The sequence below is a fragment of the Quercus suber genome, unplaced genomic scaffold (assembly GCF_002906115.3).
Source record: "Quercus suber isolate HL8 unplaced genomic scaffold, Cork oak 2.0 scaffold_3B, whole genome shotgun sequence".
Taxonomy (NCBI): Eukaryota; Viridiplantae; Streptophyta; class Magnoliopsida; order Fagales; family Fagaceae; genus Quercus; species Quercus suber.
In genome coordinates, this window is record NW_027071805.1 from 1,675,834 (window position 1) to 1,747,922 (window position 72,089).

At 33.1% G+C, this 72,089-nt stretch overlaps 5 protein-coding genes across 6 annotated transcripts; 2 read left to right on the forward strand and 3 right to left on the reverse strand.

Moving 5' to 3' along the window:
* Positions 1 to 233: 233 nt before the first annotated feature.
* On the reverse strand, positions 234 to 4,474 carry LOC112009262 (GATA transcription factor 8). 2 transcript variants are annotated; one of them, XM_065770078.1, is made up of 4 exons: positions 4,332 to 4,474; positions 3,559 to 3,655; positions 2,615 to 2,879; positions 234 to 1,440 (listed from the first exon to the last, which is right to left on the reverse strand). In XM_065770078.1, exons 3-4 carry the CDS (start codon positions 2,843 to 2,845, stop codon positions 646 to 648), a joined length of 1,026 nt encoding a protein of 341 aa, XP_065626150.1. In that variant the 5' UTR covers positions 2,846 to 2,879; positions 3,559 to 3,655; positions 4,332 to 4,474; the 3' UTR covers positions 234 to 645. The 2 variants fall into 2 exon arrangements, with proteins under 2 accessions (XP_065626150.1, XP_065626151.1); XM_065770079.1 differs by lacking the exon at positions 4,332 to 4,474 and adding an exon at positions 4,040 to 4,295.
* Positions 4,475 to 30,293: 25,819 nt separating this feature from the next.
* On the reverse strand, positions 30,294 to 39,232 carry LOC112009260 (protein ENHANCED DISEASE RESISTANCE 2). Its single transcript, XM_024041595.2, has 21 exons — positions 38,765 to 39,232; positions 37,833 to 37,907; positions 37,666 to 37,719; positions 37,519 to 37,584; positions 37,377 to 37,438; positions 36,973 to 37,100; positions 36,853 to 36,899; positions 36,677 to 36,777; positions 35,940 to 36,035; positions 35,804 to 35,868; positions 35,635 to 35,706; positions 34,934 to 35,086; positions 34,566 to 34,828; positions 33,432 to 33,495; positions 33,139 to 33,314; positions 32,049 to 32,150; positions 31,795 to 31,845; positions 31,577 to 31,720; positions 31,384 to 31,479; positions 31,081 to 31,182; positions 30,294 to 30,695 (listed from the first exon to the last, which is right to left on the reverse strand). The coding sequence occupies exons 1-21, from the start codon at positions 38,915 to 38,917 to the stop codon at positions 30,603 to 30,605; spliced, it is 2,163 nt and encodes a 720-aa protein (XP_023897363.2). The 5' UTR covers positions 38,918 to 39,232; the 3' UTR covers positions 30,294 to 30,602.
* A 5,764-nt stretch (positions 39,233 to 44,996) lies between these two features.
* LOC112009266 (dolichyl-diphosphooligosaccharide--protein glycosyltransferase subunit 1B) lies at positions 44,997 to 51,459 on the reverse strand. The gene is made up of 9 exons (XM_024041601.2): positions 51,267 to 51,459; positions 50,340 to 50,384; positions 48,873 to 49,504; positions 48,248 to 48,395; positions 47,359 to 47,538; positions 47,189 to 47,257; positions 46,710 to 46,799; positions 45,353 to 45,493; positions 44,997 to 45,277 (listed from the first exon to the last, which is right to left on the reverse strand). Exons 1-8 carry the CDS (start codon positions 51,384 to 51,386, stop codon positions 45,371 to 45,373), a joined length of 1,407 nt encoding a protein of 468 aa, XP_023897369.2. The 5' UTR covers positions 51,387 to 51,459; the 3' UTR covers positions 44,997 to 45,277; positions 45,353 to 45,370.
* Positions 51,460 to 53,741: 2,282 nt separating this feature from the next.
* On the forward strand, positions 53,742 to 59,288 carry LOC112009263 (BTB/POZ domain-containing protein At5g03250). The gene is made up of 4 exons (XM_024041597.2): positions 53,742 to 54,052; positions 55,886 to 55,955; positions 56,726 to 57,943; positions 58,589 to 59,288. Exons 1-4 carry the CDS (start codon positions 53,994 to 53,996, stop codon positions 59,117 to 59,119), a joined length of 1,878 nt encoding a protein of 625 aa, XP_023897365.1. The 5' UTR covers positions 53,742 to 53,993; the 3' UTR covers positions 59,120 to 59,288.
* A 3,738-nt stretch (positions 59,289 to 63,026) lies between these two features.
* LOC112009264 (dehydration-responsive element-binding protein 1A) lies at positions 63,027 to 63,939 on the forward strand. The gene has a single exon (XM_024041598.2). The coding sequence runs from the start codon at positions 63,110 to 63,112 to the stop codon at positions 63,806 to 63,808; it is 699 nt and encodes a 232-aa protein (XP_023897366.2). The 5' UTR covers positions 63,027 to 63,109; the 3' UTR covers positions 63,809 to 63,939.
* The last annotated feature ends 8,150 nt before the right edge of the window (positions 63,940 to 72,089 follow it).

Sequence of the window (72,089 nt, forward strand, 5' to 3'; positions counted from 1 at the left end):
TTCCTACCAATATTGAAGACTTGTCTTGCTTTAGTTTTAAACGTAACAAAAAGATCTAGAGTGCTCACTAAATACTATCAAGTGTGCTGATAACCAGTATCGAATTATATAAAAGATTGAGTTCAGAAAATGATACAAGCAAAAATAAAATACCAAAAAATGAGGGAGTATCTAAGAGAAGCTAGCGAGGAAGAAAAGGGGAGAAAATACAGTACTTTGTAAAGGCACTTGGGTCAAGCATAACAAATCTCAAATTCCATTAATCATCTCAGAATTTTCTACTACAAATGAACTGCAAAAAGAATTCCCTTAGAAAGGAACAAAAAGAAAAGAATGCAAAAAGAAAAGAGACAACACAGACTCAGACACCTACTTACCTTAGGGACCTACTAACCATTACTGAACCTAAACTCTATTCTTAAACTTGCATTTTTGTCTACCCATTTTTAGTTCTCTCATTACAATCCCTCGTCTACTAAGCTAAAATAAGGTCATCTATTGCTCCTATTCCTCCCCATTCCACCCCTGTACAAAAAAACAATGAACCAAAGTAATGAATAACAGTAAGAGAAACAACATGACAGGACAGAGGGACGCGGTGAAGAGAAGAGATTCCAGCTAGGAATGCAGTTCCCTCATCCTCCCTTACATGTATTCCAGTGCAAGGTTGCTATTTGCATTTGGAATGAGTTCTGGTGAGGCAGCCATTGTTGGCATTTTCCCAGCTATGACAACCTTCTCGCCAGTCTTGTTTCTCATTTCAATCACCTTCTTATGAGAATTGGAGTGCAATGATGGAATAAATGTTGGGCTTGCTGCAGGCCGGTATTCAGGGAAGAGCCGGCCAGACTTGTAACGAACGCCACAAGCATTGCAAAGCGTTTTGGGCCCCATTGGGCCTGCCCTCCACTGGGGAGTCTTGGTTATCTCACAATGCATGCATTTCCTCACTGATTGTGATGGCGGATTTTGATTTGCCTCCACGGGACCTAGAGGAACTGACAATTTGATTTTCTTTTTCTTCTTGTGTTCTGCATTGGCTTGTTTTGGTATTTTGATCAAAAGACGAGACTCTGCAAAATTCTCAGAATCTGAAGTGACTTTTGGTGCAAGGAATGGCTGAGGGGTCTCGGTAATAGAGGAGGTCGGTGAGATGAGTTGCATTGCCAGGCGAGGATTGAAGGTGGCAGGGCGTGGACGCTTGCTGCGAGCACGTCCACGTCTGCCAGGAGTGATGGTCTCTGGGCTGCGGGGCACATTCTTCTCCCCTGAGCAGGAGCTGCTGCTTTCAAGGACAGAAACTGGGCTGGATGTCTGGAATTGTTGATGGGATGAATCCTTGTTGATGAATGACTCTTCTTTCTTCATGGTAAGGCTTCCACCAGAGAAGGAATCCTCAACAAAGTTTGAAAGCCATTCAAGCTGAATAATATCTTCATACTACAGTCACAAAATAAGAAACAAAGCTGAATCAGATGAAAGTTGGACAGTCTGAGATTGCTTCACATTTATCCAACAAAATCTCTACTCTCTAGTCTAGCTAGACCATTAAGCATCCAAAATAATATGTTGTTAATCTTTGACATTACACCAAGAACCCATCTTGCCACAAACTAATTCAAATTCGCTCATTCCAAATTACACCAACTTTAAGTAAATTTCCAATTTCATACCTAAAGTTTTTTTTTTTTTTTTTTTTGATGTGGTCATTTTAATATTTAAACTTTAACATTCATGTCATGTTAATCCTTCCGTCTATTGACGTTAATAAATTAACACTATTCAGACTTAAAATTTAGGAGCGAACATGACAATTTACCAAACTTAAAAGAGTGCAATTTAAATTTCGGCCTATGCATAGCTTCTAGAAGGGGCCATTGTATAATTCACTAACCACCTATCAGTTTTTGACAATTGCTTGTGAGTACATTTGAACCATGCGACCAAGGATAAGAAAAAAGACAGGAAGTTGTCACACATCAGATTTTTAAATTTTACACCTATGATTATTGTTGACAAATCAAAGAGGAAAATTAAATTTAAAAAAAAAAAAAACAAAAAACAAAAAAAGCCACACAACTTTGCACATGATTATAATTGACTTTTGTCTTTATCTTTTTTTTTTTTTTTTTTTTTGAAGGCGACTTTTGTCTTTATTATAACTAAAAAATCACAAGACAAATCACGTGATTTCCATTAATTACGCCACCACAAGTATTAAAAGTGTGGAGACGACTATACGACCATACACTTTTGTCGTCGATTGGTTTTCCAAATAGGATTTTACAATTTAGACCCCCCCGCCAATAACGCTACTGAAAGTCTGAAACGACAAAAAAATCCCTTAATTTTGATTTTTGAATTTTGAATTTTAAAATTTTTGAAAAAGATAAGAATTCAAAATTTTTCTGTCACATACCATGTATATGCACTATACAACCAAAGTCTATCTACCTAGTTTGTCCATTTAAGGTACACAACAACTAAAATAGGTCCCAGTCACATGAAAAAACACTGACACCCATAAATTACCTCACAAGCAATTAAAAAATTACGTAGCGCCTGCGATGAGACTAATTATTATTAATTAATTATTATAATAATTATAACTCACCGGAACGGAGAGCTCGGCCGAGAGGTCCGAGGCGCTGTTGTTGGTCGAGAAAACTGAGTCGGAACCGGGGAGTGACTCGGGCTGAGTTTGCCAAAGGGTAGGGATCAACGAGTTGCAATCCTCGTTGGCTTGACCAGCCTCAACGTCGTCAGCTGGGAAATCAAGCAAGTCATCGATTTGGTCGAAGAAACTGCCACAGTCTATTTCGTCAATGAAGTTTGGTCCGATCATTGTCCCTTGAAAAAAATGAACTTTTTTTTTGTTCCTGAGCAAGAAAATTTGTCAATTTGAGAATGTTAAAAACAGTACAAGGAGTAATAAATAGTGAAAACAAAATGATGTGTTTTTTTTTTTTTTTTGGGGGGGGGGGGGGGGGAGGGGGAGGGGGTGTTAGTGACAATGCAGTAATTATGAGGCCAACGCATGAAACAGTGTGGCGCATTTTAGCAACCATACGTTAAAAAAGAAAAAATATTAATGACTCGTTTGGTATATTTTGATTAAAAATTGAAAATTATTATTTAAAAATATTTATAAAAATACATATTTGATAAAAAAATATGTTGAAATATGTAAAATATTGTTTAAAAACTAAAAATAGTAATTTGAAAACACTAGCCAATCACCCCCTAAAAGTGTTACTCATTTTGTACCCTTCTTATTTTTTATGTTAAAAAAAAAATTCTGTTATTAAATTTTTTTTCTTTTTTTTAAAAAGCACGACATTCAAGATGAGATGGTATTTCAAAAGTGGGCAACAAACACATGGGCGCAAAGTAGCGCCAGCTGGTCCCAGAATACGTCACATTCACTCACTCATTGCGATTTTGCAAAGTTGGGGGTGTGGTTTTTCAAATTGAGGGGTTTTTATTTTTTATTTTTTTGGGTTTGAGAAATAATGAGAAGGAATTTTAGTTTATGAAAACTTTTTTAAGAGTACCAACCTGGGAGTTTTGTGAAGGAAGCCGAGGAGTTTGAAACTTGAACTCTTAATTTGTTGAGTGTAACTGAAGAGGGATTTAAGGAACTTTACTTTAAAACCTGCACAAACCAAAAACAAAATGGGTTATTTGTGTGTACAGATAGAACTCAAAATCTCTACAGTATTGTGTTTTAATTTGTACAAAGAATGTAGCAGTGTTTGGTTGCTGAGAAAACAAGTAAAGAAAGTGGGAATTGAATTGTGGGGGGTTTCTTAAAATTTCATTTCGCCAAGTTCCTGAATTTTGAAAATTACATTCCTTTTCTTTCCTTTCCTCAGCAACGAAACAGTGAAATTAATCAGTAATGCTTAAAATCCCCAAAACTCAAACCCAACCGACACTCAAATTCCGAAACTTAAACATAGCCGACACTCGAAAATTTTGAAACTTTGGCTCAAAACATGAAAATGAGAATCCACAAAATGCATAGCCAGAGCCAAACCTGAGGTCAAGAACAAATAACACTCCCGCCCAAAACTAAAAAAACTAAAACTTGGAATGACTTTAGAAGAGAGCACAAGAAGAAACCCAATATTTCCTTCAATATAAGAACACCCAAAAAATTTTCAACGCCAAACCCAAAGGACACAAAACCATATTATTATCACTAGTTTAACTAGGCAGTCCTAAAACAACCCCTATTCTTCCATTATAAACCTATAGAAGAGGACTACTAGTACTAGCAATAGTAGAAGTTGTTGTAGTAGTAGTAGTAGTAGTTTGTAGCTCATTACCTCCAAAATTGCAAAGAGAGAGAGAGAGAGAGAGAGAGTTAGAAAGAAGAGGGAGGGAGGGGTTTGAAAGGAGAGAGAGGAGAAGGAGAAAGGCTAAAAAGGGTTTGAGAGATTGTGATGGAAAATGTTAGGTGAGCCTCCTCCTTCATTGCTAGCTGGCTTTTACTATCCCCCTCACTGTCTTGATGTTGAAGTCTTCTCTCTCTCTCTCTCTCTCTTTCTCTCTCTCCAAACACCCAAAAAAAAAAAAAAACTCTCTTTCTCTCTCTTCTGATTACACACGGGTCCCACACGTCCACCGCTCTCTCCTCGTCCCACCACACCCAACTCTCCCTTTTTAATTTCTTTCACGGATTTTCACCGCTCTTGCTTTCTTTATTTAATTAACCAAAAACAAAAAAAGTTGGGTGGGTTTTCCTTTTTTTTTTTTTTTTTCAAAGACACAAAGAGGGGAAAAAAAACACACACACACACAAACAGTGTTGGGAATTTTGCTTACTTTTTTTTTTTTTTTCTTCTTCTAACAACTGCTGACGCTGGTACAACTTTTCTTTCAGTTTCTCGGGTTTTGGGTCTATGAGGACTGAAGACTGTGCACACACAGATATAATGTGAGAGAGAGTAAAAAGAGAGAGTGGATATTATTTGTACCGTAGTAAGTACTACTAAATATAGACAGAGAAATTGGGTCTGAGGATTTGTCAGGCTTTGAACCGCCGTTTGTTTCCGACAGACATTGTTTTTTACTTTCTTTTTCTCTTTGATGACACCCTTTTCTTTTCTTTGTTTTGTTTTTTTTTTTTTTTTACAGCCATAATCCCAATGTCAGAAACTCATTTTGAATTACTGAGTTGGCATTTTCCAATTTGTCAGAAAAAAAAATACTGTAATAAATTTTCACTTCTATTTGAGAGCGCGTGAGATACAGTACTAGGAGACAAAAATGGTGGTTAAAACTTAAAAATCAGAGTGGATACGATAATTTTAAATATAAATAAAAATTAAAAATAAGCTAAAAAACACCGTTATTTGTTTAACTTGGCGTTTGGTTTAACTTTTTATATGTAAAAGTTAGTAAAAAAAAAAAGTATTGCCAAATAAGTAAATAAACTAATGGCTTACCAAAACTACTGTGTTTATCTTTTTCTTTTCTTTTTTTGAGAAGTAACTACTGTGTTTATCTGAAAGCATATCCTAGGTATAAAGGAATCACACAATATTGTATTGAATTTTGTGATATACATAACAAATAGAGCAAATTACCTACTATGCCTTTTAAGTTACCTAATTTAAGTATAACTAATGGGAAAATTTTAAAACTTCATACATAAGTTAAAGAATAAATTAGAAATATGATCACTTAATCAATGACAGGTTAGTTTACAAATTATACAAAACAAACTTTGATGGAGCTATTTTTGAAAATAAACATTCGACAAGGCAAAGAGTGGTTGTAAGCAACTCGGGGAGGTCAAGTTATGGCATCTTTGTTGAAAAGAGTTGCCCTTGCACATTGAGTCGAAATGTTTAAAGCAGCTGTTTTTAGGAGAATAATCTTAATTGCTATCAAGATCGGAAGAAAATGTGCATGAGGGTGATTTGGAGTTGATAATCACCGCATTATGCTATAATGAGGACCAACTTTGTTGCTTCAGCCATATCATCAAGAATGCCAAATTCACTGCTAGAAAGATTGCTATAACGTAGTTACTCCCAAGTACACATATTTGGAAATGAAGTCGCCCATGCATTAGCAAAGAGAGCAAAACGATTTTTATTTTTTATTTTTTTGGCCTGGATGGAATTTGTACCACCCAATATTGAATCCGTTCTTTGTAATGATACATTCATCATTATTAAAACCTTACATTCTTGATTCTTAAAAAAAAATGTTATTCTACAAACTATAGTAACAGATATTATGTCATAAAAAAAATTAATGTTCAAATCTCTCAATTACAATTATAGAATTACCAAAAAAAAAAAATACCATCATTTTTACAAAACTTTGGAAATCAATATCCTTGTCTAAATGCCAAGTAAGGTTAGGGAATTTTCTTTTTCCTCTTTGGTCCCTAATGATCAAAGTGTGATAATGCATATCATAGATGTAGGTTGGCCTCCACTTTACTTTACTATTCTTTTATTTCTCTCTTTTTTGTTTTATTTTATTTTAATTTAATTTTATCATGCCTCCACTTTACTTGAAACTACGACTTTGTCTACTTTTTGTTAAACCTAAGTTACCAAACGCACTAGCCGTTATATCAATTTGGAAATTTAAAACGTAATTTGGCAACGTTTTAAGCATATGGGGTACTATTTACCCAAAAATATATGTATATCGCTACTATTGTCCTTTTCTTTTTTGGTAAAAATAAGATATGGCAGTTTTTTTTTTTTTTAAGAATTATTTTACCAAACGCACTAGCCGTTATATCAATTTGGAAATTTAAAACGTAATTTGGCAACGTTTTAAGCATATGGGGTACTATTTACCCAAAAATATATGTATATCGCTACTATTGTCCTTTTCTTTTTTGGTAAAAATAAGATATGGCAGTTTTTTTTTTTTTTTTTTAAGAATTATATATGGCAGTATTTCATTGTGCTCATCACATGGTTTTGGTAATTTTCAGGCTTTATCTCTACCGAAACTAAAGGCAAACCATCTGAGCTTTCTTTTTTTCTTTTTGAGAAAATTTTAGTAGCACCTTAAGTTATAGGGTAGGATAATAATTCACGTATGCATAAGATACAGGTCTCGCAAACTTTACCCGAAGCTGCAATCATAGTTTACTCTATCAAAATTGAAAAAAACTGTGATTTTTCGGTTTTAAAAATTACAAGGCTGCTTGCTATAATTCTTTCTAAAAAAAATGTAAAACGGAGGCTTACTAATTACTCCATTGGCGCATATATATATATATATATAAAAGATTTCAAGACATATTCCGGAATTACACGTTATTGTTCTTTGGAAAGTGGTCAAAACCTTTAAAAACAAAAATAAAAAGCCGGATATGATGAAGCCATTAAGGTTGGCTCCTTGGTATTTACTGTGTTCAAAGCAAAATGAGGATGTACTTTTTAATGTGAAATATTGTTTGTAAATGGTAATAAATTTAAGAAAATAAAATATTGATTGATATATGACTAGTATATAGGTTAACAAGAGTAAGTAAGAGCCTTGTAACTCAGGCTGTGATTGTTTTGACTTCAAACTACTTCCGGAAAACCATTTCCGTAAAATTTGGGTGTTTGGCTGGTTAGGAAAATTTGGTCAACTGAAAATAATTTCAACTTTGACCGAAACAAACCCCTCCCTAGGCGGAAATCAATTTCACCTTTTATTTTCCCTTAAACCAATTTCCGGAAAACACAACTCTCTCACACAGCAACTCTCCAAGCTCTCTCAACTCTCCAAGCTCTCTCACACAGCAACTCTCTCTCACACAGCAGCACAACAACACTCTAAGCTCTCTCACACAGCAGCACAGCAACTCTCCAAGCTCTCTCACCGCGTCGCCTTCGCTCGAGCTCGTCGCCTTCGCTCGATCTCGCCTTCAATCGCCGGCGATCGCCTTCGATCCGAGCGCCGATCCACACCAAGCACTGCGTAGCCTTCGCTCGAGCTCGTCGCCTTCGCTCGATCTCGCCTTCTATCGCCGGCGATCACCTTCGATCCGAGCTCCGAGACCCACCAAGCACCGCGTCGCCTTCGCTCGATCTCGCCTTCGATCGCCTTTGATCCGAGCTCCCAGACCCAGACCCAGACCCATCTTAGTTTTGTTTGTTAAAGTTTGATTGTTGTTGTTGTCGCCGAAATCAATTTGTTGTTGTTGTTGTCGCCGGAATCAATTTGTTGTTGTTGTTGTTGTTGTTGTTGCGTTGTTGTCGCCGGAATCAATTTGTTGTTGTTGTTGTTGTTGTTGTTGCTAGAATCAATGTGAAAAAATGGTAGGAAAATAGCATTTTCCTAATAGAACCAAACACATGAACTCAATTTTCCACAACAATTTTCATAATTCAACCAAACACTTAAAAATATTTTCCTTTTCCGGAAAATAGCATTTCCGGAAAATATGTATTTTCTGGAAAAACATTTTACACGAAACAAACACAGCCTGAATTTAGATTAACTCATGTTTTTAACGATGACACCTGGACTTTAAATTTATGTTAGTTCAACTATCAAATTTTAAAAAATAGTGCAAATTAACATACGGGTTCTAATATATATATATATATATATATATATATATATATTAAAAGCCAAAATTTAGAAAAAAAAATCAATTATATTTTCAATTTTGTGTCATATGTCTTGTTTGTTAAAGTTTGATTGTTGTTGTTGTCGTCGGAATCAATTTGTTGTTGTTGTTGTTGCGTTGTTGTCGCCGGAATCAATTTGTTGTTGTTGTTGTTGGAATCAATGTGAAAAAATGGTAGGAAAATAGCATTTTCCTAATAGAACCAAACACATGAACTCAATTTTCCACAACAATTTTCATAATTCAACCAAACACTTAAAAATATTTTCCTTTTTCGGAAAATAGCATTTCCGGAAAATATGTATTTTCCGGAAAACATTTTACACGAAACAAACACAGCCTGAATTTAGATTAACTCATGTTTTTAACGATGACACCTGGACTTTAAATTTATGTTAGTTCAACTATCAAATTTTAAAAAATAGTGCAAATTAACATACGGGTTCTAATATATATATATATATATATTAAAAGCCAAAATTTAGAAAAAAAAATCAATTATATTTTCAATTTTGTGTCATATGTCCCATCTAATTTTTAGTTTTTGTGCCAAATGAATTATTAGGTGTAAAAATCAAATAATCCAAATCTAATTAGATTTTAAATTGGATCTCAATTGAAATCCAACTTTGAGCCATGTATCCACCTAATTTTTTAATTTTTGTGGTAAGAAAATTATTAAGTGCAAAAACCGAAAATTTTAAATCATATATTTTGAATCTCTGCTTAAAAAAAAATTGTATAATTTAAACTATAAAATTGTGATTATTTTTAATTATACCCATATATATACATGAGTTTACACACTAAAAATAACTTAACAGTAATGACATGTTGTAATAAATAATCAATTTAGCACAAGGTTTTTTAGTTGTTGTATTTAATCGCTGGATTTGGAGTAATAAATTGTGTACTGGGGATTCCGAGTTAATGTGGGTATAAATGCAATAACAAATCTTTTAGAAGTCCAAGAGAATTCTCGCATATATTTTTGTATTGTGCTCAAAATCTAGTATGCTCTAATTCTGAAGTCAAACTCAAATGCATGATTTTTTGTGCAAATCGTCTGTATTTGACTAAAAATGGCTACACCGCGTATCAAAAAAAAAATGGCGACACCGAGTTGCCTTGCCAGCCATTTTGAATTTTTAACCCCACCTATTGTTAAAGAAACAAAAACAAAGACAAAAACGATGGGAATTATTATTATTATTATTAATGAGAAACTATGTTCTCATTTTAACACCGCTAGATCGATCTTAATTAAAACACTCACAACCGTAGAGAAGAGAAGTGGCTTAGGTTAATTTACAAATGAGGATTTATGATAAATTAGGCACACCAACCTATGTCAGTGCCGTTGATGGCACATGAAGTTCATGCAAGTTTGACGTAAATGCATAAAAAAAAAAAAAAGGCGACACCGAGTTGCCTTGCCAGCCATTTTGAATTTTTAACACCACCTATTGTTAAAGAAACAAAAACAAAGGCAAAAACGATGGGAATTATTATTATTATTATTAATGAGAAACTATGTTCTCATTTTAACACCGCTAGATCGATCTTAATTAAAACACTCACAACCGTAGAGAAGAGAAGTGGCTTAGGTCAATTTACAAATGAGGATTTATGATAAATTAGGCACACCAACCTATGTCAGTGCCGTTGATGGCACATGAAGTTCATGCAAGTTTGACGTAAATGCAGGAAATTTAAGTCTAAGCGCAATAAGTGTCGTTAATTTAGGCAATACGAAAGCAACCCTCAATACCAAATTCTCGAAATTTGTCTATCACATACCAACGGAAAATGTATATAATTGCGAGTAATTAACAATATTATTTAGTATCTTGGGAGCAAGGTACCCTCAAATCATATTGTTGTGGTTTTAATAAATTAAATTTATGATGAGAACTACTATCTATTTGAGATGAAGAACTATTAGTATCGGGATATTGAATAAATCTCAATATATTGCACGATGAAGAAGTCCAACAGTGTAAAAAGCGCTCTCTCTCTCCCACCCTTTTTTTTCGAACCACTATCACATGAGCAGATGAGCTCTTTAAGGTCAATGTAATATGTATAGGCTTGAGTTCAAATTATACTTAACGTAACTTTTTACAATAATTCATGATCCGTTAGTTTCTTTGAAAAATATTTTTGGATTTTATAGTGTTTGGTCGCATTAATAAAAAAAGTTTCAAAAACATTTTAAGGTGTTTGCTGCAACATAAAATTGAAAAGAAAAAAATCTCATCTCTCAATCTGATGCACCACTACGTACAACCCACCAGCTTAAAGGTCCTCTAACCCACCAATTCTCTCTTCTTCTTTTTATAATTGCTTTTAAATTTGAAATTGAGAATTTTTGGAAGGAGAGAGTGTAGCATGATGCGATTTGGAGGAAGAGATATCTAGTGATGAAAAACTAAAGAGTAAAATGCAATGAAGATTTTGTACGAATCAGAGAGGAAAGGCATCAACTCGTGCCATAGCTTGCCTTTGTGGCCCATCAAATGGATGACTTAGAGCATCTCCAATGGTATTGCTAAAGGCAAAATATTCTTTATAACAGAGAATGAGACCAAAAAAATGGTCTACAATAGATTCTCTAAACTCTAAATTTTTTTTTTGGCTCATGAACAGTAGCTCATCAAATCTAATGGGCTACTGTTCACTCTTCAAATGTTTTTTTTTTTCCTATTATAATAATCAGGTGTTGAATAAAAAAATATTGGAAGATGTGTAGTTGTTAAAAAAAGAATAAATAATGAATGAAGAAATAATATTTAAATGAAATAGAGAATGGGATAGAGAATCTGTTGGAAAATGTATTTAAAAAAGTTAATAGATAAAAGGTAAAAGTCACTATTCATTCTCCAAACTATACAAAAATTTGATGAATTTGCTTGAGATGCTCTTATGTCGCTTGCCTCGTTATGCCATAGCATTGACAATCCCGTGCAGCACAACCGGCAAGTTCTATGTGAGAGAGAGGAGGGAGATCTAAGTGAAAGAGAAAATACAGGGGAGGGGTGAGGAGACAGGCTGTGATAAAAAAAATGTTTTATGGGTTTTTTTTTAATTATTTTTTATTGTAATTTATTTCGTAACTTTTTGTGTATATTTTTCACTTTAAAAAAATGTTAGAACCACAAAAAAATTACACAACTTTTGCCACAATATAAAATTACAAATGAACCATAAAATATTAGGAAGTAAAAAGGGGGAAAAGACAAATACATGTTCAATTGATCGCCATTTTACAAGATGTCAAAATATAAATAATGAATTTTTTGGGTGTAAATATTCAATGAACCTTATACCACTCATGACGCATGTGTCACATGAAATACAAAACCAACAATATTCCTCATACGACCAAATAATCATGTAATATTCCATGATGCAGAGCTGTTTTAGTCCAGTCTGTTGTGTTATTCCACTCAAATTAAAGTAAATATCCATAAAAATAAGAATTTTAATTAATCCTAATTTTATGTTTACTTATTTAATTTTTTGTGTCCAATTATTCCATGAACGAGACTTTTAAAACCCCCACGTTACCATTTGCCTTGTTCCTTTAACTTTCCCTGCAGCAAATAGGTTCTTGCGAAGGAAAAGAATACCAATTAACGTACTGATTCAAATTATTCGGAGGTGACATTTTAAGCCATTAACAGAAAATAAAAACAAGAAAAAAAAAACCATAACAATGCAACAAACAAATCTTTATTATTGTAGACTGAAAGCAACGATGCATTCTGTCAATGCAGTCAACATAGTTTATGCGAGAGGAAGTACTTCGAGCTGTACGAAAGTCTCTGTGCACCTCCAATCATTTACCATCATTTTAACTTAAAATGAGCCATGCTACATAATAATAATAATAATAATAATTTTCAAATTTGATCATTTTTTAAATTGTTTTCTTGGGCTTATTACTTATATAACTTTTTTACTTATTACTAAAAAATTTTCACATTAACCGCTGATAAATTTTTTGTATCTATAGACTTTCTCATTCAAAATTCATAATTTTGATGAACTTCATGTCAGGACAAAATTTTTTCACATACTTTTTAAAACAATATATATATATATATATATATTAAACTCTATATTTAAGGGTGTGACAAATTAAGTAATAATAATTTAAAAGTAAATAATTTTAAATCTTATTGTAGAGACTCAGTTTAGAAAGGTTCCCCAACAATACATTTTTAGAGAGTTGAATGAAAGGTTAGGCCCTAACAGACTAGCAACGGAACACAAACCACCTTTTCCCATTGAAGGGGAGTAAGCCCAATTTACGACTAAGGATAGCTCCTCGGCCCTTGTCCGAGGAGGTTCCCCCCTAGAACCGACATCACCTAGGAGTCATTCTATCTCCCTCTCTTCAATAATCGAAAAATCCCCCCCTTAAACTGCTTTGCTCGCCTTTCTTATATAGTTCTCCTCCTCCTACCCCCTCCTTCCTTCTCTTGATCATCCATTGGCCTCCCCTCTGACCGTCCGTCCAATCAGAGGCCTTATCCGTACTCGAGTGGCTCACAATGATCAATATTACCCTGTCAAGGGGTTACATCCCCATTAATGCGGCCAGGGGGGTTAGATGAGCGCATTCAATGCAGAGGTGACAGCTCGCCTAAGGCTTGCTCCTTCGCCGCGCTCCCGTCGCTGATGCGTGGCACTGGACCCCCTCCTCCTCGGATATTCAAGGAGTCCCCTTTGGTGGGGTGTTGCTCGTGTTCTTCCGAGGTCTCGAACGCCCGAGGACGGGGTCATCCTCGGATATGTTCCTCGGGGGTCGGTCCTCGCGCTTTCATCCTCGGACCCATCATGCATCCTCGGCGTGAGCCCTTGGGCCCAGCTTGGAGTTGGCCAAGGCTACCTGATTTTCTGGCCCCACACTTATTATTTAAAAATAACAAATTGAATTATGAAATTTTAAAAATAATAAATTAAACTCTCTACAAGAAAAATAAGTCATCCAAACACACCGTAAGCCCTAATACAATGTCGATTTGCTCAAATGAATGTAGTTAATTTATTACCTTGTGCAATTATAAAATTTAGTTTGTTAATTTTTAATTATGGAGTTTAATTTCTTAGTTTAGATATAAAGTTTAATTTATTGGATTCTTAAAAGAATGTAATTTTTTTTATAGATATAAATAGGATTTTAATTTATGGCGTCAATTGCATGATGGTTTTTTTTTTTTTTTAATCATCATACCAAAACACTAATCGGTTTTTGTTATAAATAGGATCCAAACTCTATCTATGTTGTGAGTTTCATAATGATTGTTTTTTTTTTTTTACCTGTTAATCTAATTGAAACCTACATAAATTTGTATTTTTTTTTTATTTGAATAACATAGCATATATAAATATAGGCCCTCTCTTTTGGCTGGTCCACGCAACGTTGTGACTTGTGAAGTATCAGACAAACTTGCTTCTTTTTTTTTTTTTTTTTTTAACTGAACCATGTGTTTGGTTTATTGGGCCTCATAGAAATGATGATGGGCTTTACTCACAGTCACAGACCCTTATCTTCTAGCTCCTCTCATTCTCTTTTCAGTAACTTCATGTGTACTCTTTGAATCAATTCCTTGCAAAATACTCACTCTCTCTCACTCACTCTCACTCTAAAAAGTTCAATATTGAAACTTGAAAGGGGATGTGGCTCATGCAACCCATTCTTTCTTTTTTAACTAACTTGGATTGCACTCTTTGAATCACTTCCTTGCAATAGACTTCTCTTGCTTTCAAAAAAGTAGATTTAGGTAAACCCAATTATATTTTATGGTAGTCCAGGATTGGGCTTCATGGACTATTATTATATTTTTATGTTAGAGTAGTTGCCACCACTTGCCACAACCAGAGAAAGAGAGCAGGTTCTTCTATAAACAATAGGGTTTCTTTGGCCACCAAGCTTCTACTTTTTTTTTTAAATGTACTTAAGAGTTTAGATAGTAATAATATATTAACCTGAAACAGTGCTATGAAACTTGATATTTCTATGACATGAACATATATGTTTTTTATGATTAAGCAAAGGGTCTTGTAGTTGAATTGACACTTTCTCATGCAAAAAGCGCTTTGGAGCTTAGGGAGAGAAAGGGTTTGAGCTGCAGGGTTAATAACATATCATAACTATCTTCAAAAAAAAAATGATTAAAATGTGGTTTTTTATTTTATTTATCAAAATGATTTCATTCAAAGTATTTCAATTTTGGGTACTTTTCTCGTTTGTATATATGACGTGCAAGTAAGCATTAATATTATAACTATAATAATTAACGGGAGGGTTTTTTCATGCAGTAATTAAGATTCTTGAAATTAAATTCATAGACAAAAAGTTTGAATATATCAATCCCTATTTTTCCTTTAAAGGAGAAAATAAAACCCATTCTAATCTAAATTAATTATCAAGGAAGTAGACAATTAGAGAAGTAATTGGCTGATGTTGAGGTAAGCACGTAGAAGAAAACAAAAGGAAAAGCTAAGCACCGACGAAAATGTATGTAGCAAACAACAAGCCCTACATAAATAGTACATGATAGTGATGACTTTGAATCTAGAAAGTCAGAACCCATCAAATAACTATCATATAGTCATTGTCTAAAACCCACGCACACAAAAAAAAAAAAAAAAAATAAAAAAATTAAAATTAAAAAAAAAAAAATTGTATTTTGTATAAACAAGTGATGCTGATTGTGCCTTATAACCTTCCTTGTGTCGGTCGATCATTAAGTTGTGTCCATACTCCATGTACATCTAGGAACAAAAAATATTTAAAAAAATTAAAAATCACATGCTTTGAGTGCCCTAAATAATGGGGTGTACATGCATTTTTATCAGAGAATGAATATAGCAGTATATAGATCAAATCACATTTCTATCACTCGTATTCTCTAAATAATAGAGACAATTTTGAAGTCATTGTAGCTTTGATTAACAGCAAATCCCATTAGACAAGGACTTGTAATTCATTGTCTTAGCTTCATAAGCTCGTTTTGGTCGATTAATATTTCTGAACTATTCAAAATTAATTATCTTATAAACTTACTTAATGAACATACACTAAAATTCAATAATAGGAAGTTTATTGTTGGTCATTCACTGTCCTCTAACAAGGGAGCTTTGTGCCTCATTGCCTCTCAAGTGATTCACACGCTCCAATTGTGCTTCTCCTGAAAGTGTTATTGTATATACCACGCGCCTATAATACATAGTTGGTACATTTTTATATTTGTATACCGTGTCGGTTGTCACGTACACATGGGTTTGATGTGTGACTCCGTAACCTTCCTAATACATCGTGACAACAAGATCAACGTCAAACATTTATTATAGTAAAAATTATTTTGGCATGAATAATGATAGAGTTCACAAATTTTTTTTTTTTGGGTTAATAGCATGTTAATACGGTAAGTTATGATTGAAACAATATTACTTCTTTTATATGTATCTATTAGTTTCAGGTTCATTCTTATTATAAGATTTTTGTTAATGGATATCCTCATACACTCATTAAAGAAATTACCAAGAATCTTCTCTACATTGAGAAATGAAAAATGTTGTTAAAATTATAGATTTTTTTTTTTGCTAAATGAAAATAAGGTCTACATATAGGTTCATCGACCCCACGGCACTTGACAATAAAGGTAATATCACATATATTATTAAGGTCTTGATGTGACTATAGTTGTAAGCACTATACATGTATATTCGTTGAAGCACCACAAGTTGAACCACTCAACTCTTATCAAATTACGTGAATCAATAAATTTCAACTGCACTCATAGTAAATATTGGCTATAATCATCTTGGCGACAAATATAAAAATGTACCAACTATAAATTCTATCCTGTTAGCTAGCTCCCTTGATTGTTACGCAATTCAATTTTGTACTATGTAGTTCTCACCAAATTTACAGTAGGTTTCAGTTTCATAAATAACGTTGTAAGTTAGGGCTGATGTGGTAGTATCCTGCGGACCTGCGCGAAAAGCGGGGGGAGAGGGGCGGGCATCATGTGCATCGTGCGTGCTAGGATGTGAGTTAGGACCATGTTAATTAGTGGGACCCAATTCGCACGTTCAAAGCTATAGCGTACACGTTAGGCAACGTGGCAGGCATAGATTCACCGTGTAAAACAGTGGAGCCCACACAGCGAATCACCCCCACAATTCCAGCTGTGTATGTACGTATGCACTTTCTCAGAACGAAGTAGAAGAAGAAGAAGATGAAGATGAAGCACGCGACGTGGGGGCACCGGTCACGTGACATTGCCTTGGAATTCGAATCTGTTCTTACACAATGTATTTGGTATTTTTTACTTTTGTCAACTTGGACTTATGATTCTTTGCCACGTTAGGTTCTGCTGACTTTTGTTGGACGAAACTGTCCCATCCCAATTAAAAAAAAAAAAAAAAACTAATATACTTGCCTTTTGTTCCAGCTGTGTATGTACGTATGCACTTTCTCAGAACGAAGTAGAAGAAGAAGAAGATGAAGATGAAGCACGCGACGTGGGGGCACCGGTCACGTGACATTGCCTTGGAATTCGAATCTGTTCTTACACAATGTATTTGGTATTTTTTACTTTTGTCAACTTGGACTTATGATTCTTTGCCACGTTAGGTTCTGCTGACTTTTGTTGGACGAAACTGTCCCATCCCAATTAAAAAAAAAAAAAAAAACTAATATACTTGCCTTTTGGTCGTGATTGAGATATTTGGAGACGCATCATGTGGTTGTGGGACCAAGAGGACCAAGCTTTTGTGGGACCCTTTATTGCACAGCCGTACAAACTACAAAATAAAAGGTTGGTTCGGGACAAATTGTAATCTGAGGGACTTTTGTGGGCCATTCCGAGTATGGACTGTAGACCAAAAATCAGTCCCCCAATCTAGCTAGGAAAATTATGGTCCAAAAACAGCAGTTGTCAGCTGTTCATATATTAGTCCAAAGTATAGTAGTTAGAAGCTTAGAACTTGGAAAGTGTAAGGCTTTCTTCGGTAGCAAAAAATTTCTTAGGCCCACCGTCAATTTCACATTCATTTGTGGTGATTGATCTTGAATGGTTAAAAAAAAAAAAAGGGTAATAGGTTATTGTAAAAGTGACACAACAATTAAAATTGATTGTGATCTTAAAATAACTCATTTGATAGACTCAGAAAGTAAGTGTAAAGAAGCTTAAGAGATCGAAAAACAATAAGTAAATGTGTCTATAATGACTGTCGAAGTGCATTGGTTAATGTTGAATTTTTATTTTATTATAATTGATCAATATTTTTGAGAAAGTTGACAGCAATTAATTAAAGAAGTATTTGTTTATTAGTTTATGCTAATCTCCAATGTAGTAGAACCTGTTCAATTATTCCTTAACAAGTTCAATCAAGCATTGGTTAACATATTTCGAATAAATCTATGATAAAAAAAAAATGGATCGAATTATTTATAAATGCTTTGGGTTGACTTAAGGTCCGTTTAGATACCGCTTATTTTACTGAAAACTGAAAATAAAAAAAAAATAGTAAAAAAGTTACTGTTCATGCGCGGGTTACTGTTCATTTGCCTAAATACACTATTCATGTCGCATGAACAGTGTATGAACAGTGCAAGAGATGCTGGATTTTAAAAAAGAAAAGAAAAAATAAAATGCAAACTTGGATACCACGTGAAACATGGTATCCAAACGGTCACTTAGAGTTCGTTTGGAAACAGCTTATTTAGCTGAAATTAAAAACTTTTTATTGAAAGTACTATAAATAAAATTAAAAAGTAGCTGAAATAGTACAGTGACGTTCATGAATAATAACAAAAATGTATAATGAGACCTATAAATAGTAGCAAAAATAAGTTAAATAGTAATAAAATTAAGCTAAATAGTTTAAAAAAAAAAAACTGGTTTTTCAAGCCAATACAAAACATAACTTTATAAAAAACATATTTATGACTTTTATTTAATAAATAAATCAATTATAAACCCAATTTTGATTCAAAATATTTAATATGAAATACTCAAAGATTGTGTTATCAATATGTTTTTGAACTCGTGAGAATGAGACATGATTTATATATATATATATATATGAAAATATACTAATATAATTTTTTAAAACTAATAGTCATAGTTTTTGAGAAAATTTTGAAGCCAAGTTCTAATCTCAAACTCAACTAGCCAGAAATTTCCGTTTGGGGCCAAATCATTATCTTTCAAAATTTCAATTATTATATACAAAAGTTCTTTAGATCAATGAGTATACAAAAGAATTTATCATCTTTCTAGAGGGTCATTAGACAAGTTCAAATATTTTAGGAGGAACCAATAGTCTAAATTTTGAATGACCAAATTCTATAAAAAAAAAAACAGCTTCAAAAAATTACACCAAGGTCCGTACTGTCACCATGTGTAAACACTCAACACAATGCCGCACCACATCAGCGCTAAAGGCCAAGTTAGCACAGCTCACGTCCTCCAGAGCTTGAGGTTAATATGGATGGGGCCTTCTTCATGCAACATGTAAATGCGGGTCTCAGGGATGGTGATTATTAGTGACACTGATGGCTAGGTTATTGCTGTACTTTGTGAGAAAGTACGTCCTATTTATACTGCTGATCAACAGGTAAAAGCGACGGCTGTTTGACATGCTGTGCTTTTTGCAGTACTGAAACTGTGAAATAGGCATCACGAATGCTGTTTATGAAGACGACCCATTGACTATATAATGAGAGTATTAAAGGACGCAACAAGTATGCGTGGTGTGAGTTTCAGCAAGTACTGAGAAGACAGTGTAATACTGTAATGTAGCAGCTCACTAACTAGTTCGTTATGCTCAAGTTTTAGACGAGGCCCGAGTGTGAGTTGAAGAGATAAATCTCAACGTGTATTGTGTGGCAAGTGCAAAATGATATTATTAAGCTATTGGAATGAAATTTTGCTTCTTTTTCTTTCTTTTTTTTTTTAATATTTTTTTTATTCTCGTCTGATCTGAACAGTCATTCTCTCTCTCTTCAAATAATGTCGGAATGAACTAGATGGTGGCAACCTATGCGCTTCAAGTGAAATGACAAACGTTGTGTTGTAGGTTTGTTTTGTTTTTTTCCCAAGAGAATTTAATTTTAGTGCGTAGAGAAAATTTTATGAGTTGTTAAAGACACGACAATTGGCACACTAGAGATATATACTACACTTGTAAAGAGACCAGAACGTGATAAACTAACATTTCCGATGGTAGTAATTGGTAAGTGAAGTAAAGATCATGTGACATTAATTGAAGAAGTTTATAATCACTATTTAACACTATAACAAACTGTTCGTTCAAGCCCAACAAAAGAGGGAAATATGGAAGGAATGATTGTCAGTAATTGTCGAACACTAAAATATAAATAAATGACTCATTCTCAAAAAAATGATACCACTTTCCATTAACTTGTTCTTATAGAGATCATTATATTGTAATAGTGATTCCTTGGAGATTTTCTCGTAGTTCATAGGGTTTTAGAATCATGCTTGTAAGTGCTTCCTTGTAATCTTATTACTCAGTTTAATCTTGTTTATTCAGTTTTATTTGATTTTGATTCAAGTTCTTATATGTTAATCCCATTTGATGTATAATGTATTGACTTCAATCTGATTTGATCTTTAAAATGTTTACTTAGGTTATGATCTATTTTTTGTCTTGCTTGCAAACAAAGTTTTTGTGGTCATGGATAAATTAGTTTTTGGAACTCCATGACTTTTGATCTTACTTAAAAATTAGTCCGAGTACTTGTTAACTTGTAATTTAGTTTACTTGTATGCTTTTCCATATTTTTTTTGTTATTTGCATTTTCTCCTTGAAGCATTAAAACTCCTATTAATTAAGGCAATACTGGACCATATTCCCTTAAACATGAAGTCAAATGATCCATTTAAGTTTGTGGTAGGCGCTATAACTTCAGTTTTTTCATCAATTGATTCTCAAATCTACTTTGATATGGTGAAATTAAGAGAATCTTGATTACACAACTATTGCTGCACAAAGGTAGTGTTCTCGTCTCTTAAAACCCTCTCTTAGGTCAACTTATAAAATCCATTTTATATCCCAACGAGTAGAACTTGAATTGGGGTTTAAACAAACAAGTTATTGGGTCTTTTACATTATTGATTGACATAGTCTCAATAAGTCGGGTTGCTATCAATGCTCGACTGATTACTTGAGATCACAAAAACTATGCTTTCTTGATATTACCTAATTTTGGGACTTTGTTTTAATCTTAAATTACAACTCTAAGACACAATATATAATTCTCACCAATTTTGCTCCCAAAAAAAAAAAAATCTCACCAATTTGAGATAGTTTACCGACACTAAAGCATATGACCTAACAATATCTATAAATATAACATGATATACTTTTTTTCACTAGCACTTTATTCATAAAAAAAGTGGTTGCTCAAGGCACATCGAATAATGGAAAAATCCGGGGGTTTTCCCTTTTCCCATTTCAAGCCAAATTGGTGAACAAAACAAAATGGATAATGAGCATTTTTAAACTCTCTCGAATATTTATTGCTGTAAACGGTTCACTGCACAACACTTGTTACTGTTAGAAACCCCTCACTTGTCCTCTTCTCCTTCTCTTCGTTCATGCATGTAATTCCTTTATTATATTGAAGTCAATCATCTTAGCTCATCGATCAGTCCCATCAGCCCAAACACCTCATTAACAACACGGCTTTCGCTGTCTTCACGCAATTCAATAGGCCTATAAAATCCCACCACCTCCTCTAGTCTTAGCTCTTATGTATTTAGTATTCACAAGGGTTTGAAAAACGTTATATATATTTTTTTGTATAGTACTATAGTCATGGCAGCAAGTTTGAGCTTTCAGTGACCAGTGAGCATGTTTAGTCAAAGTAAGAAAAAAAAGTGCAGCATTTTAAGCTTAAAGTAACAGTACTGGCATCTAGCAACTGAATTCGTGTTAAGCTTAAAGAAATTTATAATAAAAAAAGATCTAAAGACAACATGCACTTTTTTTAAAGAAAACTTATTCACAAACGATCTCCAAACTCAAATCTAAATACTTTACTGTACTTTCCCATTCGTATATATATGTGGGTTGTGATTCATTTATATAAGTATATGTAACATGGATTTTCTTTTTCTTTTTCTTTTTTTTGGCTAAAGATTATAAAGAAGAATCTAGCTAGTAAAGTCACGGAGAGTGGGAGTGACCAAGAAAGAGCAAGTACCTCTCACTTACGAAACTGAAAACAAAACATGGTCTCCCACCAATGAATGCATTTATATTTTTGATACCCCACTATAGTTTTCCCATTCCGCTACGCACCCAATTGTAATACCAGTTGCCACTCATCTCATACAAACAAAAAAAGAAAAAGAAAGCACGTAGAAGCTAGAAAAGTACACACACATACACTTGGGATTTTTTTGTTTTTCGTGGCTTGTAGTTGTAAAGGAAAAATGAAAAATATGGAAAATAAATGAAAATAAGAACTACCGGGAATAAATCTTGCGTGTCGGTGCCGACACTCGTGGGCACCGACAGGGTTAACGGTTGTATCAGGTGGCACGGTGGATTCTTACCGGCTAAGGAAAAGCCTTACCGGACTGGACCCATAGTCCCATGCATGACGAGGGCTAACGTGTCGGTGCGTTTATTTTTGACTCGTGACTCCGTAACCCTAACGGCTTTGCTTTGTTCTGATCCGGATTATTGTTTTTAATGGGATATTAACTTATTTATTTGTTTATTTATAAATACAATAAGATTTAAACTTATAGCATTATCAAGGCTAAAATGTAAACTACAACTTTACAATTTGACACTTTAGGAATTCAGAATTTAGATTTTATTCTTCTATCTATATTTTTCATTAAGTGTTTAGTTTGTCTAACAAAATGATCCCACATCATTTTTATAGCTTAAAAAATTTTAAATAATTAAAAATGACATGACATAATAAAAATGATATTTAGCCCACTATCAATGGCACTTGATCAAAAAATATTTTTAAAAAAAGTCTACTTTTGCAAGCTTAAATTTCCTTCAACCCATTAGATAGCAGTTGATAAAACGTCACATAGTAGGTTAGAGAGGATTCCCTCAAATTGATTTGGAGGAAAACATTATCCAAATGATTTGAATTGAATAAATGTGTAATAATATGTGAGAGAAAAAAAGAAATTTTAAAAGTTAATTTTTTTTTTTTTAAAATTTTAAAGTGATAATTTTTTTTTTTTTTTTTGGTGTTACTGAGACAAAACCAAAAAGAAAAATATTCATAAAACATGCTTTTGAAAATTATATTTTTTGATTTTCCCAATCCAATACAAGTATGCAACACACCCATTATTGTGTATACTGGACTCCAAGATTTATAACTTACTATTATTCATAAAAAAAAAAAAAAAATTAAACCATTGGGCCAGTTATTATCTAAACTTTTATCCCCCCAAAAAAAAAGTTATTACCCAAACTTTTTAGAATTTTTTCTTTCGAAAACATATTTTAAGAGTTTTGAACAGGTTGACACTTACTCATAATTTTGACTAATGAATGAAACCTTACAAACAGAATGAATGTGACATTTTCATTTATTCGATTCTTCTTAAACCAATTTTGTCATTATATATACAAAAATATAATACAATATTACAATCATCTCATTTTGTCATTATTCAGTTTAATTAATACTTGATAATAAGAATATTACGTACCCCCTCCCCCCCCCCCAAAAAAAGAAGAGGGACTATTTGAATAAAATAATATATTTTTCTGATCTTTTTTTTTTTTTTGACCGAATATTTTTTTTTTGATGGAGACCGAATATTTTTCTGATCTTTGAACATGCTCTCCTGTAAATGTAAGAAGTGTGTTGGATCCCAAAAAGGAATTAATAAATTTAGAAGCATGTGAGAGAACAACGCAATCATATATACAATTTTCACAAAACAATATCATGATTGATTGTGATCTGGAAAATAATGTGCGCATTATATACACCATTATATGCGCCGGTAACAGGATTAGATAGCGATGCTAACATGTGAGATTATATTTGGAAAACAACATGATATTTATTAAAATATTTTAAAAAAATCTATTAAAGCCAAATAAGAGAAAGGAAAAATAATGAAGCATTGAAATGTAGCCATGTGCCACGTGGGTGCCTCAAATAGTGTACACCAACACAACGTGGNAATGACATGACATAATAAAAATGATACAGTAAGATAAAACTTCAATGGGTAAAATTAAAATTCTAAAATTTTACGGTGTAAAATGCAAACACTCACAAAACTTTAAGGTGCAATTTGTAATTTAACTCATTATCAATGACACTTGATCAAAAATATATATATAAAAAAAAATTTACTTTCGCATGCTTATATTTCCTTCAACCCACTAGATAGTAGTTAATAAATGTCACGTAGTAGGTCAGAGAAGATTCATTCGAATTGATTTAGAGGAAAACATTATCCAATTTATATAAATTGAATAAACGTGTAATAATATGTGAAGGAAAAAAAAAAGGAGAAATTTTAAAAGTTATTTATTATTATTTTTTTATAAATTTTAAAAGTGATCATTTCTTTTTTATTTATTTTGGTTATTGAGACAAAACCAAAAAGAAAAATATTCATAAAACATGCTTTTGAATATATATATATATATATATATATTTTTTTCCCAATCCCATGCAAGTATGCAACCCAACCCATTATTGTGTATACTGGATTCCAAGATTTATAACTTACTATTATAGTATTATTGTAAAAAATTAAACCATTAGGCCAGTTATTACCTAAACTTTTATACCCCAAAATAAGTTATTACCCAAACTCTCTTGTAAAATTTAAACACTCACAAAACTTTAAGGGTTTGTAATTTAGCCCACTATCAATGGCACTTGATCAAAAAAATTTTTTTAAAAAAGTCTACTTTTGCAAGCTTAAAATTTCCTTCAACCCATTAGATAGCAGTTGATAAAACGTCACATAGTAGGTTAGAGAGGATTCCCTCAAATTGATTTGGAGGAAAACATTATCCAAATGATTTGAATTGAATAAATGTGTAATAATATGTGAGAGAAAAAAGAAATTTTAAAAGTGATAATTTTTTTTTTTTTTTTTGGTGTTACTAAGACAAAACCAAAAAGAAAAATATTCATAAAACATGCTTTTGAAAATTATATTTTTTGATTTTCCCAATCCAATACAAGTATGCAACACAACCCATTATTGTGTTACTGGACTCCAAGATTTATAACTTACTATTATTCATAAAAAAAAAAAAAAAATTAAACCATTGGGCCAGTTATTATCTAAACTTTTATCCCCCCAAAAAAAAGTTATTACCCAAACTTTTTGAGAAAGGAGACAACAATCGTAATTTAAATTTTTTTGGGATGTGGGTGTGTGACACATTAATGCAAATGCATGGGTGTGTTTTGTGAGGGTATTTTGGGTATTAAGTATATAGGAATTATTGGATTTCCTATTCAAATGTACACATCAAGCCAATATTGAAATTATCTAACGAAGTGTGGCATCCCACACCTCTTAAAATCAAATTTTGGGAAACAATTCCAAGAACAGTGAGTGTTGTTTTTAGCTAGTGAAGATTGAACCATGAGTTCCCCACAAATTTGTGGCCATACTTCTTAAAATCAAAATTTGGGAGACAATTCCAAGAACAGTGAGTGTTGTTTTTAGCTAGTGAAGATTGAACCATGAGTTCCCCACAAATTTGTGGCCATACTTCTTAAAATCAAAATTTGGGAGACAATTCCAAGAACAGTGAGTGTTGTTTTTAGCTAGTGAAGATTGAACCATGAGTTCCCCACAAATTTGTGGCCATACTTTTTTATTTTGGAAAATGTTAACAGAAACATGCCCGTTAAGGATGATTTATCGTGACGTCTACTTAATACAAAAAATTTGTATAAATTAATAAGGTGGCTGAAAATATTTTTAAAGTGATAAGTGAAACCTAAAAAGATAGTTTTATTGACTCTACACATTATAAAGTTGGTCAAAAATCTGACATAAAGCCAAATGATTTAATATAAAACTATTTCTTAACAGGGGCATCTTTTGACAGTTAACGCTACCTTTTACTTTTTGGGGCCATTTCTAAAGCAATATCAATTTTTCTGTAGAGCCAAATTTGGCAGGCTGCAAGTCTTCAAACATTTGTCGGTAGTATTGCTACTATTGCACAATCTCTATAAACTTCTAATCAGAATTTTAAAATTAGAATGTTGCTATCCGAACATGTCGGTATGCATTATTGAATGTGAATATATATAACTTTTACTGAAACGAATGTAGAATGAAGAATGTAAATAAAGTTATTTGTATGGACTAGGCATAAGAAATCACTTATCATTTGTATGGACTAGGCATAAGAAATCACTTATCGTGTTAAAGTATTTCCTCATTCCATTTGTTTCAATGTTAATGTTTTTGGAAAAATTATTCATTCTTTAAAACGCATATTTTGAAAAACTATCTTTTTTTAATACACTTGGTAACAACCTTAAAAATGAGCTGAAAAATGTTTTTTTTTTCCTTTCTAGATAGAGTTATTTTTCAAAAATTTTAGCATAAAATCACCACTTAAAAGTAAGTTATGTTTTTATATAAAGTTTTTTATTAACTAAAGATAGTTTTTCCTTTGATCTATTTTTTATGATACTATCAAATACTAAAAAACGTAAAAAATTATTTTTCGCATGTGATTTTCAAATGAAAATTGAGCGTAGTGAAAGAGGACTTGATCACAAATGTTGAATTCAGAGTATGTCTAAGTTAAAATGGGATCAAGTACATTCATATTGGCTATTACTCACTTTCTATTTTCGAAATACATTTGCTACATGCACATCTACTACAAGCACTACAGTCCACACACCTTGGAGTAGGCTTGCAACATTGGCTTTGGGGCCCTGTTGTTCTGCTTATGTTTTGGTGATCCAGTACCCAAAGGGCCCATACTCTGGTGTTTGAACTTGGGCCTTCTTCTCAAGCCTAACTAATAAGTTCATTTTAACTTTTAAGTGCTCAAAATACAAAACTTTACCAACGCAAACCAGCCCAGAGTGGACCACTTTATTGACCCTTTTCTTTTTCTTACGCATGGAAAAATTGAACAATAGTGAAAAAAATGTTAATATTTTTATATTAAATGTGACTACATTGTTTGTGAAGAATGACATGTACAACCAATAGTGTGACCCAATCTCACATTTGTTGTATTAGATTCTATGAAGTGATCTTTGGATATTTTAAAAACGTAAATCAAAACATTTATTTTTTTTAATCATTTGTATTAGAGAGTTAACGATTTCGGGATCATTGCCATTGTTTTCTTAATCACATGAAACATAATTTATCATGTTCTTGACCTTATTTTCCGAATCAAATATATGACGTGGAGCGAATCTTGTTTGTGGCAAATTTTTTCCCTTTAAAAAAATTCGGTCCATTTCAGCCTATGTTGGTCGGTTTTGGTCCACATTAGTCCATTCAGTCAAATTTGGTCCGTTCAGTCCAGTTTGGTAATAATAAAAAAAGTGATTTGCCAGTGAATAGATAAAGACATGATCTAAGCCAAAAAGACCAAGATAGTAAGAAATAGATAAAGACAAACATGCATAAAAATGAAAATTGTAAAATTAAGTAAAAAATATATTGATAAGAAATGATTAAAAATAATAAAAAGATGGAACATTGAAGTTATTGTGTTGCGAAGTAATTAAAACTCACAAAGAAATTAATGCCAGTGCTAGCATCCCATGTTGGGTTAATTTTTTTGGGCTTGTTAATTTTGTTCTTGATTTTAGATCTATAAATTTTATAGTAGACTTTAAAAAGATTAATGATATTATTAAGGTCCTTAAGGAGAGTCAAGTGTAGATTTATTGAGCCAAATTGCTAGAATTAGTGTACACACACACACTAGTATTTTAAAAAAATGGGGGCCATTGCCCCCTCAAGCCCAGGAATAGCTCCATCCTTGGGATTGGTCATGTATATTATTCTTCATCATTCCATTATATATATATAAAAAAAAAGTAATAATTTTTGTTATTTCTTAATTAACATGCCATTTTCTTACAACTTCTAATGGTTTTATTTTAGGTCTTTATTTAACTTTATTCCTTCAACTAGAATCACGTTTTTTTTTTTCCTATAATCATTCCGTACACATGAAAAAATAATACATAAGTATCACTTCATAATATATTAGGGACACCATTTAATTTAGCATTCATTTTTTTTTCTAATTCTTTCACATTATCATGTGAGTGATGTTGAGACCTATGGTGAATTCATTCGTATGGGATATACATAACATCAGTATATAAATATTATTTCCCAAAGTCTAAGAAATTGATTTTCTCTGAAGAAAAATGGGTATTAAATACTGAAAAAAGGGGACAATTAGTACTTCTTAAACAATGACCTGAGAGCTTTTGTTAACAAAAGCCATTAAGCTCATTTCAATTGCATCTGAAACATAATTGATGTATGTGGACCTAAATTCCAAACAACTACTGCTAGTGATATGAAAAATGATAAGGTCCATGAAGCTTCGAAATGGACCTAAACTTTGCAATCATAAAATTATTATAGCCTTATCTGATCACATCAGTTTTGTATGCATAAACGCAGGCATGTTTGATGCGTGTTTGAGGAAGAGAGAGAGAGATCGATGTTGGTGTGACAGAGATAACGATTTTGGCAAGTTGTGTTGTGCATGGTGATTTGCAATAGGTAATGGGTAAATGTGATATGTGATGGTGGTGGCAGTGGCATTTTAGAAGAGAATGGCAGTAGGGTCAGTAAGGATGGTGATTGAATTGCCAGATTCGAAACAGAGTCCAAAATATATTTTTTAAAATGTTATTACTTAAAAAAAAATTTACATTTTGAAATAGTGGTTTTTTAATTTGAAAGCAATACAAAGATTCAAATTAAATCCTATGTTCTTAAAGATGTTTCAATTCATATTATGAATCTATTACTATTAATAGGAAATTCTTAAACAAAACAACCATATTTGACTTGGAGGTGAAGTAGTGTCTATATATAATTGTAGTAGATAAGTGTTGAAATAATCATATGAGGTCATTGTAAATAAGTTTATGGTTTCAATTGAAATGTTTATTAAAGTATAATGTAAAGTTACTAAAATCTTATCCATTAATTTTAAAATGAGTGAATTGGATTTTATCATATCATTTTTTTAGTATCTATTCAAATTATTAATGATGTTGCAAATCTAATCCACTAATACTTGTAGGGTGTAGGGGGATAGGGGTGAGATTCAAGTTTCTAGAAGAGAGCTTCACACACATGTATACTTAAATATCTCAATTTCAAGTAAATTGGAGATAGTTCATTTCACGATTAATATTTTATTTTTATATTTAAAAATAAACATAGTTTCATTTATTTAAATTTTCTATAACTTGACACTAAATTTATCTTTAGATTTGTAATAATTAATTAAAGCAATGAAATTGATCTATTTGAAATGAGGGGGAATCCTTTCCCGAAAATTAGAGCAATGAATATATCTGGAATTTAGACCTATGCCATTGCCTCCTATATATTGTTTCTCAACATGCAAAGTCATGATTATGTCTCTTTCCTTTGTTTGAAATTTGAGTGATATGATCATTAGAACTCATATTTTTCTATGGGGCTTGTTTATGAGATTGATAATGTGATGGAAGAAACAAATAAGGGGGAAAAAAAGGAAAGGAAAAATAAAAACAAAGAAAGAAAGAAAAAGAAGAATGATACAAATGCTTGCAGTTGATACATAGGCTTCAATTAGTAACAACAATAGAGACAATAGTGCTCCCCATGCCATGATACTGAACCCATATGCTAAAAGATACTTCCAATTGATTCATCAGGATAAATAGATAATATTTTTACACAAACATAGTTTGGGAAAGTTATGCCACCACATTTTGTTCATGTAATTTAAAGAAAGAATTTGATGAGGTCTAATAAGTATAATAATAAAAAAAAAAGATTGGTATTTATATATATTATCCCAATGATCAATTGCATGTTCTACCATCTAATACTAAAAAGAGGTGGCTGCTTGATTTTTCCCTTTTTGATAGAACGAAGTGCGTTTGGATATACTTTGCTGATTTTATTTGATGAAAATTCTGCAGAAAATGAGAGAGATTTTATTTTTATTTTTTTGGTGTAAGGCCCACCAACTTAAGCTCAAAAAGCCCCAAAATTGTCTTTTGTGGGCTTTCCAAACGCATTGGGCCTGGTTTAGATTGGACTGCCTGAAGGAAAATATTTAATCCAAGACTTGGTGTTTGTTTGGATTGGTGTCTGCGGGCTGCCGCATTTGCGTTTTTGGTTTCTTTTTCTTTTTTTTTTTTCTTTTTTTTTTTTTTCAGCTCAGCACTTCTTGCACTGTTCATGGAACATGAACAGTATAAATAGGAAAATGAACAGTGCTAAACAGTAGTAAACAGTAACCGGAAATTTTTTTTTAAAATTGTTTTCAGTTTTTAATTTATAGCAAAATAAACGATATCCAGACGCACACTTAATGTTAGCTTAACTTTCAGATTGGATTCACATATCCAAGTGCAAGTTCTTATGCCCATAACCAGTTAATATAATGTTTGCACACTGTTTATTATTAGTATGAAGAACCTTTTACATTATTTAAAATTAATGTTATACAAATATACCAATCACATAGGAATGCTATTGTATTTTACTATTAAAAGTTGAATTGTTCCACCTTATAATCATAGTTGCACATTATATTGCACCCAGAGTATTGGATGGAAAAAAGGGCAGTGCACAAGTTGATTTCAAGAACATTGCAAGTCTCTCTTGACTTCATCTTTGTTCTGTGCTTGAGTCAAACTACATAACCTGTGCTGCAAGGATGTGTGAGATTTTCTAGGTCAGGATCACGATTTTAGCCGGACTGATTTGGATGCATCAAGATGATTAAGTCGACATGTTCCAAGTAGTTCTTCTGGAAGCTCCTCATCTGAGTTGCCCTGCAAATTTTGGTTTTTGGGTCATACATGTGAATACTTTGTTCCATCAAGTGTTTTCAGCTCATATAGATATAGTAAACGAAAAGCTACTTAATGCTGTCCCTATGTTGCTTTTCAATTGCTCATAATCCATTAATCCAAACTCAATGTAAAATTTCTAAGCTTTTAGCTTATTTTGATTTCTTTATTCAAATTTTGTGTCATTGATATAGTTTGTTCCATTGCATATTTAGTTTGAAAGTTGCTTGCTAGTCAGGTAAAATCATTTGTTTGTAGATTTATCTGGATCCAAAATGGTTATCTATCTATCTCTACATATATCTAATAAATAACTATGGATGTGTGTGTATACATATATATTATTGTGAAAGCTTGGTCGTTTTACCTGTATTAAGAATGCCATTTCTATGACCAAATTGTTCAGGTATCCAAGAACAAGACTGACCACCCCCCTTGCCACTGTTGAAGACCCAACATCAATTTCAAGCTGGTTTTAAACACAATGTAAGGTTAGCATTTCATCACATAACAACCAACCAAAGAACATCATTACAAAAGGATTCTAGTACGTTGCGTACCATACTAGTTAGCACATTTATTAGAGAGAGAGAGAGAGAGAGAGAGAGAGAGAGAGAGAGAGAGAGAGAGAGGAATTGGAGGAAAAAACATGATTATTGGTACAACTTACCTCCAAATAGTTTTCCCCACGAAAATAATTTATATTGAGCGCTTGACCCACCAAGCACGCTTTCTTCCCAACACTCTGCTTGACTATCCATGATCCCTGAGAAAAAAAACAAAATTGCATGCAATGCAAAATGTGAAAAATATGGCCATGTGATTCTACAGTATATGCTTCTGCAAACTGAGTTCTTACTAACCTTAGAAATATATGGTATGAGTTTAAATCTTGAGTTCCTAAAGGCATCATCTCCATTGACGAAAGCATGTAGCAACAGATTGTCTTCCAAAGGAGTTTTCATCATGTAATATAGTGCCAAGGTATACATGGTCTTACCAGGGACCTGATGTGTGGAAGTTTATAGTAAAATTCTTAATCTTGACGATGATGATGATGAATAATTTGAATAAAACTCACCTGTATGTTAACGATGAAGAAGAATTCTGGTTCACCGCGTTCTAAAGATTTCTGGATGAATCAGTAACTTGTATGAGAAGAACTAATTTCCAATTATATGACATGCTTTTGTTTTTGTTCACGCAGTTTGTAGAAATGCTTATTATCCTTAACTCTCAATCATTGGAAAAGTATATGGAATGCCCATAAAAATAATAAAATAGAAAAAGAAAGAAAGAAAGAGAGAGAAAAATATATAGAATGAGAGGTCAAACCTGAACAATACTACCACAGCGGCTAGCAAGATCATCTTCTCGCCGGTCAGATTTTATCCAATCTGCACCAACCATTTGCATCAGCGTGTCTTTTGCTTTAATCTGGAGAAGAAAATCTTATTTAGTCCAGACTGCAGAGTAGGAAATAACAAAAACTGAAGCTTTGTTTCAAAACAGAACATTGATAACTATGATATAATGAGGCCTTTGAATGTTTGACTCTGAGTATTAAACCAATATTGTAACAAACAGTTTAATCTAGGTTCAGATTAAGAAAATGAATCTGTAGTGTTGGTCTGGATCATCTCTTTATTTACATTTTTTATGTTCAAAAGGTAAGTAAGAAGGATCCTTAATCAATAGTCACAACCCTTGTTCCACTTGTTAGACTTGTAATCATCTTTTTCATTCCTTAGTGTTAGAGATATATTAGCTTATTAGCATAGGTCCAAACCTAATTCTACTTTGTGTGCAAGCCAAGCCCCTTACTTGTACTACAAGTTTATTAGTCTAGGGTTTAGTCCACTATATATATACATGTTATAATTCATTGTAACAAAGGATTTGTACTACACTCTAATATATTATTAATGTACCCTTTTAGGGTTTCCTTCATAAATATAGACCGTTCGGCTGAATCACGTAACCCTCGTGTTATTGTGTTCTATACTTTATGCTTCCGCTTCCATACTAGCATCTTCAACATGATGTATCAATACTAATATTTAAACACTTAGCAAGATGATGACGATCATGAAATATACAATAACATAATTACATGCATGATGTAATGTAACAGATTCAATTTGAACTGACCGAATGTCTAAAGTCTTTGGAAGCCTTGTATAATGGCACCATTCAACTCAAAGTCAGAGAGTAAAACAGGTGTGCAGCTACAATATATCTTTTATTATTATTATTATTATTATTATTATTTTATAACAGCTACAATATATCTATTTCTTCATGTATTGAGTAACGACGACTTCAGTGCAGGTCAATATTAATTTATGTTATAAGCTTTCAAATAATCTAATGTGTGTCACATTCTCAGTTTCTTCTCAAACAATAGCTAGAACTGAAAGACTACCTTTTGATGGTCATGAAAATAATTTTCTCCGCGTATTAAAAATGAAGAAGGATCAGCTGCTGCCCAACTGCAAGGAGTACTACAACTTGGGTCTCTGTGAAGAGTGGTTCCATAGGAGCATGTTATACTGTCTTTCCTGCCCAAGTCAGGTAACCCCACATAACCCTTCTTCTGAACTGCACCAAATTTCGATCCCATTCACAGTCAGAAAATAATCTAAAGTCTAAACGTACAATTTACACGTGCTATCCCTTTATCATGTTAGGAGCTCTGGCTACCATAACAAGACTTACCTGCAATTTCATGCAATCTTTTCACAAAACTAGCAGCTGATGATAGTCTAGGCTGGTATCTATTCTGCACATATTTTCAAGAACATTGTCATTAAACAATAATTTACACTAATAGACAGAATGATATATAATTGATCATTAAGGGAAAGGTTAGAAAGTCCCAGGGAAATTAAGTAATTCCATCTTGCTGTAACTCTTGCATAGCATTTGATTGCACAAGTTGGTCCCAAATGCTCTAGGGTAATGAATTGGACTGCCTGAAATTCATGAAAATCGATATACTTCCTAACCGCATATAGAAACTTGGAAGTAACTCATGTCCAGTAGCGAAAATTTATAAGGCAAGCAGATCTTAACAGGAAAGCTTATCCCAAGACCAATTGATAACATAAAGTGAACCAAAAGTCTCACTGGAAGTGAACATAAAGATGACCACAAAGATAAATACAGCTTTCTAAAATCTCTTCTTTAGAATATTCACCATACTTTAAATCTAAAGGGAAATGACAACCAGATATTTAATAATCATCCATCTATGTTAGTCATAACAATTGTGAATAAAAAAGGGAGAACATCTTCCCATCCTTGCATTTTGAAGTACTCCTAAGTTTATTGAGGAATAATACCACCATTTAAATGTATCATACTAATTTTCCCCTTCATAATACATAGTGACAAACATATATTATTCTAAAACACTATGGGCATTACTACCCAAAAAAAAAAAAAAAAATCCTTGTAGCTCAATGACATTGCTTGGCCTTTTTTATGAGGAGAACTAAGGTTCAAATCCCCTTTCCTCCACTTGTTGTACCAACTGAATTAAAAATAAAAAAAAACACTATATGCATTCATGTCAGAGGCCCAACCCAGAGACCTAAATTAATGTTCTCAAAACAAAAGTCCATATTATGAAGGACATGTTACAATAATTCAAGCATTACATAACAAAAGACATATATTCACCTCAATTATGCACATGAACAGAAGACATATATTATTCCTCTGTTAGCAGCAAATAATGCACATGAACAGAAGACAAAACTTGGGCCAATAAAAGCAAAGCCCAAGTTTGTGAAGCTTATTTAAACTAGTATAGGAAAGTAAAATCTAGTTATAGTGACAGTTAAGTACCGGAGAGTGCACTTCTCCGCTCAGGCCAGAAGGCCACTCAGTTTCAATATGGGCAGAGTCTGGTTCAGGAACATCAAAGAACTCATCAGAAGCATCATTCCGTCCCATTAAACTTGCATGGATAGAAGGTGGTTTTCCGAACTCATCCCCTATTGTGCGTTTGTCCTCCTCACTTTGGGGCAACCCAATATCTCTTGTCGAATCTCCAGATGCGAATTCAAAGGAATGATTTCCTGCTTGGGCTTTAAACATCTCCCCTAATGCTGTAAAATGCACAAACAGAAATGGTCAGACCTATTTACAAGTTAAATATGGAAAAGTTACAAGGAAGAAAAAGGGAAACTCTTATCAAGTACTAAAAAGAGTACCAGCAACTCTCTCAAGCATTCTGATTGTTATAGATCTTGAAATTGCAGATGATGGACGCAGATACATTTTCCAGAGCTTCCAATCAATAGCAAGCATGTGTTTTAATAGTGAATGTTTCCCCTGGTTGACAGGAGTTATTACAAATCCTCCACCTGAAAATAGTCTCATTCTTTAGTAATATTATATATATGTTTGACACAAAATAAAATTTGATTAAAACACAGAAAAGAAGTATGGGAAGCTTTGCAAAATTAACTCTTTAGTTTATCCACCAGTTTAGTGTTAAACTAAAAATGTTCTTGGACATATGTCGAATCCTAGAGCCATGCACGTAAAATATATGTTTTACAGAGAAAAAAAAAGGGATTATTCCTCCAATTTCCTCTCATGCGTTCTAAATTAAGCATTGCTAATGTGACACAGACAAGGAAATAGCCTATCATAATGGTTAGCATCATTTAATAAACATTAATAAAAGGTAAAAGGACATGCTTTGGTTTCATATTCAATTTACAAGAGATGTCCAGGAGGGAAGATGTAGAGAGGACAACTAAAGATCTCCATTTGGGAGCATATTAGGTGCATTTGCAATCTTATTGAAAGAAGTTAAAAGAGATAACTTTTATGCATCTGGCACATAAACGGGCAGTGTCACCAGGTATAAGAACAATTTAAATTTGAAATTCAAAGCATACATTACTTTTAACACAAGCACGAACATAGCCTTTCTTTGGACGACACTTCTTGTGAGACACAGAATGATAAAGGATTACTGTGACAGAATTGGATAAACAAGGTTAGTGCGTTGGAAAATTTAGTAACGGCTCCAAAACTCTCTGATATATTCAAATCATTCAGAAAGTTATTACCATATGTGCCATCATCCTCCCTTCTCCAATAGCGCCGCAACAGTAAATCTCTTCTCCTCATCCCCCTGCAAACAATGATATGTTAACAACATCTTATATTAAAGTGAATACTCTTTAAAGAGGTTCCGAATCTGACCGAGGTAGCCAATTGCTGTATAGCAATTTGTGAACAATATCTGTGTGTCCATCAATGTGCTCAATCACGCTGCCCCGATAAAAACTAAAGTCCCATCTGCAAGACACTCGGTAATTCAACCTCTGGAATGAAAACAGTCCATTATCAGGAGGAAAAAAAGTCTCTACTAAACAAATGGCAGTAGGGGATTAGTGTCTGCAAGTCACAACTGCCATGGTGATCAAGCTGGAAAGGAATAGAAATGAAAATGAGAAGCGAATGGGAGTTTTGTTAGAATTGTGTTTAAGTAATTAAATTCACAATTTCCTAAAGTTTAAGTTTTGGGAGAATTGGTAATTTAACATGATATTAAAGCAGGAAATCTTGAGTTCAATCTTTGTCTTTACTCTATCTCTCATTTAAAATATTAAAAATCCCACATATTGGGCTCCCACTTATTAAGAGGAAGTTTAGGCTCACACATGAGGGGGAGTATTAGAATTATGTTTATGTGATTCAATTCACCATTTCTTAAAGCTTAAACTTTTAGGAGAATCGGTAATTTAACGAGTCTATCTAATTGGGTTACAAATTTTGTGAGCATTGGCAACATGTATATGATTTAAAAAGAAGGAATATTCTTATTACATAATTATTTTCAGTATTAGCATCAAATAATGAGAATTGACTATTGCAAAGCTTTTCATGACACTAGAACTTAAATGTAGGAAGTGATGATAACATTTCAGCAGTCGTACTCTGATCTTGAGTGACCAAGAGACATAAGTGTTCGAAAAATAGCCTCTGAAGCTCCATCAATCACACTAACTGCCATTATTGCCGGATGATCATCCCAATGCTGAGAAGAGCAACATTTTCAGCCAAATAATCAATTAAAATAATCATGAACTAGTGAATCAAAAGAGCAACTCACCCTCCCATAGGAATCCCAATCTTTTGCTTCTTTGAAAAGCCGTAATCCTGCAATAAGTAATGAAAATTCAGAACATACACATGTAAGCTTTGAAAGAGCAGATATGAAAAGAAGTCTTACCATTCTGAAAACCAAAAATTTTCCATGGTGAGGATGCAATAACATCAGATGTCATTGCCTCCAACAGCATGGATGACCAAATAGTCCAATCTATTGGCCTTTCATGTTCTCTCTTTGAACCATCCAATCTGTTGAAAGAAGAAATTAACTGATAGAAGGGGCACAAATAATATAACTTTAGAGAATATGTGTGTGTGTGTGTGTTTATTTGTGCCAATAGACAGGGATGTCCATTCCAAATCATTATGACATGATGATATCAACATACTTTTACCCAAACAATATCACAAACCTGAAATTCCTGAAAGGGTTCTTATTTATGATATATTTTCTTCTTCTGATTTAAATGATTTATTAAATAAGCAGTTCATATCCGTTAAGTTATATGCTGAAGATCAATATACCTTAAAGATGAGCCCTTCCTCTTGGAACAATCCACACAATTCTTTGTTTGATTTGGCCACTCCTGAAAAATGCAGTAAAACATAAGGCTTTCATCACAGAAAAACCAGTAGACTCATAGGTTACAACTTAAAAGATTGTAACCTTTAAAGCAGAATCTTGCAACGAACGTATCCATCTTGCTGCTTCTTCTGGACTACTTGCTCCCAACTATAGTGTTGAAATTGTAAAGATTATGCACCATATATTGTAAAATAAAGATAAATATATTTGCATTGGGATTTACCACACCTTTAACCGATCACTTTGATTGGAAGTATTATAAAGTGTGAAAATGAAGATTACCTGCAGTTGCAAATAAATTTTAAAACAAATATGATAGGAAAAAATATATCTTTTGAGGGGTCATAAATACAATCCATATTTTCTGGAAAAGATAGAGAAGCTAAAGTTCATACTTTTGAATGAATGCTCTCTCTTCCATTGTCTGTAACCCGAATGCAGGAGTCAATTATTGCACTTCTAACTGGCTCCTGAAAAAATGAAAAAGAACAGCTATAGTTAGAAGCTGTAAATTAACAAATGGCACCCTTCAATATGCTGTTCATGAAAGTAAAATAATTGGATAATTAGTCAATTTTTATTGCATTTCATTTACATAGCTATAGTTATTCGATAAAGTATTAGAGAATATCAGCTTCAACATTTGATTGCTGTTTGATCATAGCTTTCTGAACGTGTGAACACCTTTTAAAGAGAGATTAGTACCAATCGGGCAGAATGGAACAAGACCAAGGGGAATCCCCATAGGAACTTCATTTGTTTCAAATTCAATTACTTCCAACTCTTACAGTTTTATAGGAGGTAAAAATTTCATCTTGAAATAAAACAGAAGAAGGCTAGGGAAAATAAAAACATTAAATAATGTAAAACATCCAGTAGTCAATATAATTCACCTACATGGAAAATTAAACAAAGGCAACACCTTGTAAATGCAATACAAGTTATTAATATTATGAATTAACCAATCATGCAAAAGAACCACAAAACAATTTCAACAAAGAGAAGAAGCTGAAGCACCAACAATTAAGGATTAACCAAAACTCAAACAAAACCACCTACTTGTCTTTGCTTAACAATGCTCATACATGAATAATATGATGAGTTGATAACCCAATTCATATATTCTGGAAAGACAAAAAAAGAAAAAGAGAAAAAGACATAAACCAAAACAACAACAACAAAATCACAATGTATATCTAATTCTAAAACATGGGTTCAAAGTTCAAACTCTCTGAGAAAACAGGGTTGGAATTCCATTAACATCATTAAAAAAAAAAAAAAATGCAAAAGGAAACACACAAATAGCAAAAAGAAAAAGAAGGAATACCTGTCTCTCAGAAATGGGTATCCCTTTGTAGCACCTAAGGCAATTGTCTTTGAAAACAAAGTACCTTCTGCGTGCGTATTTTATCCCAATCCGGTTGGACCGAATGAGATACAGCCAACCTTCCGTTATACCATTATTTTGCAACATACCCATTTGAGAGATCACACAAAAGTCAAGTTTTTTATGTTCAAAACCGTGAACCCATTACAGAGTTTTTAGTTTTTTTTTTTTTTTTGCAAGTTATGGTACCAGAAGAACCAGAAGCCAAGGTGGCTTTATATGCATGTGTAATATATATATATATATATTAAGAAAACATTATGTAGAAATATGAATGAGAAATTAAGAAGAATGTTTCTCTGATTCCAGCTAAGGGAATCAGAGAAACAATGGTGGAGAATTCCAGTTCAGGCACTGAAAATGCCTTTGCCTCGTTTTCTCTTCTTTATTTCCCAGGTTCTCTCTTCCCGTTTGAAATATAACTAATTTTGGCGTGTAAAAGAGACATTGGATAACTGAAAGTACAATGTTCTCCTTTGTTTATTTACTATAGGCTATAGCTACTATTTTTTTTTTTATTTACCTTCAATCCATATCATGCCGTTAAGTTTACCACAAGGACATTGCTTTGAAAAGTGAAAAATACTTAAATTAACGGTGAGATTGGACAAAATTATATGAAAAGACTATTGAAAAGAATTAAAATTAAAACAACCAAAAAGAAAAGGAAAAAAGTAACTTAAAGGAGTTGAAAACATATTAAAGTTAAAAATTGTAATTTTTAATTTAATTTAGTTTTTTTTTTTTTTTAATTTTAATTTTCTCAAGCAATGTGGCAATATTTGAGGTTTTGCATTTTGATAGGCAAAACAATTCAGCTCTGCATGTAATATAGAGGGTGGGTGAATTTTGTTTATGTTTGAAAATATAATAATAGAGTAAGTTTTACAATTTGACATAAATGATAAAACACCATTTTTCAAGACAAAGTGTGAAAGTATGATTTTAAAGTCAAAAGTGAATAAGGATTTTCATACTTTCAGAACTTTTAATGAAAATCAAAGATGTCATCATCATCATCGTTACATCTTTGTTTAGTCAAATGGGTAAAGTGCATACTATTTATGTAGTATTTTGGGGGGGAAAATATATTGTATATAATGGGATTGCTTTGTGTTTTCTTTCCTTGCAAACACGATATAAGTAGATCAAGTTAGATATCAAGTAATAGGATGTAGTAGACACATGAACTGACGTGTTTATGAGTTATGTTCATTGAGGAATAAGATGTAAGTGTTGTAGTATGTAATATCATCTCATATAATATGTAATATAATAAAAGTTAGGTTTTACATGTTTGCTTATGTTAGCACATATCACACATCACACATCACACATCACCCTTTACCACATAATTCATTATATATATATATATATATATATAACAATTGTTCTGAGACTCCAAAGCCAGAAGTTCTAAAAGATTTAAAATACTAATTATTAATTTTGTTCCATTTGAAACTTTACTATAAAAATTATTACTAATGTGAAATTATTAATGTGAGATTTTGTTATATTTTTATTTTTATAAAAGTTATATTCGTTTTATTAACTAAACTGTGTTAGCATATTATGATTTTTACCTGTTTTGCAATTGATTATGATTGTATCGTGTTCGTTAAGAATAGCTGCATTCAAGATGTAATATTTAAAAAAAGAAAGATATAATGTCTTTATTAGCTGACTGTCATTATGGAATGCAATTGGTAGTGATAATAATAATTGTTAATATCATAATTATTTTATGTTCTTGATCAATTTCTCTCACAAGAGCAATGAAAAAAAAAAATTATTTGTTATTTTTCTCCAAATTATAAAGAAATTCAATCAAACCCTATTAATTCATGCGCATAACAATGTGGAAATCAATGATTTAAGAAAGAGAAAAGTAAGTATCAATGATCTAAAGATCTTAGCGTGCATATATTTGTAAATGGAATAGTTTTTGCACCTTGTGAGATGGAAGATATATAGTTATGTTAACAAGTGCCCTTAGGGCAATTGTTAATAAATCATTTTAAAAGACACAATTTTTATGGAAAATATAAAAATGCAGTAAAAAAATTAATTACTTCTTCATTTTTTCATATAAAATGTTTCTAAAAATATATATATATTTTTTGAATCGATCTAAAAATAGTTTTTAAACTAATACCTTAGGATATTTATTAACTTTCTCTATGTTTTGAAAATGAAAGCAACATAGTCCTTATTCATCAAATGATCATATAGGTATGACACCTAATTAAAAACACCATAGAGTAGCTTAAAATGATCAATATGAAGAAAGATGACTAGTAGTCTAGTAAGGTCATCATCTTTGTTTGTAGTAATGATTAATCATAAAAAATTCTGTGTCTAAATTTTTTTTTTTTTTTTTTTAGAACTTTTGGAACACAATTTTAGTAATTGGTTAGGAAAGAAACATAAATGCCTTAGGGCCCAGTAGAAACGAAATGCTGTCTTATTTTCTTAAAATAAGATTTGTGCTACAAAGGTGTCTAAGTGTATGGTGCCCTATCTATTTGATTCATTCGTTCTTCTAAATTTTTTTTCCAAATTCCATGAATCATCCAAATCTTTTACTTGGTCAAACCAAAGTGACAAGTGACAACCCTAATTTACTCTCTCTTTTCTACATGGTTAGCATTACGAGGGCTGTCATGGGTTGAATTGGTTACTTTTTACTATTTTAGAGCTTTTGAAAAAATTTAAAAAAAAAATCAAATCAAATCAAATCAAAGTTCAGACTTTATCCTTGTCTGTGTCAATGCGTGTGACAATTAATTTCCTAATATTTGAATGAATTGGGAGGAAATTCTTTTTATTTTAAATATTCATATTTTGATAGAGTAATGCCAGAATTTTTTTTAATAAAAAACCATAATTATTAACATGATAAGTTATTAGTGAAATAACATAATTTTCATATGAACTTATTATTAATTCAACTTTTATAAGCATCAATTATAACATACTATTATCTTATAGTTGTGTAAAAAATTGAGAAAATTTTGAACATTTAAACTTATTGATCGTGATAAGTTTAGATTGATAATAGTTGGAGGAGTTCAAGCATAGCTTGGTTAGGGACTTGGGGTCTTTGATTGGTAGAGGGTTAGACTAAAAAGTTAAGAGACATTGAATAAAAAGTATGCCACAGGACAATTTTTATGCGCAGTAGCATAATTTGATTAGCCTCTTCTTCTTTTTGCGTCCCCAAGACAAAGATTGAACCAAATAAGTTCCCACTTCTCCAAAAATTAAGGCAACAAATAGCCATTGTAACCACTGAAGTTTGTCTATCATCACCTTTGAAATGAATATGCTTAAGAAATTAATGTTCACATTGAAGTTGAACCCTATACCTACTATATGTTGTGCGCAGACTACACCATCAGTTCATTACTTAAAAACTCTTAGATTTTTTGGGTTATTTCTGTGCCATTATCACTTTGAAGTAAAGGTGATAAGTGGCATGAGAAGATGAATAGCTTCGCCAAAGAGTTAGAAAGTGGCATATCCCAACAATTAATTGGTTCCTATACTTCCACAATTTGCAATTATTTGTTGCTTACTACAATACTACTGTATTGGTAGCTGTAATTCCATTCCGTATTACTTACCTAATAAAAGAGAGAAATTTTAGTAGCTGTAAACCCATTCTTCTCATGATTGCATATGATCACTGAGACTAAAATTAAAATGGAAACTCAGTGATTCAAAGGAAGTTTGAAAAATGTACCAAGAAATAAGAAAATGAGGAATATGTTATATTGATAAGTTGTGTAAAGTATCTACTTCTATGATTGTCAAATCTAAATCCTATAAGTTTGTTGATAAGCTTTAGGCTAGCAACCCATGTGAAGCTCTATGATATAAGTTTTTGTAATCTTCGTAGCTGCTGCCAAATGATCGTTTGAGAAGATTGAACCCAGATTGAAATCCATTTAAAATTTATAAAATAACTTCAACTTGTAATACTCTTATCCATACATTGCATAAACTCTGTGTCTTCACACACACAGACATGGTCCAAACATACTGGTGGCTATCAAGAAAGAAAAATTAGCATAATGAGAAGGGACTGAAGCTATGATGTGGTGTTTGTGAATGTAAGATTTGTTTGAAGCCAATTGGCAAAGATGAGAGGTCAAAGTGTCAAAACTCTATAGTCATCTACTTCACTCTTTAATTGACAAAGGAGTCAAGACACCGCGGGGCACACATAATGGCCCAAGAAATTGGTCTAAAAAGGCAAGAATTAAGGAATTAGGAAGATTAATTTGTTTTAAGTGGTGTCAAAGGTACTAAAAGTTTTACTAAATTAGTCTTACAAACTAATATATCACCAATTAAATAGAGACAATTCAAAATTTAGTTATGAGGTGGTTGAAATCCACCAATCACATTCATTGTCACATCAGTTTGTAAGTTTTATGTTGTCTTGCAATTACTTTTTAACATTTTATATTTGTTTTAGGTGGGCCTATTCGACATGATCATAAATTATAACAAAAGTTAACTAATCCAATTTACTGTTCCGGGAATAATATTGTCGATGGCAGTCAAACTTGCAAATTTACTTTAGGCATGGAGCTAATTGCCTAATTGTCTCTCAAATGAGCCTATCTAAAGGTTGCCTATTGCCATGTGCACTGTAGGCTTTATTTTAATGTTTTTTTTAACAGTTTCACCTGAACCTTTATTTTCTGAACTCAAATGATGAAAGAGTCCCAAATTCATTTTGCCAGCTTTGCGCTTGGAAGTTTTGTATTTGTATTTTTTTTTTAGTCACCAAATGACGAAAGAACTCCAAATTACAAGTGTTGGCCTAATGAAATCTTGAAACAGGAGTGATTTTTAACATAAGAGCTCTCTGTGGACTTTGTCTGCACTCAAGATTTCTTTAAACCCAAGTCTTGCGAGACCTACTCGTATCATTGGTCTCCTGGTAAGTCAAATTTAGTTGCGACTCGTGATTGTGAATTGAAAACTTTTACCTTTTTCTGTTTAGAAGATGAAACCAAATACAATGCATTTTGGGCAGCTAAGCTAATCATAGCGAGGCCAGGTTTGCCTTTATTTCAGTATCTCTCATGTCTTGCGCAATCCTTTCTAGACCAGGCTGCGATAACTTTTTTTTGCACTAAAAATCATTATCGATTAAGTTTAACTTCAAAGTTCAAACCCCATATAGAAAATTCCTGGCCTATGAATTCACTTTTTTTTCCCCACTAGCTTTTGGTTTTTTGATAGGTATACTTGTAGGATACCCTTCTTCTTGTGCTTGTTAGGGCTCAGACCGCATAATCTAAAAGAAATATAATCCAAATAAAATATTTCTATGGCCGCTAATTAGCACTTAACAACCCAAAGCAACATAGGAAAATAAAGCTATCAAGACTCTCGTATCTCAATAGTATTATCTGGCTTTCAGCTGGAAGATAACTTGGGTTCGAACTTTGGTAACACGGTCCTCATCCAGGTTTTTTTTTTTTTTTTTTTTTTTCTTCCGTCGGTAGTTTAATATGTAATTAAAAATTTCCATGCTCATTCTGATGGAGGGCGGGCTCAGAACATTTTAGAAGTTAATCACATATTTCAAGACTCATGAGAAAAATTAAACACAAAATTGCAAAATGGTTGAGGTGACTGAGGTTTGTCATTTGAAGTTTGAGATCCTTTATAGTTCTTTCTACTTTTGGGCTCTCTCAGCAATCTTTCTATTTTATTTACCGTGGGTTTTTAAGCTCTTAGCTTTTATATGACTGCAGGCAGATTCAGAAAGCACTACATATTTCAATTTAAACATTTCAACCTCATGGTGCACACAACCCAGCAACTTTGTCATCTACACCCCCATCAAAAGCCCTGGATTAGTTCCTCTCTAATCTTATTCTTCTTTCAGAGAACTACAGACTAATCCCTTCCCTGATTGAATTTTTATGATATATATCATGCGCACAGTATTTCTGATAATGGTTTGATCTGTTCTTTAAATAATGGTGCACAGTAATCTATCTGGTCAAGAAGTTGGAGGGATAAAAGGGTACACTCAGAAAATTATCACCAAAAAAGCCATGTGGGTTGCCGATTTCTCTTTTCTTATTTTCATCTTCTTGCCCACCAGGGGAAACAAGTCCAGCCATTCCAGATTTTGAGAAAGATAAACATAAACTGAGAGCACGTTCTCTTCAAGCATTTTTGAATCCTTATATTTCTTAAATTAAGACAACAATCCAACACTCCCCTAGTGGGGATGGGGCCTAAGTTCAACTTGCTATAACAATTCACAAATAACAAAATTTCTAAATCCAACCTATAGTCACCAAAAGAAGACAACCAACAAAATTTTCTAAATGCTATGCTCTCCAACATTCACTTACAACACTCCTAGCATCTTCTGATTTGGCTCAGTTACTGTGTGTTAACCAAGTTGAAGTGACTCACCTACAGAGCAAAGAAAACAGTTTCAATAATAGATATTGTATGTATATATAACACGACTAAGTTGCATAAGATTACCTCTGGCAACTCCATTAATCACTTGCGAATAGAAAGATCAATGTGTAGGTAAGCTACATAGGTGATGAATAAGAAGAAAAACACCGACGCCAACATCAATGGCTCTGCAAGCATGAAAACTTGGTTGAAGGTGTAGTAAACCTTCAAAAGAAGAATGGTTAATATCCACAGAAACAAATTTTTTTTTGTAATAAATACTATCTACTACAAGACATACTAATATCAAGAGGATATCTCCTAAAAGCAAAACATAAAAGGGAACAGTGAACTATCCTTGCAGACATAAGTAACTGATATTATATATATATGGGTTGAGTTCAAGTTACACTTGGTGTAACTCTAAGTAATGTTACACTACTTAATACTTTTTAATTGGATGCAAATTTTAATAAATCTACCGTTAGATTACATTATTTTCATACATTCTCCATACTTGCAAAATTTCAAGGTCATAAAAAATTAATAGTCATGTCATCAATCAATTTTTTAAATTCAAATTTTTGTAGTTTAAAATAATACATAAAAGATGAGCTTATGGATCAAATGGTAAATACCATCCAATTGACATGAAAACTGGCATGATTATTAAGAACATATAGAACATGTAATTCAACGGTGGGATTTTTAAAAAATGAATTTTATAACAAGTTATTGGATGGTGTAACATTGCTTAGAGTTACATCAGATGTAACTTGAACCCAACCCTATATATATATATATATATGAGTTGTAACTCTAAACAATATTACACCACCCAATAATGTGTTATTGAATTCATATTTTAAAAATCTAATTGTTAGAATGTTCTATATATTCTTAATATGCATGCCAATTTTCATGCCAATCGAATGTTATTTACCAGTTGATCTATAAACTCATCTTTTATGCATTATTTTAAACTATAAAACTTAAATTTAAACAATTGATTGATGACATAGCTATTGATTTTTAATCATTTTGAAATTTTGTAAACATGGGGAATATACAAAGAATGCAATCCAATGGTGGATTTGTCAAAATTCGCATCCAATTAAAAAATATTGGCTAGTCTAACATTGTTTAAAATTATATTAGGTGTAACTTGCTATATCTATATATACATACATACTGGCATATTATCAGCTGAAATCTCATGGAATATTTTCTTTTAGGTCATTTATGCAATTAGTTTATTATGGGTCTTGACACAACTCTGCTATTCATGAAATGCCTGTGTTATCAGTTTTAATAATGCTTCATCCAATTGACTCTCATGTCCTTTACTTATCAAAAAAAAAAAAAAAAAAAAAACCTCTCATGTCCTGATAGAACATTTTTCAAGCCAGTAGAAACTATATAATTTGTTTAAAAAAATTACCTGGAAAGGAGAGTTGTGCTCAGGAACTACATTTCTCTTTTCCAGAACCACCACAGTCCTCCCAACAATGTCAAGGTACGAATATTTGGTCTGCAGAGATCCAAATGTAAATACTTCTTAGTTGATGTGGTCCAGATATTAATGATGCTGTAAATTTGGCTAGTTAATGCTCATAGAGCAACAGCACATGTTTGCAATAGCACACTGTGAAAAGTTCATTTAAAAAGATGAACCCCCCTCTATCACCGGATCGAGCCGGAGCGACATTAAGAATAGCTTATAAAAGGAAAACTGGCTAATGAAGCCTAGCTCTGGGGTACTTTGAAAATACTTGTAAAAAAAGGCTTTGAAAACTACAATTCTTGTCATTGCTCATATTACAACATGGATGATGTACTAAACAAGAGTTGAAATATAACACTTAGTAACCACAGAGTGTGCGTGTGTGCGTGTGTGTGTGAATTGACAAGTAAAGTTACCTCCAGATGCTGCTCCACAGGGAAAGGAACCACAGCAGAAGGGCCTTTTGATCCCTCTGGCAACACTACCTGAGATATAACACTTAGTACATGTATAATCTGGATTTTATACAATATGTGCAAAAAAAAAGAACAACAATAGAAACACAAACTTATGTTACAGAACCCACTTTGATGGTCAACTTCTCTGCCACTGTCTCCACAAGAGGACATCCAAAACTGAAGTTGAGGTATCGTCTACCATCAGGTGACTCAAAGAGGAAGTCTTGCAATGGTAGTCCATATCCAATGATAAATGTAGATTTCCATCCTCCAAATAAAGGATACCGTGGTTCAATTTCAAGTTCTGACTGTAAAGAACAAGTATTAGTCACAAGTCACAACATGTGAAAAAACATTTAACTTCTTCTCCTCCCCCCCACAACACCCCCTACAATTTGTGAAAACACATTTAACTTTGTTATTATTTCATCTTCTTTTCACTTTCTTGGGTTCACCACTATCCTAAAGTGATCTTTAGTTTTCAATGACCATAATATCACTTTTCCAGCTCAAAAATGACCACCATTCTATTAAGATGGAAATACACAATCAGAAAACTCTGGCAAGCCTTAAGTTGCAAATCTTTTCATGTCGAACTTTCCCTAGTAAAGGTAGACAAATACAGGTTCGTCAAATTATACATCTTGAAGGAGCTAGTTTTGAATTTGGGATAATAAGCGTAAAATTCATGAGATACGGCTTTTGATTACAAAAATACAAAACCTTTAATTTAAATTAGGAATTAAATCATAAGACTTCCAACTTTTTGATAATTTGATAGTTACAATGGGAGGGGGTATTGAACCATGAATGTCTCATTGGAATCACCACGAGGTGCCAATTGAGCTACAAAGCGCTTAGCATAAGGCTTCCAACTTCATAATATGATTTGACCAATTGAGCATACTGGTTGCATTTATATTGAATTTACTCATACAAGGAAAACAGATATTCTGTAGACAAATATTTATAAGAATCTTCTACAATAGGACTGTAAAATTAAAGGTCACATGTTACCTTCCAGGGATCCGTACGCAAATGTGATGATGAAATATTCCCTATTTCATCTCGGTAGTAGGCAGAGTGAACCCCAGGTGGTAATCTTGCTAGAAGATTTTTGAATGAAGACACCCCACTAAAAGATGGCTTAGATTGATATTCAACCCTGCCAGAAGGGAACTTCAGAAATATGGATATTCAAGTGAAGTAAAGATCAAGAGAAGGAAAATAATATTTTTAAAAAAGGGATTGAAATTTCTATGTTTTACATTTATTTGTTGCTATCAAACAATAAATCAAAGAGAAAGGGAAAATATTCTTCTTCATCTTTTTTTGATAGGTAGATAGTGGGGGAGGGGGAAGGTGAGGTTCAAACCACAAACATGGGCATCACAAAGAATGTCATTACCATTGGGCTATCAATTGAATCCCAAGGGAAGGGAAAAAATTCTAGAAAAACTTAAGCTAATGTGATATATAATATTACTAAAAAACTCTCTCAGATAATAAAATATTCTAAACCAAAGTTCAAAACATAAGTTACAAAGACATCAAAGTTAAAGCAAATGATAAAGAAGACAACAATTTCATTCAAAAAGCATTGTGACAAAGCTATGACATATGACACAGCAATAAACCCTACCTCGAAAACACCCCTTTGTGTCGGGCACCAGCATGCATCAACTTGTAATGCTCAGTGATCTGAAGATTTCCCCAGTGAGATATCTCCACTTCGCGGACAAGCTCCTCAACAACGGCAAATGGATTGTTATTCTCAAAATGAACAATTATGGGTGAAAATGAATGTGGAGATTGATTTTCATAAGGCCCGTACTTTAACTCTGTACCAGCACGGTTTGTCGGTTCCACTTTTGTGAATGATTCTAGTTTAGTACTTGGAGTCTTCAAAAATGTTGTCTGTTTCTTAATATCATATGGTGATAATATTATTGCACTATCATGATAATAGACCAGCTGAGATTCTGACTGACTTATTTCAACTGGAAATGGTTCTAGAGAATGTGTCAATATGTAAAGCACTTCTATTGTTAAAGTTTCACCCGCACTTAAAGGATTGACCAAAGATATAGAGAAATACTTGGTTCCATTTGGCGCATCAGGTAGCTCAGTTGGGTTTACCTCAAGGGGCAAATAACTTTTCTTCTTCCGTTTTCCGACAGTTGCAGCAGCTTTGACAAGTGCTAGATGATCAACTTGCGTTGGAGGAAATGCAAGATATATATCTGAAACAGGAGATGACCCAATGTTTTCAACCTGAAAAAAGTAAAAATAAAAATCCATTAGTCAAATAGATGCACCAAACACATTTGCAATTTCTAGCACAAAAGGTAGAAATACATTAATATTTTCAATAACTTAACAAATGCTTACTAAGACTATGACTTCAAAGTTCAAACCAATTTACAAAATTCTGTTTTAAACAGGTCCCCTGAATCAAATTGGGCCAACATTTAGCCATAAACTTGGCGATATTATTTTATAATTTTTATTCATTTGAGGTTGGCTGACAGAGAAATTCAAGATAGTAGAAGATTACAGCAGAAATCTCTCTCTCTCTCTCTCTCTCTCTCTCTCTCTCTCTCTCTCTCTCTCTCTCCCAATACAGAGAGAAAACAGACCTTTTAAATGAATTCAGAAATAGAAAAAGGTAATTCCATAACCCTTAACCTACATAAATTGGATTGGGAACTATTATTTGATTCTGGTTAGAGCCTTAACCTCTCCCCACCTTAAAGTACAAGTCTATGGTGATGAAGTGTAGATTTAAGACACCAAATAGAAAATGCAGAAATTCAAATGAAGAATTATAATAATTTGATTGAGATTTTGTCAATTTTAGCTTAACAATTTAAAAGTTTTTGTGACATCAGAACTTAATTTTAATTCAAGCTATCAGGAGAAAGTTTTATATGGGCGTAAAAAGTAAATCTAAAATATACATTCTTTCAGACAAGACATACATAAAACCAAAGCTTCAAACTTCTCCACCCATTAAGTACAATTTCAACAATTCAAGAAACACCTTCTTGGCACCTTGGTGTTACAAATTAAAAGTAGTCATGTATTAATAAGCATTAGAAAGAAATACCTTCAAGGTTAGGAAAACCTTAACAATGTGAGAAGTCAAGTCAATCTGCAAGCATGACCAGCAAAATTAGTGGTGACAGTAATATAAACAGGAGCATTGCCATTCATAGCAAAAAGTGAAGAACAAGAAGGAAATTCTAGTACAAATCAATCAGAAAATCACGCCCATATATCCATATCTTGTCATTATCAACATAAGAATGAAAATTGTTCATTTGGTTTTGATTGATAAGTTATAAACACACCCAGTGGGTTATGAGTAAATATCTAGGATGCACAGACACAGGTATGGGTACAATACGACACATACATATGACACAGGTACAGCAACTAAATGAAGCGTCCATGCATCCTAGGTAAATATCCCAGAAATACAATGCAAATTGAGAAATGTGAACAATACTATGAATACAGATGTCATGAACAAAGATATCTCTTTCTAAATATCAAGAATATCCTAGGAAGTAATCAATATCTCAAAGGCATTAAATTTAAGCTCAAATGAGCCAAATAATTTGAATTAGGCTTTAGCTGAGAGGAGTTCTTTGCATTCTCATAATTTGAATTACTATGTTTTGATTAAAGCCTAATAAAATATCGTCACCATAATTATTTCCTATTTATTTTTCTGTCCTAATTTTCTTGGAAACCAAACAGAGCTTGAAAATTCACATAAATTGTCGAAATAACTTAAAATCTGTAATTCAAATTCTGATTGTGAAACATTTTTAACCAGACAAACAATCAAGACGAACCTATATTAGAAAAAAAAATCAAGATCTCATAAAATTATCGAAAATGGCTAACAAGAATAAATTCGCAATTGAATGAAATGAATCGAAATACGAAACCCTAATAATTCAAAAAAAAAAGGACGAAAATTTTGAAATTTGGAATGATAAAGTTTAGGGAGAAATTGGAAGCATACTCTGCGCTCGGCGTTGACGATCTGAATGTCATGGGAGACGGAGGAGGATCTGGCGAGAAGAGAGAGAAGCGGTAAGAGAGAGAGAAGAAGGATCGCTCGGACACTGAGCTGAGCTTCCATGGCTTGGCTATTCTTCTCCTTCACAGACACAGTTGACGAGCTGTGAAGACTGATGACTCTCTATGAGGAGACCGTGGATGCGGACCTATATGCCTCTTTTGGGCTGGGCTCAGGATTGACCAATTAAAAAGAAGAGGCCATGATGGCCCAACCGGCCCATTTACACCCTGCCTAAAGGCCCAATTAGCAAATTGGGTGGGCAACTTCAATTACTAGCTTTGGGAATTCAAGAGAGCTTTAAGGGTAGGGATGGCAACGAGGCGAGATAGGGTCAGATCAAATGTGTCTTATCCCCTTTTCAGGATGTTGATGGCCTGAGAGAGAGATAACAATGTGAGAGCGCTAAGAGAGAGAGAGAGAGAGAGAAAAAGATAAGTGCTTTTAAGGGATAATAAAATATGTATAAATAATTGAATTTGTATATTAAATAATTAAATGTGGAGTTTAAGTGATATCTTATGGTGGTATTTACACCTTTGTGGTATTTACACCTTACTTTGGTATTTGATATTTGTAATTTAAACCCCACTATTTACTTATAAATTATATGCACACACGCATTTAGAGTGAGGATTTGGGACAAGGCTAGTAAAAGTGACACGAGACAAGAAAGCAAAGTTAACTCAATACACTTAGGGCCTAAGGCGATAAATTTTTAGTGATTTTTTAAATATTTAAATATTAATTATCCAACTTTTTATTTTATTTTTTTTTATTTCAAAATCGTTCTTACTTTTTGATATGCAAAATTGCTATCATAGTTTTTGTATTTAGATTTTTTTTTAATATATCTTTTACAAGTTGTTAGAAAAATTGATTGTTAATAATTCTTCGGTACATTTATAGCAAACTCATAATTTTTTTTAATAAACAATTTAAAGTTTTAATTGTGTTGGATTTTTATTGGCTTTATATTTTCGGGGCTCTCTTGAAATGGGGAAAGGATGTAAAACCCCTTTTTTTTTTCCTTAAAAAAACAAATAGTTATCATAATACAATTTTAGGAATTTGGGACAAACAGGGGCTTAAGGGCTACACTAAAGTGAGTAAAAGTATAAAACCCATCCCCACCTCAATCACCTATTTGAGATGGGAAAAATTCGCACAAAACAAAATGGGATATGACAAGACATTTTTGTCATCTGTCTTGGTTACTCAGCCAATTGAATTACTACTAGATCTGTCCCATCCTCAACTCTAAGAACAACTTCACATTGAAAAAAGAAAAATAAAATTACAATATTAACATGGTCATCTAACATGGGTGCAGAGTTGCTGGAGGTTAGGGGTGTTTGGTAGAGTAGTTTGAAAATTGTTGTTTATTATTTTTTGAAATACGTGTGGGTGAAAAAATGTGTTGAAATGCTGTTTAAAAACTAAAAAATGTTGTTTGAAATGGCGTACCAAACGGGGCCTAAATTGGATACGGAAGTACTTGCCCTAATGCTAAAGGCTCTGAATCCAATTATAAACTATTGCAGGCTCTCATTGCTATGAGCTTTTTTTTTTTGGTCACTCGTACTAAGAAACTAACAAATCTGTGGGCATGCTGACCAGAGTCAGTGGCTCCCATTCTAAAAAGCTTTTGTTATTTTGCATGAGTCCCGGAGTTATTGGTGTCCATTTTCACCAAGCTATTGGTGGTTATTATTTTTTATGCGATGGTCATTATAGAAGTTTGTGAGGTATAGAAGTTAAAGGTTGAGTTTAAGTCTCCAAAAAGAAACTTTATATATATATATATATATTTAGATTAGAATATAGTAGAATTTTTATCTTGTATTAAAAAAAATAATAAAAAAAAAAATAAAGAAAGAAAGGTCATCTTTTACTACCCAAGAATAGAAGTTACAGTATCCTCTCAAAAAAAATAAAAATAGAAGTTACATTATTAATGAGTGACTTAAAGAAATGGTAACCTTCAATCGTGGAGGTCTACAATGGTCTTCTGACAACATAAACTTTATTTGACTTTAAAACCAATTTTTGACTTTGTGCCATTTTTGTACTTGTATTTCTTGGAAGCCTTGTGAATACTTTTGGTTGAAGAATTTTTTATTTTTTATTTCGAGAAGCAAAATTTTCTAAGTCTATGGACTACAATGTTTTCTTAACTAACAATTTGTGAGAAAAAAATCAGGTGAGCTTGGACCGTTCCTATTATCACGAGCACATTCACCAGGTCAAAACGCTTTAAATGGATAACCTTAGTGATAACTGTAATATATACAAATTGGCTTGTAACAAAAAAATATAAATTTCCTAGGCTACAATTATTAAATACACAGATACAGTTGTGTTACACTTCCAACGTAAGATAAATATTAATTGCTAAAAACTCAAAACCCCCCAAACACTGCCTTTTCCATGTAACAGCAGCAACTGATTTTTCTCCTAGATTTGCCTTTAGACTCGGGACCATCTTAGTTCTCCAAAGAGAGAAAGAGAAAGAGAGAGAGAGAGAACAAAAAACGAAAAAAAACAAAAAACAAAAGCCTTTGTGCCCATTTCATCATTATCCTCAGTGGTGTGTGTCATTGTTCTCTTATTCACTGCAGCTAGCTCGTTCTTTTCCATGGTAACTAAGCTGTAGTTGAGTAATATAACATGGCGTGCATTAGACTGGGATCCAAAAACGAAGTCTTTCACCTTGAAGGCCAAGCCTGGTTAGTCATTTATGTTTTATGTTATAATTGTAATTCAAAATTGTGTTTCTGTGATGATACTTGATATTACGTGATGGGTTTGTTATGTTTGGCATTATGAAATCCAAAACTTCTGGGAATGGTTACTGTGAATGCTTTAACTTTGTGAACTTAATAGCTTATGTATCCAATTGGGTTTCATTCTAGGAAACCCTTTAAACGTTCTATGTGTTAATCAATAAATTGCATTACTAATATTGAGGATAGGATGGTTGGTAATTTTGATTTTATCTGTAATTTAAGTTCAGTGATTGTAGTCTCTCAGTTTTGACACCACCATTGTTAACTCTGTGTGAACTCATTGAATTGTCAGTAATGTACATTGTGTGTAAACTGCACTTTTAGGACTGGATTTTGTGTCTTTTTATAGACACATTTGGTAAGATTAATTAGGAAGCCTTATCTGTTGTTCTAATAGTAACCCAGTAGGTGATAAAATATGCAAATCAAGTTGGTCTAGTGTCTTTAGACATTTAGAAGAGCACTAGTGATGAATGGAATGGGTGAGAAGAGGTGTGTTTCCATTAGAAAAGGGTTTCAAAGGATGAGTGAGGCTGTAAAGGACGGACCTTGGGCTCATGGGGAGAGATTTATATTTCTTTGCTTTTAATGGACAATGGTAAAAGTATGAGTGGGTTTTGAAACTATATAATGGCACTTTTTGACCTCTAATAATTGGAATGTGGCACTGCCCCTCTAATGGGATTTTAATTTTGTGTAGTCAGACTAGGAAAATTTGGCAACAGATCTAAATTATGGGTGTGTCTGGTTGTAACCCACTACCAAAAACGTGCTTTAAGAGCCTTAAGCTGAAAACAACTTTAAGACTAAAGTTGAAATTTAGAGCTTTTAGGAAAAAGTTTTACAATACATTCTTCATGCTTTATATATTCAAAACTTTAAAGCACTATTCACTATAATTTCTCAAAGGGAATACTTGTTACACATGCAAAAATTGCACTGAAAACGTGAATTTAGTGTGTGCAACAAGTAGTGTGTAATAAACACTACTCTTTGTCAAAAACTCAAAAATGGTAAAAAGCTTTTCAAAACTCTATATTGCAAAAGCTATACTGTTAAGCTCTACTTCCTACAGTAATGCCAAAAGGGTACTATGTATCCTGAATTGTCTCGTAACCTACTTGAGTATGCAATTAATTCTGCTATAGTTTAAGAAGTCTTTGATTGTTGGCTTGAACTTTTAAGGTTTCTGGAAACACATATTGGTTTCTCAAGCATTACGATCCCTTATCATGAAGAGAGTATTTGATGGTTAAAATTGTAAAGCTATTTGCATCCAGTTATGCACTTGCTCTTCATACAAGATTAACTCTAAGTGATTATTTGATAGTCATTCTTCGATAACTAGAATGAGAGTTGATAAAGGAATATGTTCATTCATGTTTGTCAACTGAATCTACACTTGCTTGAAATGGTCCCTACAATCATAACTAACCAAACTGGATAATAGTATCTTTAACTCTTCATAGAAGATTAACAGAAAACTTTTCATTCCTGATTAATAAATAGTAACAAGATATGCGTGATTACAATGGTTCCTGCTATTACAAGAATGAAAAAAGATTAAATAATATTTTTCCAATTCATTATTGGTTGTATCATTATGACATATGATCTATAGTTAACTTGCTGTTATGTTACAAGTGTGGTTCCTACCTCTGAATTGTTACAGCATGCTGATTTTCTAATCATTTTTGTGTTGATGTCACCTCTTTGAGTAATATTTGTTCAGTTCTGTTTCAGATTTCTTTTAAGCCAAATTCTCTTTTACAGGCTTTGCTCAACTGGGCTTCCTAGTGATATCATCATTGAAGTTGGAGAGACAACCTTCCATCTCCACAAGGTGTATTTTACTTGGCCAAGCCTTCTGCCCCATGACTTAATTTGTCATTATTTATGCCATCTACATGTCTAGACATCATGGTTTATAGAACCTTAAGTCTCTGTTCCTTTTGGCTGCTTGTATTGTGCCTTGAAATTCCCTCAAGTGTAAGGTTCAACTAGAAACAATCAAAAGCAGCTGGTTCTCATTACTGAGATTTTATCTTGTCTGCATTTAATTGTTTTATTTTGTGATTCAAAATTCGTCGAGAGAGAGAGAGAGAGAGAGAGAGAGAGCTCTTAGCTCATATCTAATTCATGAATTTCTTTGATAGATATAAAGAGGGAATTTTTGTAGATCTACTATTTGCAACTGTTTGGGAGTCTTTATTTGTAAAAAAAAATTGATGATAAAACTGAAATTTGAAAATGATCACAAAAAATTGATTTATCCATTAGATTTATTTAGATGAATTTATTAAAGTCATGCCCACCAAATAGAAGCTTAATATTGGACTTCTTGTAATTTGGGATGTATAAAAAATATGAACATGGAGCTCTCTATCATGTTATTTTCCTATTATGTTTATAATTTTTTTCAATTGTGATACTATTGCCTTGTAATTCAATCTTGCCTTTCGGGAAGTGAAAAGCAACCTTGCTTCCTAAATCTTGTATAAGACATAGACAGTGTGCATATCTTATGTATTCTGGGACATTTCTACACATTAGCTTTTATTTCTTGTTTACTCATCAAACAACATTTCCTCCCTTTCTTGGAATACATGGCAGTTTCCCTTGCTGTCCAGAAGCGGAGTTCTAGAAAACCTTATTGGGGAGCTTTCTGGAGAGGATGAGAAGAAGTGTACTTTGCAGCTCCATGACATACCTGGAGGAGCCAAAACCTTTCTGCTTGTAGCCAAGTTCTGTTATGGTGTAAAAATAGAGCTCACTGCATTAAATGTAGTCAGTCTCAGGTGTGCAGCCGAGTATTTTCGGATGACTGAAGAATATGGAGAGGGAAATCTCATCTTGCAAACTGAAAATTTTTTTAATGAGATTTTTGGTTACTGGACAGACTCAATTAAAGCTCTTGAAACTTGTGAAGAGGTTCTACCACTTGCAGAAGAGCTTCATATTGTTACAAGATGCATTAATTCCTTGGCAATAAAAGCTTGTGCAGATCCAAGTTTGTTTAGTTGGCCAATGTCAGGACGGAGTGCTGTGCAAAGCCCAGATGAGACTGTATTTTGGAATGGAATACGCACAGCAACTAAGCCTCATCCTGTGAGTGAAGATTGGTGGTATGAGGATGTGTCCTTTCTTAGACTACCTCTTTATAAAAGATTTATTCTTGCTGTTGGATCGAGAGGCATGAAGCCGGAGAGAATTTCTGGGTCCCTTGTCTACTATGCAAAGAGGCATCTTCCCATGTTGGGTAGACAATCAAGCTTACAAAATGGGAACCGTGCAGGATCAACCATATCTGCCCCATATGATGTAAATCAAAGAAACCTCCTTGAAAATATTGTGGAGATACTGCCTAATGAAAAAAGTATCATACCAACCAACTTCCTCCTTAGGCTTTTGCGAACGTCAATGATATTACATGCTAACCCATCATGTCGTGAGAATTTAGAGAAAAGGGTTGGTGCTCAGTTGGATCAAGCAGCTCTTGAAGATCTTCTTATACCAAATATGGGGTACTCAGTGGAGACCCTTTATGATATTGACTGTGTTCAGCGAATTCTTGATCACTTCATGCTGGTGGATCATGAGCCTGTTGATCCTAATTCTAATTCTATTGTAGATGAGGGGCAGTTAATGGGAGGTTCCCATTCACTGACCCCAATGACAATGGTGGCTAATCTGGTGGATGGTTATCTAGCTGAGGTGGCACCTGATGTTAACTTGAAGGTACTGAAATTTCAGTCACTTGCTGCTGCTATCCCTGATTATGCCAGGCCTATAGATGATGGAATCTACCGTGCAATTGATATATTCCTCAAGGTAAATGAATGTTCACATTCGCTTCATCTCATTGATGATTTTCCTTGCAAAAACTTTTTTGGTTCTGGTCATCTTGGTTAAAGGCTAGAAGTTTCCGAAATAGTTTCAACGTTTTCTGATAACTTAGTATATAATGGAGCATTTATGCCTTTCTTGAGTTGGAATGATTTTACTGTCACTTATCTCTCCTTAGAGCTGCTTGCAAGTTTGAAAAGTACTCTTGGAGTGCTTGTCTTCACATTCACTCACACAACTATACTCAATTCTGGTATATTTTTGGAAATGGTTCAAAAGGAGAACCAACATTTTAATCGCCATAAAAATGGCTGCTTTAGTCTTACCATGTCTATATATTATTTAATTCATGTTTTGGATAAGTAGCATTGCAGATATGGTGCTTGGGCATATTGTTCTTTCTTCAGCAAGAAATTTTATTTATTTACAATGGACATGATGCTTTCATGGTGGAATTACAATATCACTATGAATTGTGTTGAGAACTCATTTCATTGTCAAGTTCATTGGAGTCAGTTACATTATAATATACTAGAAGAGCTAGTTTCTTTTACTTTTAAGTTACTTCCCAATGCACACTAGATTTCTTCCTGCTTTGCCTAAGAAAACTGATGCGTATCTCAACTTCAGGCTCATCCCTGGCTAACAGACTCTGAAAAGGAACAAATCTGTAGGCTCATGAATTGCCAGAAGCTCTCCTTGGAAGCCAGCACCCATGCAGCCCAGAATGAGAGGTTGCCTCTTCGTGTCATTGTCCAAGTTTTATTTTTTGAACAACTTCGGCTCCGCACCTCTGTTGCTGGTTGGTTCTTTGTCTCTGACAACCTTGAGAACTCACAAAATCACAGTGGGAATCTTGCTCTGGCTAGAAGTGATGCCCCTATACAAGCAGGCAACTCATTGAACCACCTTGTGACAGTTGATGACATGAGGGACCGGGTGTCTGAGCTTGAGAAAGAATGCTTTAGCATGAAACAGGAGATCGACAGGCTGGCGAATACAAAGGGGAGTTGGAACACAGTCTTAAAAAGGTTTGCTGGCAAACTAAAGTCAAAGCCCTGCGATACTAATGCATCAGAACCCAGCAATAATTCCAAAGCACCACCACCATCAACAGAACCAGTTGTGAATGGAGGAGAAAACCATGAAAATGGTGGATAGGGAGATTGAATTTCATTCTCTAAAATGAAATAAATGTAAAAAAAAGAAAAAAAAGAAAAAAGAAAAAAAAAAGCTTTTGTTTCATCTATTTTTGATCCCCTTCTGAAAACTAGCTAGTCAATTTGTTTGTTTCTGGTTTAGTTAATCTTGTAATTATATTTAGACATTAGATCATTGAACTTTTGATCCTCATTGTCTTCCTTAGTTATATTTGATTTTTTAGTTTTCATCTTTCAATGTCTGTTTTCTCGTACTGGCTTCTTTTCCCTTGGTCTTGATCACTCTATATTTTTCTTTGGAATCCATGTTAATTTATGCAGGTCAAAATAAATTTTTGCATGGTCTGCCAGTCTTCTTGTAGTATGGTAATGTAAATGAAGCCTAAGTTTGATTCAATAACTTTTATAATTATACCACTTCTCCTTTCAAGTAACAAGGATTATTCTACAATCTTTTCTTCATTTCTAGTAGGGTTTTTAGTTATTTATTTTTAGTTTTATACATCTCCTATTTTAGGACTCAGGTGCAAGAATTCAGGATAAAAGTACAGTTGTTAAGAGTTAACTTCAGTGCATTGCATTATATTTTAGCAGTTGCAGACAATTGTCGCTCTTACGATATGATTGGCAGTATGAACAAAAGACTCATAAATTTGTTGATTGAATCTACAAAGAATAGCCCAAAATTCTGTGCCCAGGTTTTAATGTCTCATTGTCAAACCAAACTTGAGAATGTGCCTCTTATAGTTATATGTCCGTATCGATATTGTAGGCAGGGGGATGGTGCTTTGTCTAGTGCGGAGTAGGAAATCCTTTTGAAGGCAACGATATGTGAGAGGTTTTCCTGTAGAGGTTAGCTTCTTGAAAATGATACTTGACACTTGATTTTATCTTGAAAATGTAACCTTCCCTTTCTGTAATTCTTCAAACATGGAGTATTTCTTATGTCTTTTGCAGAAATAGGATGGATAAATTTTCTATGGCCAATTTCAATGTTCCAAATTGGGTCAGGGGTCAATACAATGGGAGTTTGCTTTGTTCTTTTGGAATGTTCTCACATAAATAGGGAGACTAATATGGCTCCCCCATTCTCTAGATTCTTGGATTTCTATTTAGGTTTGAGAGATACCTAGTGCTTGGACAATGGGATACAAATCCCACCAGTCTCCTATCGCTATTATTAAATAAAAAAATAAAATCCAATGCAGAAAAGACTTTCTTGATGAGCAATGCTAGGATCACATAAAGTTCCACAACTTTTGTCACAACTTGCCATGTGACGAGCTACCACCACCACATATTTATCACTTACAACTCACCATATGACGAGTTACCACCACCACATATCTATCACTTACAACTCACTAAGTGGCGAGTTATGACAAAAATTGTGAAATTTTATGTGGTCTTAATATTTTCCCTTTCTTTATACTTTCTTCATACATTGCATGGATTTTCCTAATTTTAGAAAAAAACATAATCAAATGTAGTAAACCTCGTGAATATAGCTTTTCATAAACCACAATTATTAACAACAAAAAATTTCATAAACCACAAAATTCAATCGAATAGACAAGTAATCATAGAAAATAAAAATAAATCTTCTAACTCTAGAACATAGTAGGAAAAAACTATACCAAGCATGCACCAAAGATTTCATATGAATCGCAACTCAGCATCTAGTAGCAATTAACCAAAAGGGAGTGGATCTATCCTCCCAAAATCACATTGTCATTGATATTATGTCTTGGAACTTCCGTCTGTCAAGTTGAACATGCCGCAATCATGATCGCCATACAAGTGATCTTCATTCATCTGGTCCCAATTATCATCAGTGTAGTAAACAGGATTGGATTCACACCCTTGAAGATCCTTAATGGACAATGACGGAGTGATTTCCACCCAAAAATATGACCCTCTCACCTAAACTTTCCACCTTCTCCCATGTGTTCCGAAGAACCCAGCTTATAAACATGAAATCCCTTTGTTCTGAAAGGACAAATCAAAGGTTGTGTATCCTCGGTACGTACCAAGAAGGTCACTCTCATCAACTGCTACCCCTCTGAATTAACAAAATTCCCAATAAACCGATTGACAAGCAAAAAATCTCCCATTGATTCCACCAAATAACATTGAGTTGAAAATTTGTCTCTTGGAAATTCTTTGCCATCTAAATCTATAATAACTGGTCTAAAGCTCATGATCTTTAATTTGTGGGAAAAAGAGTAGGCAAGTCAAAGTCCCATACTTCAACTGTACCATTGTCTTTCAATGCACAAAGCTGAGTCTTGTAACATATATATAATGTCACAATAAGCTGATTCTGTAAGGTAATTCATTCTCAACAAAACAAAAAGAGTGCCAAACATTATTAGAACTTATTGTAAATTTGTAATGGTAGTGCGGTTGACTACTGCATAAAATGGGGTAAGTTTTTCTGATTCTTATTATGAACCCCAAAATTTCTACGGGAACTTAGTGGTTGATTGAGTTTTCAAGGTTTAATATTTTTGAGTGGTGATCATTTTTATGTGTTTGATGATGTATTATACCACTATACAAAATTTCATGTGCATCACTCAAGTTTGCAACAATCCCTATAAAATTGAAAACAAAGCACACTATATAATAAAATCAATAGAACAAAGTTTGCAACAAAGTGACAATTTTTTTTTATAAACTAAGGTTACAACTCTACTTAATATTTATTTTATTATATGTGAATTTTGACTAATCCATCATTGAATTACATTTTCTTATTATATTCTTTGTACTTGTAAAATTTCAATAAAATCCAAGATATCAATAGCTACACCATCAATCAAATGTTTCAATTTTGAGTTTTGTAATCTAAAATTATACATAAAAAATAAGTCTATGTATCGAATAATAAATAATATCTGATTAGCGTGAATTTTGACATGTGTTTTAAAAACATAAAGAACATGTAATTTAACGATTAAAATGCCTAAATATGTACCCATGTTAATTTGGTCAATAAGAGAACTTTAGACTATAACTAAATTTGTAGTTAAACTTTATTCAAATCAATAATATATTAAAGTCAAAACACAATCGAAATTCTAATTAACTTCTAATTGTAGTCTTATTTGCTTTAAGAGTCCATTTTAATTTTCTCAATTTTAATGTTATATAACCCATTTATAATACTCAATATGAGATGACAATTCACAATTACTATTATTAAATGTTTCTGTACCTAAACACGAGTTACAACATAATTGAAAGAAAGAAGGGACAAGAAATATAAAATCACATAAAGCTGCAAATTAGACTTTAAAAATAATACTAGGTTACAAAATAAAGTAAAACAGGCAAGTGTTGGAACAAAAAGTTGATAATGTCTTGACTATATGTTATGCTGAATTTGATACCGAATATTCGTTCAGTAGAGAGAGTAGAAACACACTCTCCCTCAAAAAAGGAAAAAGAAACACAGTTTCACACACATCACACATACTACGTTTTTGTCACGGCAAAACTATGCCCAGTCACTTTTGCACAAAATCCAGAACAGGACAAATTTTCCACGTGTCACCCTACAATACCCCCCAATTCACTCGGCTCAAAGCAAAACCTACGTTTACAAATATCTCTTAGTAAAAAAAATGTTACAACTCATCACTTTTTCTACGTCAATCCTGACACGTGTAATCTAATTTCCACAGAGCTCCACTTACAAATATCTTCCATTTCTAATTCTTGAAACAGTGGGGGAACATCACGTCACAGCGTGTCTACTTATCACACTTAGCGTGTCTACGTATCACATTAGCGTGTCTACTTATCACGCTCCTGGTTCTTTCCTTGGCGCTTTGGATAAGTACCAACGTATATATATATATTTCCAACTCTCACTCTTCTTAGTTCATACTCCTTCAACAAACACAAACACCACCCTTTGCCTACTTATATCTACTGCTACTACTTCAATACCAAGTACTGAGAAACAAAAAGTTTTAAGTCATACATGGATGATTTAAGACATATCTCAGACCCAAAATATGTAATGGGGTCTGACATTTCGTCCTCGGCGTCAGAGAGTGACAATGGTCGCATGGTGAACTTGTACTATGAGGAGGTGATGTTGGCTTCGGAGAATCCTAAGAAACGAGATGGGAGAAAGAAGTTCAAGGAAACAAGGCATCCAGTGTACCGCGGAGTGAGGAGGAAGAATTCAAGGAAATGGGTATGTGAAGTGCGCGAACCAAATAAGAAGTCGAGGATTTGGCTTGGGACTTTCCCCACCGCAGAAATGGCTGCGCGTGCACAGGATGTGGCGGCAATTGCGCTCCGCGGCCGTAACGCGTGTCTCAATTTTGCCGACTCGGTATGGAGGCTTCCGGTTCCGGCGTCGGCAGCAGCAAAGGACATTCAGCGTGCGGCATTGGAGGCGGCTGAGGCATTTCGGCCAGCAGAGTTGGACGATGTTTCTGGGGATGACTTGACGCAGAGGTCAGAAAATGCAGCTGCAGAAGTGACAGTGGCGGCGGAGGCAGAGATAGAGCCGGAAAGCGTGTTATTTATGGATGAGGAGGCGGTTTTCGACATGCCCGGGTTGTTGAGAGATATGGCAGAGGGGATGTTGTTGCCTCCACCACCTCATTGGTACGGTGGGGATAACATGGAAACTGACAGTGAGGTTTCATTGTGGAGTTATTCAATTTGATTGTTATTAGTAATATTATAGCTTAGTGCTGCAGTGTGATGTGAGGGAAAGTTGGAGATGGCGATAATTCTTTGTAGCATTTGTTTACACCAACAGAATAATAATCCGTTTTGGGTTTTAGCTATATCAAACTTTAGTAGAACTGGGTGACTAGTCCATTGCTAATACACTAATAGACGAGTGAAAATAAGGAGGTGATTATAAAAAATAAAAAAAATTAAAGGAGAACTCCTATTTGAGATAAAGTGTGAACACATTACCATAAAATAAAATGTTCTGAAGAAGAAGAAGAAGAAGAAGAAGTGGAGAGGTAGTGGACGAAGCTCAAGTGCTGCCATCTGAAATTCTCATCTTGGTTCTTCAAATCAAGCGTCTCTGCTCTGAAACTTTCAAACAGCTACAGTTTGATGACTGGAGTTCTCTGGAAATAAAAAAAAGCATTGGATTAGAATGTGCCAGTAGAAAAAGCAACGTCAGCATGTGGATAAGTGGTGGGACTGGGGAATGTAGCTTCTTGGAAGCTCCCTTATAAATAGCCAACATATTTCTTAATTTATACTAATAAAATCCTCAAATTTGATTTTTTTTTCTAAGTAACTGATATAATCACTTTATTATGATTTTATTTTGTAAAACACTATTAAATTCAACAATTTATAGTATCTAAAATAATCAAAATTTATATCATTTGGCTTAATATATAGCCATATATATATATATATATATTTTTTTTAGAATCCACTTGTAATATATATATATATAATAGATGACGCACAAAATCGTCAATGAGTTGATTGTCTACACATGCGCCAATTAGGGTACCTAAAGAAAAATAGAACAAAGAACCTACAGAGAGCACCTGCAGGGTGCCGGTTAAAAACCCTCCAAAAGTTAAGTCAATAATAGAAAATTTTCCAAAAACTCAAAAGTGTGAGAGTTAGGAAATTTCATGTACCTCGAAGAGATGGATACTTGGTGATTAAATAGTGGTGTAGAGCTAACCAAGATCTCTTGAATGCAGGATCCTTCCTTGTAGAGAAGATATGAAGTTAAGGCCCTAATATCTTAGGGTTTTTACTTCCCATACTGGGAAGATATGAATGTGTAGTAGGGTCTTTGGACGTGATGTGCAAGTTCTTTTCATATAGGGATGCATGAGTGGGGAATATGCCAATAGCGTGGGGGGCAAGTATTCTTACCCATCGATATGCTTGTCACCCCGTTGATGTCCTTGCCAATCTGTCAGTATGTTTGTCATCTTGCCAGTTTATTTTTAGACTCGACAAGCTATGGGAGTGATGATATGGAAGGTGTCCTTGTGGTCCTTAGGTCAAAATGGGCTTCAAGTCCGATGGACGTCTCTACATCGATGGAGGGCTCAAGCCCAACAGATCTTAATGGGCTTGACAGTTAAAAGAGTTAAAAAAAAAAAAAATTTATGGTCAAAATATCCCTTATTATATATATATATATATATATAGAGAGAGAGAGAGAGAGAGAGAGAGAGAGAGAGAGAGAGAGAGAGAGAGAGTATGAATTTGGTAAGAATTGGATGTAAAACCCATGCTTTACAACATCCAATAAGTGATTGCCACATTAGCATTTTACTTAAAATTCAATACATTCTACCACACCTAATAACATCTCAATAAACTCCTAATTTGGTTGGATTTATATATGGATATTAGAATTAATTGGGTGTGCTTTTGCTTATTCTTAAATATGTGATAAAATGATGTGGTACGTTGAGATTTGAGGAGTAAATCATGAGTTTTACACTACATCCTTACGGAATTTAATCTCATATATATATATATATAAGGGTAAGTCACAAAATTGTATAACAAAATAAGCCAGTACCAAAATATTTTATTTTAATAGAATAACTGAAACGTACACCAAATCGGTGTTCATAACATCAACTAAACATACGCGGATATCTTTATTTAGTGAGGGCGGCAGAACCACAGAATGCCGCTATTAGTCACCTTCATCTCAAACTTTTAATTTCATTAATATTAATTCCACTAAACAATCATAACCAGCTGTTTGATTCAACATCATCCTTTCTAACTAATAATAAATTCTAAAGAATCTATAGAGTAAAAACAAGCTTAATAGTATTGAGTTTAATTTAGCAACTTCTCAAACAAACAAACAAAAAAACAAACAAACAAAAAAGCAGCTTAATTTAGCATATAGAATAGTTGTTTATTAGGAAACGAATTTTTATTTTCCATGCTTATTGTTTTTGATTAAGTGTGGTGTTATAGGGAAAATGTTTAGGGGGGGTACTGCTAGGGAAAATCATATTTTGGAGCTAATGCCATTAAGGCATGAGCAAGTATGACTAGTGTTGAATTGAAGGAGCCCAAGAAAAATGCTGCAGTTTTAGTGTTTGGATATGGCAAAGCCATATTGTACAAAAGACTTATATTCTGTTTTCCATAATGTCTAAATTCTGGATATATTTGCAAAATAAGTTTGTACTTTAATATTTTAGTCTACCCATAGATTCTTGTTGTAATAAATAGAGAGAGAAGAGGTGTATCAATAATCAGAAATTTGGCAAAGCAAAAGCCTAAAGGATAAAGTAAAAAGAAAAAGCCGAAGCCTGGAGTTTGTACTGTTGTTTCATTCAACATCATTCTTCCTAACTAATAAAGATTTTATAAACAAAACATTAAAAATAATGACACATTTGATATGGTAACAAGGCTAGTATGAAAAATTCAAGAATACCAAAAAAATGATACAGTTAATTGTGTTTGTGGGCTTTAGCTTCAATATGCTGGCTAGCTTCTTTAAGAGACAAGCTCCAGCATGAGGGAGCCTAGCTAGCTTCGCAACATTCTCCTGCTGGATGGGTTCAAGAACCTATCAAGTATCATGTTGCCCGAAAAAAAAAAAAATTAACCATCAACAGGCTGCAACATACAATGCTATGTATAAGAATAAAAATATTGAAATAATATTTGAGAATCGAATAAGAACAATTGATACTGATATGATCTTGCTGTCCCTGGCAATAAAACAGTCTCAAAGTCACCATTAAGCCTTTTCATTTTCAGGATATAGGCCTTATATTCTACGGGAACATAGTGGTTGAGTGAGTTTTCCAGGTTTAAATTTTTTTGAGTGGTGATCATTTATGAGTGTGATGATTTATTATACCACCATACAAAGTTTCTTGTGCATCACTCAAGTTTGCTTCAATCCCTAGAAAATTGAGAACAAAGCACACTATATGATAAAATCGATAGAACAAAGTTTGGCAACAAACTTGACTGTAGACTAAGTCTACAATTCTATTTAATATATTTTTATTAGATGTGAATTTTGACAAATCTATCATTGGATTACTTCTTATTATATTCTACATACTTGCAAAATTTCAATAAAATTAAAGATTAATAACTACATTATCAATCAAATGTTTCAATTTTGAGTTTTTGTAGTCTAAAATTATATATAAAAAATAAGTTACAGATTGAATAGTAAATAAGATCTGATTGGCATAAAATTTAACATATTTTATAAAAACATATACAAAGTTTCTTGTGCATCACTCAAGTTTGCTTCAATCCCTAGAAAATTGAGAACAAAGCACACTATATGATAAAATCGATAGAACAAAGTTTGGCAACAAACTTGACTGTAGACTAAGTCTACAATTCTATTTAATATATTTTTATTAGATGTGAATTTTGACAAATCTATCATTGGATTACTTCTTATTATATTCTACATACTTGCAAAATTTCAATAAAATTAAAGATTAATAACTACATTATCAATCAAATGTTTCAATTTTGAGTTTTTGTAGTCTAAAATTATATATAAAAAATAAGTTACAGATTGAATAGTAAATAAGATCTGATTGGCATAAAATTTAACATATTTTATAAAAACAAAAAGAATATATAATTCAACAGTTAAATTTTCAAAATATATAGCCATGTTAATTTGTTTAATGTAAGTTGTAACGCTACAACAAAGTTTGTATTTAAACTTTGTGTCCAAATCAACCTATATATTACAAAAAGCTGAAGCGTAGTATTTAATATTGTTACGCTCAGATTGAGCCACATCAGCTACCATGTTATTACAATTCTTTTTCCTGAATTTGTCCTACAATTTAAAATAAGTTTTCTTAAATTTAAAAATACTAATAAAAAGAAAATAATTCCCAACCTTTTGTCTTCCACGGTTACAATTTTAGATGGCAACCCTTTGTGTTCCATGGTTACAATTTTAAATAGCAACCCTTTGTGTTCAACGGTTACAATCTCAAATGGCAACCATTTAGCTTCCTAACACTAGACTTTGGCTTTCTAACTCCTTCATCTCTTCCTCTCTTCACACTATATTAATACTAAAAAGTTGGATGATTTAGTTTAGGTATCTCTAAATCTCAGTTGCTCTTGACCTCTATTATTGTAGTTGCCTGCATAATAGTTCAATGTAAGGATTAGATTAATATTGTTTTTTTCTTTTTTATTGATTTTTTTTCTTTTTTAATTTTGTTACTACCTCTTTTGTGTTGTGGGTCATATATGAGTTTATATGTATCTAGGTTGGGTATTTGTATTGATAGATTATTGTTTATTTCTATGTTTAAAATTGATTTGGTTTTTTTTTTTTTAAATGTTTGAGACAGTAACATTATTGGTTTATATTGTGTAATCCGTGTGATAGAGTTTTAGTAGTTTGAAAATTGAATGATAGAGTTTTAGTACTATCATGCCTGTAGAAATTCAATTAAATGATGTAATTCGTGCTAAAGAAATTCAATTTGCTAACTACTAAAATACCTTAGCAAATTGAATTATAGAGTTTAAAATTCAATACTATACTTAGAACACGATACTTCTCCTTTTTTCTTGGTCTCCTCATTTAAGTGAATCACTCCTTCATCATTGAAATCGATTTAAAATTCCTTCTATTAGCTTTGATTGTACTCTTAGCTATATCATAAAAGACTGTTTTTTTATATAATCTTTTTATGGTAATTATCGTCATTTTTGTTGTAGTTGAATCAAAATAAGATTAAGCTAGATCTGCATAATTAATAGTTGTTGCATCTTCTTCATTATCACAAGTTTAAGGTAGAGATTACCCTCATCAATAGCTGTTGCATCTTCTTCATTGCCAAACTTGATCATCTTGACAAACCTTTTATTTATCTGATTGTACCACATGTATTTATTTACTTTTGGATTCTATTTGATTGTAAGATTTTTATGTCTTTTGATATAAATTAACTAGTTGGTATGCTAGCCAAACCGCTTGCTTCTTCAGTTTTTTTTTTTAATTTTTATTTAATCTTTTACTTTGCCTTCAACACTATCGTAATTGGTTGTCTCTTTAAAGGCATTTTCTGTCTCCATCGCTATATATATATATATTGTTTTGTAGGATCCAAGCAAGAAAGAGTTTAAGATGCTTGCTATGTTATTCTCTCAAATTTTTTACAGCATGAACAACTTGCGGTATTGAAGTAATTACAGAATATTTTATATCAATAGTTGTTTGACAAGTTTAGAATATGAAAAGTTTTAGGTTAAGTGGGTAACAACTTTAATTTTGTTAATTTTTGCTTTCTAAATTTCTAATAGTAATTTATCATGTTAAATTGGTAGTTTATTTGTATATTAATCAGCTACGATGTTCTAATGTTTTTTATTTTTTTTTCTTCTAATTTGTGAGGTTTAATTCAAATAATTTTGAATAAGTTCTTTGAAATCAAATTCAATACAAAAGAAATTTTGTTAGGGACTCTGTAAGCACTACAAAACGCGGGGGCTTTGGGCCACATTTTTTTGGGCTGAGTTTAAAAAAACGCGGCCATAGATGTGCTACAGCCCCGTTTTTATAAAACGGAGCTTAAAGACCTTACTTGAAGCCCTGTTTTAAAAATGAGGCCATAGATTGATTCTTCAGCCGCGTTTCATTGGGCTTGGGCCGCATTTTAAACGCGGCCAGCTATGGCCCCATTTCAAAACCGCGGCTCTAGGCCATTCCGCATTTTAATTATTTCGCAAACATAATTTTTTTTTATTTTTTATTTTCTATTAACTAGAGCCGCGTTTTAAACATATTACATTTATTAAATTTCATTTTTAGTAATTTTTCCGTGCATCGTACGGGTTAGCAACTAGTAATATATTAAAGTCAAAACACGATCAAAATCCAAATTAGCATCTAATTGTAGTCTTATTTGCTCAAGGAGTCTATTTTAATTTTCTTAAAATTTTTGTCAAATAACCCATTTTATTATACTTAATTTGAAAATTGAGATGACAATTTATTATTATTATTAAATGTTTCCGTACGTAACGTGTTCCAACCTACTTGAGAGAAAGAAGAAACAAGGAATATAAAATCAAATAATGCTGCAAATTAGATATTAAAATAATAGTAGGCAGCAAATAAAGTAAAACGGGCAAGTTTTGGTACAAAAAGTTGCGATAATGTCTTGACTATGTTATGCTGAATTTGATACCTACATACAACCGAATATTCAGAGTAGAAACACACTCACACACACTACACATACTACGTTTTTGCCACGGCAAAACTATGCCTAATCACTTTCACTCAAAATCCTAACAAGACAAATTCTCCACATGTCACCTATAATACCCCCAATTCACTTGGCTCAAAATGAAAACCAACTGTTACAAATCAAATCATATTATCTTATATTTTATATATATATATATATATAAAATAAAAGTTGGGCTTAGACGCCTTAATTGTGTCACGTGGCTTCATCAAATTACAAAAATTTTATTAAATTTTTAGATTTTTAAATAACTAAAAAGGAATCGTATACTACCAAGATTCTAATTCATTCTTATCATTAAATAAAATTAGATTAACATTATTTTTTTATTTGTTAGGATATATTTCTTAAATTAAGGGATAATATTTAACATACAAAAATTTAATTTAGATAATATTTATCATCTAATTAACATTTTTTTTTTGTTAGGATATATTTCTTACATTATGAGATAATATTTAACATACAAAAATTTAATTTAGATAATATTTATCATCTAAATTTTCAAAATTTTAATATTATTAAATTAATATTATTTTATAAGAATATTAAGCTACAAAACTTAATTATTAAGGGATAAGCACAATCCAAATTCTTCAAGAGGTGATTAATATAAATTTATCTCGAGAAGAAGTAAATAGAATTTTATTCAAAACAAAACTCATTGGTCCTTCCGGAATACATCATCCAGATCACTAGGTAGCTCTTCTACCCATACATCTGTGTCTGCAGTTAAAACTGCTCTATGTGCTAGAGAGTGTGATAATAAATTACCCTATCTGAAAACATGGTGAAAAGAACAAATCTGCAACGTGGAGCCTACTCTTCTAATATCCTCAAGCACATGCCCATACAACGTGAGACTTCTGCCCGAGGCCTGTAAAGCTTGAATCACCCTTTTGCAATCACCTTCCACCATAACCCTCAGGAAGCTCATCTCCGTGGCCAACTGTACTGCCCGTTTGGCTGCCAAAGCCTCTGCCATCTCCACGGACTGAGGCAGCGCCACCTTTTGGCTGAGGGGCTGCCAAAACGTTCCCTTGACAGTCCCTAACAACCACCCCTAGCTGCGCGAAGCCCAGGTGATCGAACAAGGTTTGCATCAAAGTTAGCTTTAACCAAGTTTTCCGTCGGTGGGGACCATCGTACCAAAGCAAGTCTGGGATTCACCACAAGCTTCGGTTTATGAACATCAAAAAATTCTTCCACCATTGCTTTTGCTCTCCTTCCAATCTCAAATAGCGGCCATGTGGTTTGACATTCACAGATCCGATTCCGTCGTTGCCATAAACTCCAAGCTATGGTTGCAAACCATGCCGTTCGAAATGTGGACTTCTCCTTAATCACCATCTCAAATAAATCCTTAAAAGACTGGTGCTGTTTCTTATATAATTCCATGAAGCTCCTCTCTGCCTTCCACACCGTTTAGGCTTGCTCACAGTACCATAGAGAATGCATGACCGTTTCCTTCCCATCCTCACAGAGAGAGCAAGCTTCATCCACCATGATGTTCCTGCTACGCAAGTTTTGTTTTGTAGGGAGTGATTCTCTGAGAGCTCGCCACATAAAGTGCTTAATCTTACTAGGAGCCTAGATTTTCCACAGCCCTTGCCATATCGTTGCAGTAGCATCTGTGGAAGAAGTAATTGGGACATCCTGAGACCCTTCATTTTCCATTAATCTGTAAGCAGTCCGTACAGAGTACTCACCATT

Excerpts from the sequence above, each read along its gene's own strand:
- LOC112009262 (XM_065770078.1), bottom strand. The coding sequence starts at position 2,845 with ATGATCGGACCAAACTTCATTGACGAAATAGACTGTGGCAGTTTCTTC. Across the intron at positions 1,441-2,614 it reads CGGCCGAGCTCTCCGTTCCG|TATGAAGATATTATTCAGCT; the intron begins GTGAGTTATAAT and ends TTGTGACTGTAG.
- LOC112009260 (XM_024041595.2), bottom strand. The coding sequence starts at position 38,917 with ATGGGTATGTTGCAAAATAATGGTATAACGGAAGGTTGGCTGTATCTC. Across the intron at positions 37,908-38,764 it reads TACCCATTTCTGAGAGACAG|GAGCCAGTTAGAAGTGCAAT; the intron begins GTATTCCTTCTT and ends TCATTTTTTCAG. Across the intron at positions 34,829-34,933 it reads AATGCTTGAGAGAGTTGCTG|CATTAGGGGAGATGTTTAAA; the intron begins GTACTCTTTTTA and ends TGCATTTTACAG.
- LOC112009266 (XM_024041601.2), bottom strand. The coding sequence starts at position 51,386 with ATGGAAGCTCAGCTCAGTGTCCGAGCGATCCTTCTTCTCTCTCTCTTA. Across the intron at positions 48,396-48,872 it reads CACAAAGGGGTGTTTTCGAG|GGTTGAATATCAATCTAAGC; the intron begins GTAGGGTTTATT and ends CCCTTCTGGCAG. Across the intron at positions 45,494-46,709 it reads AGCACAACTCTCCTTTCCAG|GTTTACTACACCTTCAACCA; the intron begins GTAATTTTTTTA and ends CTTCTTTTGAAG.
- LOC112009263 (XM_024041597.2), top strand. The coding sequence starts at position 53,994 with ATGGCGTGCATTAGACTGGGATCCAAAAACGAAGTCTTTCACCTTGAA. Across the intron at positions 54,053-55,885 it reads CACCTTGAAGGCCAAGCCTG|GCTTTGCTCAACTGGGCTTC; the intron begins GTTAGTCATTTA and ends TCTCTTTTACAG. Across the intron at positions 57,944-58,588 it reads CAATTGATATATTCCTCAAG|GCTCATCCCTGGCTAACAGA; the intron begins GTAAATGAATGT and ends TCTCAACTTCAG.
- LOC112009264 (XM_024041598.2), top strand. The coding sequence starts at position 63,110 with ATGGATGATTTAAGACATATCTCAGACCCAAAATATGTAATGGGGTCT.